Below are 72,089 nucleotides of genomic sequence, written 5' to 3' on the forward strand. Positions count from 1 at the left end.
AGGTGATTCTTTACCACTGAACCACCAGAGAAGCCATATATTTTACATCTTAACAGATAATTTCATAAAATTTATCATTTAAAATGTTCCCCATTGATCTGAATGCCGAGCTTCACTAAGTTTGTCAGAAGGTTGCCCGCCTACCCTGCCCGCCCCGCTCTTGTTACTCCTGAAAGCCAGCTAAGACCTCTTTCTCATTTGGCTTCTTTTTAGGGTAGATATTGGGAGGCTTAGACATGCACTTACCTGAATTCCTTTTCTGCTGAAGGGAGTTGTGACTGAGTTTTTACCTGGGCAATGCTGGTAGAAGTTAGTGAATGGGCATTTCTACAAAAGATTTTTCTGCAGGTCAAACTAACACTCCCCTTTTGGCCTTTGCTCTGTCGTATTCTTCCTACTTGGAACATGAAGGTGAATTTGAAGGTGCAAATATCTTCTAGCCATGTGTGACAGAAATGCTTCAAGAACAGGGTAACAGGAGGAAGAGGGCGTCACTAAAACATGGTTTTCAGTGCTGATTATTAACCATAATTTATTTAATCTTATAGTAGGTTTCTGTTAAATGCAACTGAATACAATTTTAACTATTAGAAGTACAAGCCAGATTCGAATGTATTTCCCTAATTCTGATTTTCACTTTTCTGTTTCCATTCTATTGTTTTTATTCCTACACTAACACTATAATTAATTAATATGTAATTCATACAGATTATGTACATGTATTTTTTAGTATCTGGAAAGACATAACCTTATCCTGTGTTCTTTATGCAATTTTTCATAAACTTTTATGCTTTCATTTGATTATTAAATTTATTATTTTGTCATATTTCCTAAATAATCCTTAGATGTGATACATATTAAACATTATTGAATGTTTATCTGTTTTGTTTTTGTATCTAAAGTGATCAGGTTGTTCCCAGGTTTAGCGTAGCAAATTACAATATCAGATGATCTACTTTGAATGGTCTTGAATCACAGAACTAATTGGTCATGGAGTACTTTTTAATTTTAATGCATTTTGATAAAATATATAAAATTGTACAACCCTGTCTATGACTAACATTAGATTGTGGTTTTCTTTCTTTTTCTATCATTTTCTGGCACAATACCATGGTTATTTAGGTCTCAGGAAGTGATTTGGGTATTTTTCCATTGTTTTCTCTGGAATATTTTGTATAAGTTGGGAATTATCTGTTCTTGAACGTTTGGCAGAACTTGTTCATAAACTATTTAGGTGTTATGTGTAGGCTTAGCTCTTCAACTTCAAGGGTAGAATTTTTATTTAGAATGCATCCTTCAAGCATCTTATATAATAACAATTTCAATGTTGTTAAGTTGCTGATTTTACCATTTATACTTCATAATTCCCAGATAAACAAAATAAAATGATTAAGTAGATATAAATTTTATGGATTAACATTTATTAATAAAAGATAGCATTGAGCTTTTGAGTTTAAATAATAAAAGGAATCCCTTATCACAAAGTAGAATTTCTTTTAAGAAAGTATTTTTTAATTTTATTAGTCCTTTCTAAGTAAAAGTACAAATTCTAAATTTTATTTATAACTGTCACAATATGTTTAAAATAATACTGATTTAATAGTGATAATATTGAAATCATCAAGTAAGTACCCTGACAAAGAAAGAAAAATGTAAATTTTAGTATTATATAATATCTTACAATATTATTTCTTATGATTATAGACATTTTCTATAAATGCAATTTTGAATCAATAACAGACAAATGACCTATTGCTTCTTAAAAAAGTAGACACCTCTTTATCTTCTAAAAATACTGAGCACAAAAACACATTTTATTTCCAAATAGCAAGCATATTCATAGTTCAAATATTCAACCTATTATTAGTAACACCATTGAAAGTCACTCAGTCTTGTCTCATTCTTTGTGACTCCATAGACTAAACAGTTCAGGGAATTCTCCAGGCCAGAATACTGGAGTGGGCAGTTGTGACCTCCAGGGGATCTCCCCAACCCAGTGATTGAACGCAGGTCTCCCACATTGCAGGCAGATTCTTTACCAGTTGAGCCACAAGGGAAGCCATTAACACTATTACCAGGACTCTTAAGAGCTTTGAAGGTAAAAATTCTCATTTTGAATATATTTCATAGTAATATTTCATATAGCATTGTATTCTTCTAGAATTGAAAAGCCATACATTTAGACAATCAGAAGCAATGATAATCATTTTTTTTCAAAAATAAATACATGTATTGGTATGGACTGAATTGTGTAATTTATTTGATGAAGCCCTAACTTCCAATGTGATGGTGTTTGAAGATGGAGCCTTTGGAAGAAAATTTGATCATGAGAGTAGAGCCCTCTCAGTGGGCTTGCTGCTGCTGCTGCTGCTGCTAAGTCGCTTCAGTCGTGTCCGACTCTGTGCGACCCCATAGACGGCAGCCCACCAGGCTCCCCCGTCCCTGGGATTCTCCAGGCAAGAACACTGGAGTGGGTTGCCATTTTAATGCTCTTATAAGAAGAGATGTGAAAGACACGACCTCTCTGTCATGTGAAGACATAGCCAGAATGTGGTCATCTCCCAGCCCAGAAGAGGATACTCACCAGTCGTTGAATCTGGTCTGCTGACACCTTGGTCTTAGATTCTCAGCCTTCAGGATCGTGAGAATAAATGTTTGCTGTTTAAGCATCCAGTTCATCAGCCTGAGCTGACGAGGGCAAACATTCTCAGAACACCCTCCTCACATGCACGAGCACACACACACTCACATTCATAATACGTGATCGGAAAGCACCTCAAACTTCATATTTAAATTAGATAAATTTTATGTTATCAAGGCTAACATCCCAATGTCTGCATTTGAAAATCAATTGATCTAAATTAAATTGAAGTCATAATCAATAATATTTCAAACAAGCAAATTTAAAGCCCAAACAGAATTTTATAACGTTTAAAATAAAAAAAGCCCAAATTTATTTTTAAAAGTTCATACAAGAATATCAGACTGTAATAATTTAAATCACCGTAATGTTTTTAAGTCACCTATTATATACATTGACCTGCATACCCAGGACATACATTTATAATAAATGTGATATGTAATATATAAGTAACAGGGGTGAATGGTATCATAAATTTGCCCCCAAAACTAGTTTATTTGAAAGTCCTTAAAAATCCAGTAAAGATTATGATTATGTTTTATTTTTTGTTTGTTTTACTTTAAAAGATATCAATAGCTCCTTATACAGAAACATTTTAAAAATTAAAGTTAACTATTTCTTTCCTTTTCAGCTCATCATCAAGGTTTATTGTCTCTTTGTTTTGTTTCATTTTTAAACTGTAGAACTAACTGCATAGTACATAAAAAAAAATTAAGGACCCAGGAAAGTCAAGTTTCTCTATGAATGCTTTGCAGTATCCATCATTATATTCTATTATGTGGGTGTTAGTCACTCAGCCGTGTCTGACTCTTTGTGACCCCATGGACTATTGCTTGTCAGGCTCCTCTGTCCGTGGGATTCTCCAGGCAAGAATACTGGAGTGGGTTGCCATTTCCTTCTCCAGGGGATCTTCCTGACCCAGGAATAGAACCTGGGTCTCCTGCATTGCAGGCAGATTCTTCACCATCTGAGCCACCAGGGAAGCACTGAATTACTTTAGTATAAATAATTGCAAATTTAGAAAAGCAAGAAACTTCCAAAATTATCTTGCAATATTGCTTTAAAGCACCCACTTTTAAACTGGGAGGAAAAAATCTCAGATTTATGCTCTTTTACTGACATTTTGTCATACTTGACATGGTAGCAAGTTGTCTCACTTGAGTGCAACACATATCTGTGAAAAAGGTATTTTTTATTTTCTCAGACTTACTAAGTTTATTAATTTAATTTTTTTTTTTTTTTTTTTTTACATTTTTAAACTTTTTTCTTAGACCTTACTGGTCCTAGAATACATATTACAGGGAGAGACTTCCTGGGTAGTCTTGGGGTATGGCTGATTGACAAACAAGTTCATGACAGTTTCAGCTGAACAGCAAAGGGACTCAGCCATCCACACACATGTATCCATTCTCCCCCAAGCTCCCCTCCCATCCAGGCCGCCACATAACACTGAGCAGGGTTCCCTGCGCACTGCAGCAGATCCTGTGGTTATCCATTTTAAATACAGTAGTGTGTACATGACTATCCCAACTCCCCAAGTATCCTTCCCCCCATCTTTCCCCCAGGCAACCATAAGTTCATTCTCTAAGTCTCTCAGACTTACTTTAAAATGGGGAAACATGAGGCTTGGAGACTCTTAGGATTACTTAAATAATAGATCTGAGTTTTATCAGTTAAAGCCTCCTTATTTTAAAATCAGGTTTTCTTACCACTAAATCTGCAAGGATTCTCAGAAAGACTCATTAGCTCCTTCTTGCCACCGAAGCTGGTGAAAAGGAAGTAGCTGTTCCTCACAGAGGGGAGGATCTCTGGGCTTGGTTTCCACGTGGAAAATTGGGCTACATGAGACTTGAGAAATGAGGGTTGTTGTTTAAATGAATTTCAAGGTTATTCCAAACACTGAATGAAATGTAGTTTTTTTCCTTCTCAGTCCACCATCAAAGATTTTTGTTCCCATATTTTGTTTTTAAACTGTAGGTCTAAAGGCATAGTGTTGGAAAAAAATTGAAAAAGACACCCCTCCCCCCTGCCCATCACACACACAGAGTCAGAGAGAGACAGAGAGACACAGAAAGAAACAGAGAGAAAAAGACAGGCAGAGGACAGACAGAGATGGAGCTGACACCCCTTCATCGTCTTTTGTGAGATTCTCACAAGGCCCGCTTCCCATTCTGTGATTACTGCCTCCTAAGAGTGAGATGCAGTGTGACAAGAACAATTTACTCCTGTGAATAACAGCTGAAGGCAGGCACTTAGCTCCCTTATCTACAACAGGAAAACAACAGTGCATTCTCTTTGCAATTTTTGGTAGTTTGTTTATTTCAAAGTTATGCTAATTTGATTCCTGGTAAGGTTGCACAGGTTTCTTCTTTTGTGAATTTCCTTTTTTATTTTTTGCATTTTTTTTTTTTACTGTTGTTTTAGTGGTTTCGATTTCTTCTAGCCACAAACACCATTAAATTATTACTTGCCTGATGCTGTGATAGGTTTTGCCTGCTGGCTTCTCCAGGGAGCGGAGGCTGACTGTGTGGGTTTGCTGGGGACCAGGGTCCAGCCTCTGAGAAATACAAATGGAAACTGGCTGCAGTCCTCAGAGAAGCCTTCAGACAGTGACCCTGATCTGACATCCCCGGGAAAGGAAAGTGGGTGGGAGTTAGGTTGAAGGACTCTGACCACGATCCCAGAGCTCACAGTCTAGACCATGCCAACGAGGAGCTCCAGGACCCAGACAGCTGGTCGAGGTGTCATATGGGGGCAGGTCCTGGCATTAGCTCCGTGCTGAGAGCCTGGCTCTGCCCTGAGGCTGAGGCAGCCCCCAGGGACCACCTCTGGAGGAGACTCAGGAGATGCGAGTTTGATCCTAGAGTCAGGAAGATTCCCCTGGAGAAGGAAATGGCAACCTACACCAGTATGCTTGGCTGGGAAAATCCCATGGACAGAGGAGCCTGGCGGGCTACAATCCATGGGGTGACAGAGTCAGACACACCTGAGCGGGCACGCCACGTCACACCAACCTTAGACCTGGATTCTCCCAACGCCCATCCTTCACTTTCTTGTTCTGACTACAGCTGTATTCCTAATACCCACATCTCCCTAATTGCTCATCATAATTTAATTGATTACAGTTGGAGAAGTCCTGAAATTTCCTCCATTTGATGGGGTGAGGGGGACCAACTGGAGGAACAAAATTCATTTCTAGTGGAGTCATAGATTTCCCAAAAAAGAAAGTTGAAAACATAAATGAATGTTACATTTCTAAACTGTCTTTGATATCAGGGTGTAAAGTTCTTGGTAGGGAAAGATTGAAAAATATTTTGGTTTCTAATTTTTCCATGCCAAGCTGAAGTTACATTTGTCTTTATGTCAATCAGATTTATACTCATTTATGAATTCTGTCTTTCATCTATTTATTGTTTTTCCAAGCAAAATGTTATTAGGCAGTAACTAAGTGTTAAATTAATTTTTTAGGTGTCAGGGGTTAGAAGATAAGTAACATTCAGTCTCTGTCATTAAAAATCTCCAAGTTTGGTGAAAGACATAGACAAATAGAGAGACTACTATTATTAGACATAGACACATAAAGAGACTGTTATTGGGTTTCCCTGCTGGCTCAGTGGTAAGTAACCATATGTTGGATTCCTGGGTCCAAAAGATCCCCTGGAGAAGGAAATAGTATTCATTCAGTATTTTTGCCTGGAGAATCCTGTGGACAGAGGAGCCTGGTGGGCTAGTGTTCATGGGGTCACGGAAGATTCAGACACAACTTAGCAACTAAACAGCAACAGTTATGAATATTACTCTTATATGGGAAAGCCAGTGATAGAGATATGGTTAGTTGCCATACGGGTATACTAAGGTCAGATTCCCCAAATTGAAGGATGTGGTTAGAAACTCTACCTTAAAGAAAATGTCACCGGTTACTTTTGGTGTGCTTAGCTTAAACACAGGGATGTGTGAAAGCAGCAACATTTGTGAAGAGAAAAGCCAGAGAATGATCTAATCCTGAGCGTCTTTCAAATTCTTAACATATGGTACTCACAGCACACCCTCTCAGTTTCACCAGATATGATCCCAAAGAATGAACTCAGAAAACTCGGATTCCGGAAATGGCTCTGTGCCTCTCTTCTGCTGGGGGTCACAGGATTTGGTCCAGCCTGTGAGGTGATGCTGACTAGCTTTGGCAGTTTATAAAACAGAGCCCACTTAAAGATAATAGAGGTTAATGCTCATTTTGCCTAACATAGTTGTGAAAATACAAATTATGCTGTGATATTTTAAAAGTGTATAGGTACCATGAACAAATTTGCAAATTTGTATAAAAAACAGAAAATTCTTATTTTTCTGCAGTAGCAAGGCATGCTTTCTTGCCAGAATATGAATATTTTCTCTCTGTTTGAAGATCTATGTCTAATCACAGTTATCAAATTTTTACCTTGTGGTTTATGATATGAGCAACTGGATATTTTAAGTTCAATTCTAATTAAGATATTGGATGACATTTGAAAAAAAAAGAGTAAAATCAGTTACTATTCTGTCAGAAAAACCATCCAGTGTTTTCCTGTTGATAAATCCAGACAATTAAGTTGTTTCTTTGTGTATTTCAGACGACTCTGGTACCGTCAAGGCACTTGTAAAATGTCTGATTAGTTTTATTACATTTAACCTCTTACCAAGGAGCACAGTTATGCCCTAGTACCAGAGTCAGAGGAGGCATCGAGCTCTTAGAAGAAAATTCTCTTCTCTGAAGTTTTGGAGATTAAATACGTTCTTGTCACAGTGACTGAGAAACGGCCTTTTATATGTTCCTCCTAACAGCTTCAAGAGCTGTTTGATTCTCTAAAATTGAACAAAAGGGAGCCTAAACATCATCTTTCTCTCTCCTGTCTCATTATGAGTTTCTCTGACTTTCCAACGTGTTCTTCAGGATCCTCAAATTAAAGTCAAACTAATGTCTAGCATGTCATATGATCAGAGAGCCAGGACTCTTCAATGTTCCCATGGACTAACACTCCAGCCCACAATTAGACAATCTAGGAAAGACTGATTTTTAACATGAGTCCCTTAAAGTTGGTATTGAAAAGTCTCACTTTATTATTACTTTAAAATTGTATATGTGATTGTATGGATCCTAAGAAGTTCAGAGGGAGAGAGTTTCACCCTCTGTAAACTCAGACGTCATCACATAGAAATTTTTACTAGCACTTTCCCTAACCAGCTTGGATCATTTTTTTAGAAGATCTTTTTCTCACGTCCACCCTGTTTCCTCAGTCTGGTTTGCCTGGATCTGTAGTTTCTTGGTGGAGGTTTTCTGCTGTTGTTGCATTTTTGTTTATATAGCAGGTGTCCATTCCACAGGGTAGCAGAGTGGAAATCAGAATGAGCAGAGAATCGAGAGCAGCCCTGGCTTTGTCATAAACAGCCATGCCCTTAGGCAAAACATTTAACTTAGGTTTATACGCCAAGATTGGCGCATTATGAAGGTTATTTTGTTTAACTTCTTATTCAAACATGCATCAGCTTGTTCTTGTTTTCCTCAGCTGCAAGTTAACTTGAACAATTGTATTTATGGCATAAGAAAGCTGGGGGAGCTGGAATAAGATGCTGTGTGCAGAGCTCTCAGGGTGATGCCTGACGCCTAAAGAGTCTCTCACACGTGTTAGACATTGTACTGTGGTGAGGTGGAGACGGGGCATGCCCGCATCTAGGCGGTCAGGAAGGATGAGGATGAGGGTAAGATCACCCAGGAAGAGCGTGCAGAATCAGCCAAGACGCCAGAGTGACATAGGCTGATTCCCCAGTCGGTGGCTGCTGTCACTATTTCCACTGAAATTAATAAAATAAAAACTTCAGTTCATCAGTCACACCAGCTGCATTTCAAGTGCCTGGCATTCTCGTGGGTTTAGTAACAATGTAGACCTGGAACATTTTCATCATCACAGAAAGTTCTGTAGGAAGCAGTTATTTAGATGGTGTTCATTCTTGCGTGTAAGCTCCTGCTCTATTTTTGAAATTTCTGTAACCTTAAGTGGTGACGAAGATTGGTGAGACTAATGAAATAAATATTTTTAAAATGGTTCTTTTAAAAAATGTTTGTTTATTTGTTTGCATCAGGTCTTAATTGCGGCATGCGAGATCTTTTAGTCACAGCACACAAGCTCTTAGTTGTGGCGTGTGGGATCTAGTCCCCCGACCAGGGACTGAAGCCAGACCTGCGTTGGGAGTGCAGAGTCATAGCCACTGGGCCACCAGCGAAGTCCCTAAAAAATATTTCTGGCCTTTCTGATCATCTAAACCAAAAGATGTAGAAGATAATCTACCCAATTGCATTTTTTTCCAGTTTTATTGAGATATTATTGACAAATAGAAACTATTTAAATTGTACACATGATGTTTGGTTATATATATGCTTTGCAAATGATGGTCACAATCAAGCTATGAACACATCCATTTCCTCACTTAGTTGCCATTTTTTGGTGGTAAGAAGACAAGATCTACTCTGTTAGCAAATTTCAAGTATAAATACACATTATCAACTGCAATCACTCTGCTGCACTTTAGGTCTCCAGAACTTTCATCTTATAACTGGAAGTTTGAACACTGCAACTAATATCTCCCGTTTCCCCACCATTTAGTCCCTAGTAACTACTATATACTCTGCTTCTGGCAGTTCTAGTTTTTTAGATTCCACATACATGTAAGACCATACAGTATTTGTCTTTCTGCGTCTGGCTTATTTCACTGAGTATGGCATCCTCCAGGTTCATCCATGTTGTTGCAAACAGATTGTCCCCTTTCATGTGGTTGAAAAATAGCCCAATCTGCATACATACATGTATGCAAATTTTATGTGTATGCATACATATACAGATATATGCATATGCAGATATGTGTATACAGATACATGGATACATATATAGATATAGGTATCATATTTTCTTTATCCATTCATCCATTAATGAACTTTCAGTTTGTTTCCGTGCCTTGGCTGTTGTGAGTAATCCAGTGGTTCATGTTGTTAGTGTCTGGCTTGGCAGTCAAATCAACCCTTGGGGTGACAGCATAAAAACTAGCACAGTTGTCTGACATTAAGCCTGATGCTTTTCCACCTGTTATCTCCCCCTGGTGTTTCCCTGATACACTTAGATGCACACAGTGTCCTTCTGATGCAGCCGCCTTCAGTTATGAAGCCTATTGTCCAACACTGTAAGCGTGTGCTCAGTCATGGCTGACTCTTTGCAAGCCCACCAGGTTCCTCTGCCCGGGGGATTTCCCAGGCAAGAATACTGGAGTGGGTTGTCATGTCCTTCTCCAGGGGTTCTTCCTAAATCATGGATCAAACCCCCGTCTCCCACATTGGCAGGTGGATTCTTTACCACTGCGCCACCTGGGAAGAGCTGTGTCAAATATTTCCCTAAGTATAATTGAAATGGGGTATAAATCATTACCTTTCCTTTTTCTACCTGAAAAAAGGCCTCAAGACAATGGCTTGATGGTCCTGTCCTCTTTGTATTTTCCTCCTCCTATTTTGCATTATGTCAATAGTAAAAACTGTTGAATGCTTTTGTTTGCTGAAGTTTTGACAACACTGTAGATTTATCATCCATCATGCCAGAGGATAAAATTAACACAATCAAACGGTATTGTAGGCACTCTGAAGTAGAAAATTCCTTTCCAGGGACAATCATAGTTTCTTTCCAAGACACTGCTTCCTCCCTCTTCTTCTGCCAGTCTCTTTCACTTGACAAACCTTTGCTTATTTTTTTCCTCTAACTGACATTTTGATGATATGTGTGATTCATGCGATGCTAATAATAGTTTTTATATTCAGCTCATTTTAGCCTCTTTATACTTACATAAGCAGAAAATTGCTATATTTGTATAAAAACAGTTCTACAGAATAATCTGTGAACTTAGAGAATTATGATGTCAATTTCACACGAAAAATGTCACCGTTGGATTATTCCTGCCATCCTACCAATCATCCTCTGAGATGTCATTTCATGGTAAGAGAGGAAAATGGTGTTCTTAAAAACAAAACACAAGAAGAAGCAAACCAGCATCTATACCTCAAAAAACAAAACAAAACCGTGACACCGGTCAAATGCCTCAGGACTAGCTAATTACAGAAGAGACTTGGCATTTGTTTTCACAGGAAAATGTATCACGTCAAGAAAACTATTGTTGAAAACACTAAAGTGAGGAACTTCCCTGGTGTTTCAGTGGTTAAGAATCCTCCTTGCAATGCAGGGGTCACAGATTCAATCCCTGGTATGAGAACTAAAATCCCACATGCACGAAACAACCAAACCCATGTGCTACAACTAGAAAATCCATGTGCCGCAATGAAAGGTCCCACGAGCTGCAAGTCAGACCTGATGCAGCCAAATAAATAGCTATTAAAAAACACCAAAATGATTTATAACATTCTTGCCTCTCTATGCTCAATAAATGCTTCTCGATGAACTAACAGATGCCAGTTTTTATGCAAAAGTACTTTTTAAGAAATGTAAATGTATGACAATTGTAGCAAAACATCTCTGTAGTCTTGATGCTAGGAGCCAATATTTTATGTTCATCAAGTTTCTTAGACTCTACAATGGAATATGAAATTTGAAAGAAAGAGTCATCAGTTGTGTCCTCCTCTTTGCGACCCCATGGACTGTAACTCTCCAGGGTCCTCTGTCCTTGGAAGTTCCCAGGCAAGAATACTGGAGGGTGTTGCCATCTCAGAAGGAAATTTGAAGTGGAATTTTAACTTTCTTTTGGGATTTTATGGACTTCCCTGGTGGCTCAGATGGTAAAAGTGCCTGCCTTCAATGCAGGAGACCCAGGTTTGATCCCTGGGTTGGGAAGATCCCCTGGAGAAGGAAATGGCAACCCACTCAGTACTCTTGTCTGGAAAATCCCATGGACAGAGGATTCTGGTAGGCTACAGTCCATGGGGTCACAAACAGTTGGACACGGCTGAGCAACTTCACTTGGGATTTTTATTTTTAAAAATAAAAGTCTTAAAAAGCAGTTCCATTTTATTGTGTCACCTTTAAAAAGTATATCATAAATATGATCAATATGGTAATTAATTAGAAAACTATATGTATGTTCCACTATGTGCCTTACACCTATTCAAGTCATTGTAAAAAAGAAATGAAATAGGGATTTCTCTGGTGGTTCGGCAGCTAAGACTTTGCCTTCCAATGCAGGTGTGGGTTTGATCCTTGGTCAGGAAGCGAAGATCCTACACGCGTGTGTGTGTTAGTTGCTCAGTTGTGTCTGACTCTTTGCAATCCCATGGACTCATCTGTCCATAGAATTCTCCAGGCAAGAATACTAGAGTGGGTTATTATTCCCTTCTTCAGGGGATAAGCCACCAGGGAAGACCCCACATATCTCATGGCCAAAAAACCAAAACATAAAACAGAAATAATATTGTCAAAAATTCAATAAAGACTTTAAAAATGGTCTACATCAAACATAAATAAACGAGACAAAATGAAGATCCTGATCTCTGCATTCAATAATTTTGCACAAACCCCAAAACGATAAAAGTCACTTAGTCATTGCAGCCCCATGGACTGTACCCACCAGATTCCTCTATTCCTCTGTCCATGGGATTTCCCAGGCAAGAATACTGGAGTGGGTAGCCATTCCCTCCTCAAGGGGATCTTCCTGACCCAGAGATCAAACCCGAGTCTCCTGCATTGCAGGGGGATTCTTTATCAGCTGAGCTACCAGGGAAGCCCACACTCAAACCCAAAAAAATGTTTCAAAAAAATAAAAATTGAACATAAAGTGTGTAAGAAAATAATTTGTAAACTACTTAAAGATATACCATTATTATTTTTAATATTCATTAAAATTGTCTGAGAAGGATGTATGGAGGATTTGGTGCCTAATATAGACCTCAAGGAAGTGCTAAGATTTGGATGAAAGTCTACAAAATATGTGAAAAGGTTTAGCTGATGAGAGACAAAGAATTAGTTATGTAAAACATCTAAGAACCAAAAAAAAAAAATTAAAAAATCATAAAATATCATAACATTTGTAAACAAAATTATGTTTACAAGAATTGGCATTCTAATGTATGTATGCAAAGGAAAATGAATTTAATTTTGGCTGTTTAGTTCCAAATAAAGGAAATTCATGTAATTCACAATGATATAATGGTTATTGATAAAACAAACTGGGAAGAATTATTTCTATCCCTCTGAGTATTTAACCTTATCATAAACATTTTCATACATAATGCAATGTGGACACAAATTATTTTTATGTCATCCAGTTTGCCTTTGTGAGAAGTCTTCTTTGCCACACGTGGGTCCTGTTGGTTCCTTGTCATGAAGTTTTGCCAGTTTACTTTTTTGTTGTTGTTGAGTTGTGAAGTCTTATCCAAGTCTGCCACTCCCTGGACTGCAGCACGCCAGGCCTCCCTGTCCATCACCATCTCCTGGAGTTTGCTCAAACTCACGTCCATTGAATCAGTGATGCCATCCAGCCATCTCATCCTCTGTCATCCCCTTTAAGACTAGACGTGTCTGCAGAAGAAAGTTTCAATGGTTGTATGTTTTGATGTTCTTATACATTCACATATATCAGGGGATGTGGGGAAACAGGGCCTGATGTTACTGTCAGGGACCTACTTTGACTGACAAGAGGTAGAATTAGCTGACTTGACAGTTATTAGTTCAGCTAATTCTGTCTCATATTATCAATAAAAATTAAAAGTAAACATCAGAGAGTCACAGACGATGCAACCATTTCTAATACTGGGATGAATTATTAACAACAGCAAACGGGTATAAGGGGAAGACTTCATTGATAATAAATGAAATCAATCCTTAAAAGAGCTGTGTATTCAATGCTGAGAACTAGTACATTCATGCATGTTTACTGGCTGAGAAGCTGTATGTGCTGAAAATCCAAAAGGATATTTTCTGCTGAGATGAGAAGAAAGTGCAGTCCTCCAAGGATGACTCCCCATGAACACAGCCCCGGGGGGACTGTGGCGGGGTGCACAGTTGAATGGACTCTGATGGCTAACCTCAGAACTAGGAGAATCCACCAGAGAGACAGAAGGCTGAGTCCTGGTCTGGGAGGGTGCCCTGCTTTATTAGGGCTGCCAAACACAGCAACACAAACAAAAACAACAGAAGTCTGTTGTCTTATGGTCTGGAGGCCAGAAGGCCAAGATCACGGTGTCAATAGATGTGCCTCCTTCCCCTGTTTGGAAGGGAGACTCTGTGTCATGCCTGCTCCCTAGCTCTGGCGGCTTGCTCACAACTTTGACTTTCCTTGGCTGGTAGATACACCACCCGGCCTTCACGTTTACACGGAGGTCCCTGTGGGTCCGGGTCCAAACGACCTCTTTTTATAAGGACACCAATCACATTGGAACAGGGACCTACCCCACTCCAGGATGACCTCATCTTAATAAGTTACATCTGCAATGACCCTGTTTCCAAATTAGTCAGATTTTGAGGCTCTGGAATTTAGGACCTCCCTATATGGATTTTGGGGGGCTTTCTTGGTGGCTCAGGTGGTAAAGAATCTGCCTGCAATGTGGGAGACCTGGGTTTGATCCCTGGATTGGGAAGATCCCCTGGAGGAGCACATGGCAACCCACTCCAGTATTCTTACCTGGAGAATCCGCATGGACAGAGGAGCCTGGTGGGCTACAGTCCATGGGGTCACAAAGAGTCAGACACGACTGAGCGACAAAGCACTGCACAATGAATTTTGGGGGATACACTTCAACCCATAACACAGGGGAATGGGAGATGAGATCCACAGGGCACCAGCTCCACAGATAAGAGAACAGACTCGGGGAGAGAGTCCCCCTTTACCTTTTCCCTGTCACTCCAAAGAGATCACTGGAGAAGGCAATGGCACCCCACTCCAGTACTCTTGCCTGGAAAATCCCATGGAAGGAGTAGCCTGGTGGGCTGCAGTCCATGGGGTCACACTGAGTCAGACACAACTGAAGCGACTTAGCAGCAGCAGCAGCCAGAGACCACAGACACCCTGGTAAAAAGACTCCATTTACCAGCCCAGCATCAAGTAGAGGTGGCTGTGTGTATTAGTTTGTTATTGTTGCTATAACAAATTACCAGAGATTTGTGGCTTGAAATAGAACAAATTTATTGTTGCTTTAGTCATTGGAAAAGACCCTGATGCTGGGAAAGATTGAAGGCAAAAGGAGAAGAGGGTGGTAGAGGAAGAGATGGTTGGATGTCATCACTGAATCAATGGACATGAACTTGGGCAGTTTATGGGGCTACAAAGAATTGGATACGACTTAGCAACTGATCAACAACAACGCTACTTGTGGGGATCCATAATCTTGATGTTATTACTCAATATTTTGTATTTCTGATTTTGTGCCACTAAACATGAAATTGAAAAAGATTTCTAAGGCTTCCTTTGGGAGTTTATATTTCCAAAAATAGAACAATACTTCTAAAGCAACTCCATTTGGAGAAGTAGCACCTTTACATAAACAAACAAATAAATATATCAAATAAGACTTCAGTTCAGTTCAGTCGCTCAGTCATGTCCAACTCTTTGTGACCCCATGGACTGCAGCACGCCAGGCCTCCCTGTCCATCACCAGCTCCTGGAGTTAACTCAAACTCATGTTCATTGAGTTGGTGATGCCATCCCACCATCTCATCCTCTGTCATCCCCTTCTCCTCCTGCCTTCAATCTTTCCCAGCATCAGGGTCTTTCCAAATGAGTCAGTTATTCGCATCAGGTGGCCAAAGTATTGGAGGTTCAGCTTCAGCATCAGTCCTTCCAATGAATATTCAGGAATGATTTCCTTTAGGATGGGCTGGTTGGATCTCTTTGTTGTCCAAGGGACTCTCAAGAGTCTTCTCCAACACCACAGTTGAAAAGCATCAATTCTTCGGCACTCAGTTTTCTTAATGTTAAATTAATTAGGGAATTTATATTGTGGTTCACCATGTGCCTGTAGTTAAGTTGCCAAGTCATGTCTGACTCTTTGCGACATCATGGACTATAGCCTGTCAGGGTCCTCTGTGCATGGGATTTTCCAAGCAAGAATTCTGGAGTAGGTTGTCATTTCTTTCTCCAGGGGCTCTTCCTGACTCAGGGATTGAACCCATGTCTCCTGTCTTGGCAGGCGGATTCTTTACCACTGAGCCACCTGGGGAAGACCCAGTCACTGGAGTAGTGTATCTTAAAGTATAATATAGGCCTGAGCTCTGGATATAGATTAATAATTTACATCTCACTGACATCTGTTTTTTACCACCTTTGTTTTCACTGATGTGTGAGGACCCAACATTATTAAAGTAAAAGATTTAAAAGCTCCAGTGGCAATGTAATTTACTACTTGCTCAAGAGGAATTACCTATATTTTGGATATTATGATCAAAATTTAAATTATTTATACTTTCATTTTTTCAAAATGAATATTAGCATATATTTCCCAAATTAAATATTTAAGATTATAGAAAAGATAATATTAGGCTTTCCAAAGCTATCATTTCATTGGAACCAGAGCTAAAAAAGAGGTGATTTTTTTTTCCTTGGTAATTCTGAATTATTTTGGAACTTGAATTTTATTAGTTTCATTAATATTATTATATCATATATCATTGGGTTGATTTTATTGTTCTTAGTATCTTAGCCAAGAACAACCAATGTTGTTAAGAGAGGGCAAGGGTGTGCTTTTAAAGTTTGCAGCTTCGTGGGGAAGAGAGTGTCAGAGTCAGAACATGCTGTTGGTGATAACTAGGAAATTAGATTTTCTGTAAGGCTGTGATGAGCTCATTAAATATTTAGAAGGTCCTGCATGAGTAGTCAGATCAAGGATATGCTGTGTTCAGCATTATGGGTTCTGGTCACCAAGTAGATGAAACTGAAGAGCCACTTTCCGGTTTACTTCTAGTATTTTTTTGTCCTTTTATAGTGAAAACGTTATTCATCAAATAGCAATTTCATCTTGATCATCACAGCGAGCAAAAATCCAGTGCTGGCAGCTCTCTATGTCTTGAACTTAATGTGTTTCTGAGAAAAGCAGTGTTGGTTCTTCTGACCACTACAGGGCCACGAACCCAGGCGCGCTGGGAGGTCTATTGGTGAGCAGTAGAATGACTGTTCCCTGTCCCGAGGAGAGAGCTGTCACGGCAACAAGTAACCTGCTTCTTTGTTTACTTCTTTGCTACTTCCCCCATAACAAAACCCCCTATTCCCACCTTCACCTCAGGAAAGAAATGAAAGTGGTTTAGAATATTCTACCCCAGCTATGCCATTCCGGTGTAATGATTACTCTGAGTCAAAGACGATAGAGGAAAAGTAGACAGAGGATAATTCTCTTCCCCACTCCCTATCTGCCTGGAAGCAGACCCTAAATTCCCCGTGTAGAGCGACCCCAGGCAGCCCCCACTGTACTGGAATGGAGATTACAGTTCTCCAGTGGAACAACTGGTGAGCAGTCTACACAAACAGGCCTTACTCCATGCTCCTCATCTCCCGTTAGTCTCCTCCATATATTTACCTGCCCATAGTCTGCACCTCTTTACCTGCGTCTTTTACAAATATGTTGTTCCCATTAAGGTGCTATACAGTCCCAGGTTCTAACCAGCCCTCTGAGCTCCTCATCACTGGGTTTCTTCCTTATGTAAACCCAGTGCCCATGCTAATAAACTTTGATTTCCTCCTGTTAATCTGCCCCTTGCCAGCCTTATTTGCAGTACCCAGTCACGAACTTGTAGGAGGAGAGCAGAAATTTTTTTCTTTTTTCATTTCCTATGGGCTTCGCAGGTGGCTCAGTGGTAAAGAATCAGCCTGCCAAGGCAGGAGACATGGGTTTGATTCCTGGGTCGGGAAAATCCCTTGGAGAAAGAAATGACAACTCACTCCAGTATTCTAGCTAGGGAAGTCCCATGGACATAGAAGCCTGGTGAGCTTCAGTCCATGGGGTTGTAAAAAGTCAGACTTGACTTAGCAACTAAACAACAACAACAATAGCAATAAAAGTAATGGGGAAATTATGGAATATAACTAAAATATTTTCTTGCATCTATGAGTAGGAAACTGTATGAATAAGATAAATTCTGAAGGGAGATGGTGTTTCGTCATCTCTATAAATAAGGCTGAGGAAACTAGCATGGTGGTGAGCCATAAAGTAGCAAGACATTCTGCACTGAAGGTACAAAATTTATAGGTCCACCAGGAATGCTTCAGAATGCTCTGTGATAGGAATTTGAAACTGTGAGAATCCAGGGCTCTTGTGTTCCCTGGAGAGATTGTCTAAGAGAAGTCAATGCACTGATTCTTCAGCCTGGCAACCTTCTTCCAGGGCTGGGGATGTAGCTCAGTGGCAGAGCATATGCTTCGCATGCATGAGGCCCCAGGTTCAATCCCTGGCATCTCCATGTCTTTCAACTAATGGTGCTAATTTGTTTTTTAGTTTCATTTTTAAGTCAGCATGACTTCATAGGAGGACACGTCACCAGTGTTACACATTAATATAAATTACAGGTACCACCCTACCATTTCCAATGAACTATTTGTAATGATAATGATGTGATAGTATCTTCTTTCAGTATTAATAACATAGTTTTTATTAATCCAAAATAAAAATCTAGCCTTCCCAACAAATCTTTATTACTCTAATTGATTCATATACATTTCTGCTAACATCCACCTTGTTTTAATAAGCCCATATAAATGGTCAGACAGAAACTTACCTGCTATGCTATGGGCATGACCCACTCAAAGAATAAAAAGTACAACAAAGATATTTATAGCAGTCCTTATTTCTAAAGTGTTTGCAGCTTTATAATGCGTGCATGCTCTGTCACCCAGTCACGCCTCATTCTTTGCCCCTATAATATTGTTAGTATTTGCAGCAAAGTTATATAATCTAACTGTGCCAGGACTGCCTCGTGATTCACACAGTTTTATTATTGCTTTATTATCCTAGACAATTACATGATTTAGCTGTAGTATAATTCATGGAATTACCATGGATTCACTGAGATCAAGCCTTTGATAGCTATCTCAATTTTGATCACCATATATAAAGGCGTAGAGAACAAAAGCTTTTTTAAAAGCTCCTGTATATCTTGGGTGGAGAGAAAGTTGACTCAAGTCTCAGGATAAGTTTTGGGGTCTCCCCACCTACACAAGTGAAACCTCTTGACCCTGAGCATTGTTAAGACCCGGAACTGAAGGTGGGCCACTTTCTGCACACTAGATGATCACACAGATGCACGCATTTATTGTTCACTCTCTGCTACGAAGTACTTTTCTATTTTGAAGAGTATTCCATCTTTTTGGGGGGAAACAATAGTGACCTGAATTCAGATTAGCATGAGGTAATGACAAAGTCAAGTGATGTCTCTGGCAAGTCCTCCCTTCCTGCATCATGGGTCTATTGAGTCTTTGGCTATGTTTTTTCACTCTGTCATCTGTTGAGTTGTATTTACAGTTCTCATGTGAACAGAATTAAGATAACCCTGGGGATGCCAATCAGCCTTTCCTCTTGGATAACACTTGACAGTATTTGAAATGAATGAAGCTTCAGTTTTCCCTCCATGCTGAACCTCACCCAAAAGTTGGCATTGATGGCCTTCACTTGTTTGCATGATGAATAAATCCTCAAGATGAGCTGTTCATCGCATAATTTGCTAGGATAAATCTAAGCCTGTCAGATCAAAGACATTTTTAATTATGTAACACAAGGTAGTACGTGGGTTCATATTTCAGAGGAATATTAAAGACTCTCTTAACTTATTCACAGTCTTTGAGAAGCTATTAAACCTGAGACAAGAAGCAAGCAGTCTCTCTAATTATGAACATCTATTACACATTTTATTGCTTCCTTTGAAATCGTATCTCTTCTCAGCACGCTCTCGATGTCAGAGTTCCTTTTCTTAGTGCCCTGAGATGTTTGGAAAGGGGAGAAGTGTTACAGGCACCAACTCTGCCCCTGTCACTACCTGCCCGAGCTGTGACAATCCCCGTATTTTCCTGACAGCCTTAACTACATCCTTCTCTTTCTCTCAGCACTTAGGTGTTGACTAAACTGTCAAGTTCTTGAACTGGAGTCAAATGCTATTCCTTTTTTTTTTTTTTTTGTATTCTGGAAAATGAGAGGACTGTCACAGAAGTAAAAGCTGAAACCATAAAACAAATAAATAGCTACTGAATGTTTTCTATGCCACAGAGAGAACAGACACGGAAAAAGGAAAGAGCGTGACATCTGGAACAGTGATGGTAACAACGACAGCAATAGAGTTTGCTATGTGTCTGGCTTCACTTCCAGCATCTCATTCATTCTGTAGAGCATCCTTAGGAGGTGGGTGCTATTTTAAGCCCTATTTTAAGGTTGAGGAAACTGGTGAACCAGGGCACTGAAAAATTGCCTCTGGTGGTATGTCTAGTAAGGAGTGTGGCCGCTAGACAGAAGGGAGAGGCAGTCTGGCTTTGAGGCTAAACAGCTTTATGCTGTTGTGAAATACACTCGTTTGTATGGGTCTCCATTCCTGCGCTTGCACACAGGAGGTAGTAGAAGCCAGAGCAGAGATAGTCTGGGCTTTGTTGCTAGTTGGAGTCCATACTCAGGATTTGGACTATGTGTCTGGAAAGGTTTTACAGTTGCGTGCGTGCCTGCTAAATTGCTTCAGTCATGTCCAACTTGTTGTGACCCCATGGGCTGTCGCCTATCAGCACCCCTCAATAGCTATATCTCACAGAAAATGGCTTTTGGGAGGATTTGAAAAGTTAACATATTTTACATGCCTTGTGGAGTTCCTGATACATTGGCGATCAGTAAATGTGAGTTCCTATTGTGTCCTTTTCTTAAATGATAGAAAGATGGTATCCATGAAGTCTTATAATTCTAAAACAAAGATACATTGGCAATCAATCAATATGAGTTCTTATTGTGTCCTTCTCTTAAATGATAGAAAGATGGTATCCATGGAGTCTTAGAATTCTAAAAAAAGAATTTCAAGAATTCTCCAAATTCTGGACTATAACTGATGAAAAATATATAAGTATGTGAAAATGCAAATAATCCCAAAATGAAATATTTTAAGAAAAATTATTGAAGAATGATTCAAATGAAATTCAGAGTGTGGTAAAAGTGTTTTGAGTTTGGAAAAGGTTGGAAACTTCTGAAAAGGCTTGGGAGTTTTCCAAGGTTAGGGAGACAGGCTGCAGAACCATTGAAGGAGGCAAAAATGCGTTCACCGTCCCTAAAGGGACAACACATACAGAGGAGGCCAGACAGCACGAGACTTGCTGCAGAGATGGATGTACCCACGTTGGACAGGAGCAGAGAGCTAATGGTGACAGAGTCAGAGAGGGGTTAAAGCACGGAAGGAAACTTTCAATCAAAGCTGGGATGACAGTAAAAGTCTAGGGAATTTGCTCCTAAGCCTGGTGATCAAGGAAGCTAACCATTTAAGGTTAGACTCCATGGCTTTTTGCATTTTTTCATTTCCTCTTTTCCTTGATTCTCTAACATTTATTTTGGAATCATTCTCTCCTCCAAGCTTCCTCAGGTCTGTAGGCTGTTATTCTATGCATCTCCACTGAACTCTCGTATACCCCATGCTTCCTTTTATTACAAAACTTACCACACCTGACTGCAGTTTCTTGGCCAGGTGTCTGCTCTTTTGACTGTGAGCTGCCAGAGAACAGAGATCATCTCTTCCTCATCTGCATGCTTTTTATAAACCATTTTAGATTTATAGAAAAATTGAGAAGGTAATAAAGTCCCCATGTACGTCATGCAGTACATATCTTTTCAAACTATCCTATTTTATCTATTATCTATCAGATTTCTTCATGTTTTCCATGACCTCGTAGCATATGAATAATTGAGATGTGACAAAAATAAAGTTTATATGATATGGGAGTCTGTTTTGATCTACAGTGGTTATCATGAGGTGTTATAAAACACTTGGGGTTTTGTTATTATTATTATTAGCTATTTGTTTTGTTTTTTGTTATTGCAGATATATATATATATATATACATATACATATATATATATATATGTATCAGTTCAGTTCAGTCATTCAGTCATGTCTGACTCTTTGCAACCCCATGGACTGCAACACGCCAGGCCTCCCTGTCCATCACCAACTCCTGGAGTTTACTCAAACTCATGTCCATCGCATCGGTGATGCCATCCAACCATCTCATCCTCTGTCATCCCCTTCTCCTCCCACCTTCAATCTTTCCCAGCATCAGGGTCTTTTCCAATGAGTCAGTTCTTTGCATCAGGTGGCCAAAGTATTGGAGTTTCAGCTTCAGCATCAGTCTTTCCAATGAATATTCAGGACTGATTTCCTTTAGGATGGACTGGTTGGATCTCCTTGCTGTTCAAGGGACTCTCAAGAGTCTTCTCCAACACTACAGTTCAAAAGCATCAGTTCTTCAGCACTCAGCTTTCTTTATAGTCCAACTCTCACATCCATACGTGACTACTGGAAAAGCCATAGCTTTGACTAGATGGACCTTTGTTGGCATAGTAATGTCTCTGTTTTTTAATATGCTGTCTAGGTTGGTCAAAGCTTTACTTCCAAGGAGCAAGTGTCTTTTAATTTAATGGCTGCAGTCACCATCTGCAGTAATTTGGAGCCCCCCAAAATAAATTTTGTCACAGTTTCCACTGTTTATATACACAGGTATATATTCATAAGGGCTATGTCTTTTTTTAATTCAAAGTTTTCTTTCTCTAACATTTTTTTTTATGTTGGAATGACACTCAAGCTATATTTGACAATTGTGATAACACATTACATGTCTTACACTCTCAAAAACCTATTGTTGAATTAAGAATTTCTAATATTGATCACTGGTCTTCCCAGGTAGCTCAGTGGTAAAGAATATGACTGCACTGCAGGAGATACAAGTTTGATTCCTGGGTCGGGAAGATCCCCAGGAGAAAGGAATGGCAACCCACTCCAATAAACCCTATGGAGAAAGGAGCCGGGCAGGCTATAGTCCATGGGGTCGCAAAAGAGATGGACACTACTTAGCGATTAAACAGAGACAAGTATTGATCACTAGAGGAAAAAAAGCAGATGCTTATGATGATTTTGATCTCCTGTTGTTTTAACTTGAATGGTGAAAACCTCGAATGTGTTCTGTAATTGATGAAACACACTGACAGAAATGTCTGTCTTGAATAATGACATGAAACAGTCACCCATAAGCACCCTTTAGAAAACTGCAAATTATTGTCTATTACAATGTCCAGAGAGGTAAGCTTCAGAAAAAGAGACAAATCTCCTGGAAATTGCATCCCTGGAATGGTGATTCAGCCCCAGCTCTGATCTGAGCACTCCTGTGAATGACGCCCAGACAGCTGCGATGAGTGAGGAAGTAGGTCAGGTCGTCACTGTGAGAAGAGGACTTTTCCACTCACTTCAAATACCTGGTGGGGGCGGGGGAACCTATTTCGGGCCCAACCTGCTTATCTTCACCTTAATTTAATTCCTCTCCTTTTATAGAACCGCTAAAATCTGTGCTCTTGTTAATAATCTGTCTCTTTATCAGTAAGTCAAACAGAAAGCGCGTTGGTGCTCAGACCCGAGGTGTTTGCAGAGGAGATTATCCACTAACCCAGGGGCTGTGAGAGCCCAGGGCTGTGTTATGTCCCGGGCCGCCAGGCCACTCTCCAGGTGATCCAGGGGCTCCACAGGTTTTCACTTGGCAGCTCTCCCAGTCATGACCCCACTTAAATTTCCTTCAGTCTCTGGTCCTTGTACATAAACGTTCTTACTTCTGTAACTTGTGGTGGCTTTTTCTATTTGATTTGCTCATATTGATGTTTTGCTCATATTGATTAGCATTCTTTATTTTTTTTCCAAAATAGTTGAGGATTTATTTGCACATTTGTAGACTGTTACAGATTTCTCAGGTGGTACAGTGGTAAAGATTCTCCTACCAATGCAGGAGACGCAAGAGATATGGGTTTGATCCTTAGGTCAGGAAGATCACCTGGAGAAGGAAATGACACCCCACTCCAGTATTCTGGCCTGGAAAATTCCACAGACAGAGGAGCCTGGCGGGCTGTGGGTTGCAAAGAGTCTTAGACACGACTGAGCACACACACACACACACACACACACACACACTACTATATTTTATTTATTTACTTTACCTAAGAGCAAATAAAAAGTGAGATGCAAATTACATATGAGTGATTATTTTTTTCTCAAATTTATACTCAGGTGAAAAAATTTAAAATGCACTTTATGTTACTTTATATGTAATGTAAACACTTCACATGTAAGTCAAAATTATAGAAGAGTAATTACATATTCTTACTCGATATAGAATGAACACCCCACGGTGCATTTATGGTCCTTACAAAGTGCATAAACTAAGTAGGATATAGAAATGATTATAACTAGTATTTCATGATTCATAGCCAATTGAGTGCATTCATTGCAATCTGTTTGCAATGTAGAGTTTAAACAATTGTTTAAAATGGTGACCTCCAAACTTTTGGGCACCAGGTTCGGGTTTCTTGAAAGACAATTATTTCATGGACCGAGGCTGGGGGAGTTGGTTTTAGGATGATTCAAGTGCATTAAATTTATTGTGTACTTTGTTTCTGTTATCATTACAACTCACCAAATAATTATATAGCTTACCACAATGCAGGATCAGTGGCAGCCCTGAGCTTGTTTTTCTGGATCTAGAAGGTTCCCTCTGGGGGTGATGGGAGAGTGATGGGGAGTGCCTGTAAATACAGATGAAGCTTCCCGCAGTCGCTGGTCACTCACCTCCTGCTGTGTGGCCCGGTATTTGTCCATGGCCTGGGGGCTGGGACTCCTGTTTAAACAATGTTATTCAGATATGGGTCTGGAAAAAATTCTTCCTAAATATGATAAATACTGATTTTATCTTGAAATTTCTTTCATGTGTATGAGCAATGCTCGAAATCAAGATTTAAATATACATGTCTACACGTTCAATTTGCATACTCAAGAAATGGTTAATTGAGCTTGCTACTTGGCTTTTAAAATTTTTTTAAGATGTAGACCATTTAAAAAATGTTTATTAAATTTGTTATAATTTTGCTTCTGTTTTATGCTTTTGTTTTTTTGGCCATGAACTATTGTGGGATTCTAGTTCTCCAACCAGGAATTAAATCCACTCCCGCTGCATTGGGAAGGGAAGTCTTAACCATTGGATTGCTATGGAAGTTTCAACTACTTGAGTTTTTACTTGGTAATTATCGTGATCCAACCTGTAAAAAGGAAGTACTAGTTCCATCAACATGTTGAGAAAGATTTAATTTCCAGTTGTCAAAGCTGCTATAAAATCTGTCCTACAGAGTCTTTGCTGAGCACTCCCCACATGTGTTCTTTTGCTATTTGATGGTATTTGTCACATCTGAGGCTGCCACCTATGATGATGTCAACTAGACTTGCTATTATCACTCAGAACCCATTTCACAAATAGCAATGGATGTGATGGAAGGTGGGAACAGAAACAGCTTCCGAAATTAACTGGAGGATTGCGTGCTGTCATCTCTTTCTTTTGGCCATACACAGGTGCTTTCTCCCTACATGCGAGTGAAGCTGGGGAAGAGTCACCACGTCTTGATGACCTTGTGGGTGGGGAGGTCTTCAGTTTCACATTCACGTGGTGCCCCCTTGGGGGTGCTCTCAATACCTTTGTATTTACCTTTGGAGTAAAATACATTACACTTTGAGATGTTTGTGTATTTAAAGATCATTTGATACCTCCTTCAGGGATAATATTCTGGACTTTGCAACTCTGATGTTGGTAAATGTGAAAATGTCCAATTACAAGGCATTATTAAGCTATACATTATTAAGTCTCTATTTCTCTATAATGCAAGAGTAACTGAAAAAAAAGCATTTGAGAAGTGGCGCTTCTCTACTAATAATACATTTTTAAAGCCACTTCTCTGTGCTATTAATTTCAGATTTCTTGAGACAGCAATTCTATTATCGTGGTGTTTCATATTGCTCCAAGTCTTCTCTATGAATATCCAGTTAGTATTCCAAAAATTATAGATTTTTTACATTCTTCAGAGAATCCAATTTACTATGATTGAGGCTGAGATCTGACTTTTTCAGAGTGATATCTGCATTTCTGAGCAGTTTAGCTGTTACAGTTTATGTTAGAAATAAACCGGTCCTTCAGAAGTTGTGATGCATCTGTAAGTAATCTGTCATGTAGAAAATTATATATAAGTGCATGCTTCCTCAATATAATGCTACTCAATTTCCAGAGTAAACAAGAAGTAAATAAGAAGACTGAGGCAACTTTATATTTCTCACTTAAGTAAATAGACTTACATGATTGGCATAATCAATCATTATTTCCCCTCTCTTGAAATAAAGATGTTAAGTAGCAAACTACTTAAAATACAAAGGCAGTAGAACATTTTCCCTTTTTCTGTGTTAGGAAATGGAGAGAAAAGTAGTTTTGTCAGGGATAGTATGAATAACAAGTATAGAGAATATTAAAACTCTTAGTCAGTTTCCTCCTGTACTTTGCTGACAAGCAAATGTTGTTGATTACCATGTTTTTAAGAACGAACTCAACCCATATATGGAAATGGCAATCCACTCCAGTATTCTTGCCTAGGAAATCCTATGGACAAAGGAGCCTGGCAGGCTACAGTCCATGGGGTCACAAAAGAGTCAGACATGACTGAGTGACTAAACAACAACCCATATAGGAATATGCCCTTTTGAATCTATCAATTGTGACTCTGCAATTTATTTTCTACTCTTGCAATGTTTCAACAAAATGTTACTTCATTGTGAGTAGACAACTGCTTAAATATAAGACTCATGAATGATTTTCTTTGGTTGGTTATCATCCATATACCTATACATACACTCAAATTGAAGCAGCAAAGCAATCAAATCATTATAGACTTTGTCATGGATTACCAATATGGTTGACTTCTTTGTGATTGTGATGGGTATCATCTGCAACCTAATTTCTCAAAAATATCATTTATGTGGGCAGAAATCTACAAGAAAAATGACTAGCTTTTGAAAAAAATTGGTTTAAGGTATGGTTACAATTTTGTGCACACATCAGATCTCATAGACTAAATAAGCGGTTATAAATGTTAAAGCCTTACCAAGGGTGCAAACTCTGGAGTCAGAATTTCAGCTCCTCCTTTAATAGCTGTGTCCTTAGGCTAGTTATTTATACTTTCTGTATCTCTGTTGTTTATTTAGTAAGGGATGGAATGATAGTATCTATCTGATAGGATTGTTGGGAAGATTCAATGAGCTAATAAATGTAAATATTTTGAAGAGTGATTGGAAGTGATGTTTTGTAATTGTTAATTACTGTTACCTCATTTAACTTTATCAAAACCCTATGAGTTAGTAATTTTACTTTTCCATTTTTTTGAGATGAAAATCTACTGAGATTTAGCCATTTTAATTAACTTGTTCAAGGTCACATATCTTGTTAAGTATTTTAGCTAGAATTATAGCCCAGACTTTATGATCCAAGTCCATGTATTTAACTTCTATTCTATAATTTCTCAATCCATATACATTTCTCATCTCCCTCTTTCATTGTTCTTATGTTTCTCTAAAATTTCCACCACCAATAATGTTGTGGCACAGGCTAGAACTCATCTATGTACTGCTTTCAGTAACACTTATTGCCATGTGTTTTACTTTTGTTTGCAGATCAGTTAGAATCTCATCAAAGAAGTGGACTTAAATAATAAGAGTCCTTTAAAGTCTATACTATCATCCTGAGGGGGTACTGTTTGCTTAATAAACATGATTTGATTGGAGCAATTCTGGAAAGAAAAACTCAGAAATGTGCACAAATTCAAGTACAAATTTCTGTATAAATTTTCTGAAGTGTTGCCAAATATATTTAACAAAACATTTCTGTCAATCTGCAATCATAATTCCATTCCTCAAAGCTCTTGATGTTTAGGTTAAAGGTTGAATAGGGCATTTCTGCATAGTGCTAACAAGAGGAAGAAGTACACAGGGGCCAAAGGACAAAGCATGTGGATCGTGCCACCTGGCCCAAAGGCATGTGCAATAATTTAACCGCACAGTGCACATGGCATTCGAAATCTGTGTTCTCGCTAGTTGCCAAGTCTAATCTTGCTTCACAAAACTAGAGTTACATGGAGTGATTCTGAGTTATAAAATGGTAGTCTGCAAAGAACATCTGTGGTCTAAACTCTAGTTTAATAAATGTGAAACGTGTCTATACAGGGTAATCTAGAATAAAATGTACTTGCTTGAGTTAGTGAATTAGTGACCTTGCTAAGTGGATAGACATTTACCTCATCTTAGGCAGTTGAATATTTACTATGTCATATTTTGCACTATAGAGGCAATAGATCAAAGACTCTGGTGGGACTCAAGTGTCACATGTAAAACACTTAGGAGCAGTAACCTACAACTTCACTCCTTTCCTAAACTTAAGGTAAGTGTCTGTATTCAACAACACTTATAACCACGTGGGTGAATGCCAGGGTATACATATAGTAAGAGAAAATGAATGTATACGTTGACATTTCTAATAGCACATGCTCGTGCCTGCTAAGTCACTTCAGTCATATCTTGACTGTTTGCGACCTTTTGGACCATTGACCACTGGACTCCTGTGGTCAAATCTGTCCACAGGATTTCTAGGCAAGAAAACTGGAGTGGGTTGCCATGCCTTCCTCCAGGGAATTTTTCTGGCCCAGGGATCGAACCTGCATCTCTCTCTTAAATCTCCTGCTTTGGTAGGCAGCCTCTTTACCACTAGCGCCTCCTGGGAAGCTCCGTAGTGCATAGCACACGCTATATCTTTATGGGCTTTTCAGGTGCACTAGTGGTAAAGAATCCACCTGCCAATTCAGGAGACGCAAGAGATGTGGATTTGATCCCTGGGTTGGAAGGATCCTCTGGAGTAGGAAATGGCACCCCATTCCAGTATTCTTGCCTGAAAAATCTCACGGACAGAGGAGCCTGCCAGGCTACAGTCCATGGGGCCACAGAGAGTCTGAGCACACATATATCTTCTTTATAAGAAATACTTTAATAAAGATATGCACAAGTGTATTTGTGATAAAGTATGATTATTAATGTATATGGTTCTCCTGCATTAATTTATATACATATATTAAACATGATCTGTTTCCCAAAGTACCCTTTTAAAGATAGATGTGATGTCAACATTTATGCAAAGAATGTCATTTATGTTTCAGCTTGAAAACAGAGGAAATTTTAAAAAGGTATGATCTGAATTATAGTGTGTGTTTCCTCACTACAATGTGTAAAACTCCTAACTAATAAAGAACTTTCTCTCCATCAACAAGGTTTAATGTTATAAAATAATATTTCCAGTACTGAATTACCTATAACAAAAAGCTCAGTAAATCTCACTAAACAGAATTTTACATCACTAAATTCAGCCATTAGCAGTGTTTAATGGGTCAGTAAACTATTTAAAATGGACTCCAACAGGCAAATGCCGTCCATAGGGACATTCTCTTTTTACCTAAATTTTAGCACTTCTACGTTGGAACAAAATCATAGATTACATAATCATTTCCAGTAACACACTATTATGTGACACAACCACTTCAGATATGTTGTATATATACTTCTCACAACTTTGAGGATACTATATTTATTTCAAGTAATTTAGTGACTAGATTTGACAGGATAAATTTGTTTGACTAGATCAAGGTTTAATTTAACTTGCTATATAAATATGAATTGCAATTTCATTGAAAATACTTGTGCATTTATTGCCACCTATCAAAAAAGTTAAGTAGCAATGAGAATGACCAATTATTAAAACAGATTTAAAAGGAGCAATAATAAATAAGAAGCTTCACAAAAATTCTGACTTTTGAAAAGGTCAAAAAAGTCAAAATTGAAAAGGTAAGATTAAGATGGTGTTTGGACAGGGGATATAGAAATACCCAACTCCATTTTTTCTGTTACTGAATGTCATTTTTTTAAAGGGAATTTGTTTACATCAAGTTTACCTCACAAGTGATCTCTCCCACCCTCACCTAACGTGGAGCCACTGGTTTTTATGTTCTTCATGCCTTGAGCATAAAATCTTTCCACTAAAGATGTTTACTGCCCCATATTTGCCTGTCTTAAGCCACAGGAAGAAAATGACCCTCCCTCACAGCACAGAAGTTCTGCACCAAGCAGCTGCACCCACCCAGCCGGCCAGCTGCCCACCTTCTCCTGTGTCCTATGTGTGTGTCGGCAGTCAGGCACGTCTTACTCTGGGACCCCACAGACTGCAGCCCGCCAGGCTCCTCTGTCCATGGGATTTTTCAGGCAAGAATGCTGGAGTGGGTTGCCATGCCTTCCTCCAGGGGATCTCCCTGACCCAGGGATTGAACCAAGTCTCCTGCATTGCTGTGAACCCAACTCTTCTCAAAAAATTACATTTTTTATTAAAAATGATCTAATCTCATCTGTGTAGATAGAACTTTAATTATAAGTGAAAAGTTTTGCATTGCTTGTTTTGTTTACTAGTATTCATTAAAAAATATATGGGACTTCTCTGGTGGTTCAGTGGCTAAAATCTCTGAGCTCCCAATGCAGGGGACCTGAATTTGATCCTTGGTCAGAGACCTAGATCCTGTATGCCACAATTAAGACTCAGGACATTATAGAAAAAGCTCTATAAGGTTTAAATTGTCAATAAAACTCAGTAATTAATTAAAAAAAAAACTCAGTACAGCCTAAATAAATATTTAAATATATATGTATAAAGTCTACATGAATTTACAATTAAAATATAAATTTAAGTTTCATTTAAAAAATTGTAATGTAAAAACAAAATGGTATAAAAAGAAAAAAGTCTTGACCAAGATATCAGAATATATTAAAAACAAACCAAAAAAAAAAAAAACAAAAACCAAACCAAACCAAACCAAAACAAAACCCAAGCTCTCTCTTGAGAGATAAAGACTTTAGCTAAGGATAGCCATGGATATCTAGCAAGTCTCTTGCTCATTTATCTTCAAAGTCCTGGGCGGATGGGACAAATAATTTTCCTAGCTGGGTAATAGTAGCTGGAAACAGCAGCATGTCAGAGGATGTAAAATTGCCTGCATATTGTACACAATCCTCCCTCCTCAAGTTGCATATGTTTTACTTAATAAAGAGGAATAAAAACCTGAACATCTTTCACCAGTATAAAATACAGGAATAGTGACTTATATATATATGAAACTTTTCATTCACTTCCATCATAACCCTCCTTTTGTAGAACGTTTGAGGAATGAGCATGTGTTTCAGAATTCTCACTTTAGGACTGTTCACTCACAGGGTTTTACTTAAAATTAGATCTGGATCCATATGGTATCGCAGAAGTAAAAGATCTTGCCTTCAGTTGCAAGGGAAAACACATTGATCATATGCTTCTTCCCTGCTGGAAAGTGGAATGTTTTTCCCTTTTATTAAGTAGGAACACAATGAGCTCCACGATCAGAGCACAGCTTATGGCTCTGAACCACAGGACTTGGCAACTGTAGCCCCTCATGGATTTTGAAGCACTCATGCTCCCGGGATAAATGTAAACGGAAAACTATCTAACTTGCCAGTTGGTACACCAAATACCCATGAAATGCTACCCCAAGGGTGGTCATGCCTTGAGGCCCATATGTTCCGGCATCTGTCTTAACTCCTATTCCAACCTCCAGGGTAAACATAGCAACTTGTTACTTGGGTCACATGAGTGAGTTGTCAAACTTTTCCTATGCCTTAGTATTTCACAAAACTGGAGAGACAAAACAGGCAACACAGAGAATAGAAAGGCCTAAAGGGAACATTATTATCCTTACCTTGGTATCACTAAATGGGAGGAGGAAATTATCTTGCTTTGAAAAACGGTGGTCTACGTTGCAAGTAGAATTTTTGCTTGGCTGATGGTAATCTGCCTGCAACGCAGGAGACCTCAGTTCGATCCCTGAAAAGGGATGATTCCCTGGAGAAGGGAATGGCAACCCACTCTAGTATTCTTGCCCGGAGAATTCCGGGACTAGAGGAGCCTGCTGGGCTACAGTTCACAGGGTCGCAAAGAGTCGAGCATGACAGAGTGACTAACACTCTCAATGTTTTTCACTTTTCACTAATAGGCACCAGCATGCCTTTCATTGCATTTTTCTAATTAACAAGTGGGAAGGTATTCTATTTTATTAATAAATTAGAAGAATGGTGTAGGGAAAATGTCTGAGAGAGGCATTAATAAGATCCACATTGGTGTGTTCTGCTATTCTGAGTGTTTTCATCACCGAGTAGGTCATAGCAATGTTAGTCCCTAGTTTTCCCAGAGTGAAGTTTCTGTCCCTCCTCTCAACCTTACAACCCAGCACTAATATCAGATTTCATTGACAACCTGCTTGGGAAAGCCTTGGTGACAGGGCTGTTTCTTCTCACTGATATAAAGAGAATAACATTTAGAATACAGTCCTTGTACTAATGGCACACAGCCTTCTGGTAGCACACATCTTAGTCCACAAAGGGGCACATGTGTTAATGAGCTCTCAAAGCACTGGGTCTGGACCAGGAAGACAGAACAGCAGTGGGAAGCATAGCTGTCACTGTTGTGAAAACGTGCCCATCAGATGCTCTGGCTTTGGTGGCCAGATGCTCCTGGTGTTCTGCATCCGTCTTCCAGGCATCGTGCAGCTATTCTCACTGCTGCGTTTGGCACTTTCTTCCCGTCTTCTCCAGCTTTCTTCCCTTCCTGATGTCTAGGACACCGGGCTCTCTGAGCCCTTTTGCTCCCTTCACACACGCCCTCCATCCTTTTGCTTCACCCTTGTCTTCTTCCCACCCTGTAGACATTAGTGTTCTCGGTGATGCTCGCCTCTCTTTGGTCCCTCAGATTCTTTCATTTACTCACGATTCGACTCCAGGGTGCCAGTCTGACTGGTCTACAGTGGAACTCACTCTTTGCCTCTGTCCTTCCCCATCCAACCCAAGCGTACTCTTCTTGGTGGTCTTTCTCAGGACTGATGGTGGCCCCGACCTCACGCCAATCATTTCCGTTGGAAACCTTGACATCGTCATAGACTCTTCGTCCTTGCTTTTCTCCCCTGAACTGATGATTACGAAGTTGTGCTGCGTCTTCATCCTGTGAATTGCTGAGCACCGCGCCCTCCTCTTCAACTTCTTTGCTCTTGGCTGAGACCAGTTCTTCTTTCATTAGGCTCTTCCATCTGACACCCCTGCGCGAATATCCTCTATTCATACTCATTAACATTTAAGTAATGTTTGTTCAATACAAATTGACTCATCCAGCCACTCTTTCTGAAATCTTTATTGTATCCTGCTGCTTTTGAGTTTAATTTCAGTGTCCCCAGTACGATCTCTATGGGGTCATTATCACCTGCCCCTATCTAAATCGCAATAGTTATCTATTACTGCATGGCATATTACACCAACATGTAGCAGATTAAAGCCGCAGACCTGCTCCCAGCTTCTGTGTCAAGAATGCAGTCACGGTTCAGCTGGTGCCTCTGGCAGACAAAATTGCATTCCGGTTTCCTTGGCCTGGAATCATCTTAAAGTCTGACTGGTTTGGGGGTTTCGGCAGAGCTCAGATCCTCAGCAGCTCTTGAGTAGATTCCCTTAGTTGCTTGCCGTTTTGGCCTTGTTAAGGTTACTCACAACGTGGCAGCTTTCCCCCCGAGAATTAAGGCTCTGAGAAAGAATGAGAAAGGAGAAGCAAGGTGGAAGTTAGGGAATGTTTGAAGCCCAACCTCAGGAATGACATGCTATCACTGCCATTCTACTTGTTAGAAAACAGTCACTAGGTCTGAGCATAATAAGGATGTGTGTGTGTGTGTGTGTGTGTGTGTGTGTGTGTGAGTATGCTCAGTCATGTTCGGCTGTGTGACCCCATGGACTGTAGCCTGCCAGCCTCCTCTGTCCGTGGAATCTCCCAGGCAAGAATAATGGAGTAGGTTGCTGTTTCCTCCTCCAGGGATCTTCCTGACCCAGAGATCAAACCAATGTCTCCTGCATTGGCAGGCAGTTCTTTACCATTAACGCCCCCTGGGAAGCTCCAACCACAGTAAAGAGTGGGGAGTTGAAAAGGCATTAACACCAGCAGGGTTATCTTAGAGGCAGCCCACCATATTCACAGTGTGGCATAATCTCTTAAACCCTCTCTGGTCCCTGGTTTTTGTAGGAAGATATTTAAACATACTCCGTTGTTCTCGAATCTGCCTTTGTACACATTGCTTCTTTTTTCTGAAACACATTGCTTTCCCTAGACAGACTGAACTGCTTTCATTTACACTTCACTTTCAGGACAACCTCCTCTATAAGGTCTCCCCTGGCCTCCCGTTGTATGTCTTCTGTTCCTCTGTGGTCCTCTATTATTGTATGTGCTATGTGATACTGGATTTATTATCTATTCTCCATTAGACTGTGAGGTCCTTGAAAATATGAGCTCTGTTACATTCACTGCTCCTTGAATAAATATCAGTAAATTATAAAATAAACTGAATAGTCTAATGGATAGCTACACTATCATTTTTATGATTTTTTGTATCTAGTTTTATGTTGTATCATTGTAATACCATCAATTCTATGAAAATAATGCTACGAGTGAAAAGATAAATTCAGCAAATTATCATTACTTTTATGAATTGTGTTGATTATTGGGCAAAAAATACAGTGTAAATTATGGTCTCTTCAAGGAGCTCATAATTTAAAGGTGGAAGGGTATATTAAAGATAAACCTGCAAATCTCAGCTTTATCATCTTTAATTATGCTTCTTTGATGAGTCTACAAGTTTTTCAGCCCTTATAACAGCATTATTGATATCTACTTCAGGGAGTTGCTGAAAGCATTAATTTTCATCGTCTTCTTAATATAATATTTTTGGTGTTATCTTTGATATCAGTCATTGTACTATGAGGTAGCCTATAAATCTTTTTCTACCAGTCTTATTCTCTTATATTGAATGCAAAATTAAATGTGGTATGACTTTCAGCAATTAGGAAATGTTAAATGACAATATTATTTTCCCTGATCTGACTCTTCATGACCCTGTACCCGCCAGGTTTCTCTATCCATGAGATTCTCTAGGCAAGAACAGTATAGCGGGTTGCCATGCCCTCCTTCAGGGGATCTTCTCGACCCAGGAATCAAACCTGTGTCTCTTATGTCTCCTGTATTGGCGGGAGGGTTCTTTACCCCTAGTGACACCTGGGAAGCCCCTTCTTGATTCAATAAACACATTTACTTGTATGGTACAGTGGTGGTAAAAAACGTGATTAAAGATAACATGACAATATAATAAAATACTTAAAATGTAATAAAATATATTTTAACCTACTGCTTGGCTCAAAAAATGACAAATATTTCCTTAGCAATTGTTTATAAGAATGATTTAAATATTAAAACTTTAGACATCTCAGAGACAAATAATTGAGTAGAAAGTCATTATTTAGTGGTTTATTTATGGAATAGTATATAAATGATACTAGTGACCTTGATATTGAAAAAGTGAAGTCATAAAAAGGAAGATGTTGGGATGAGCAGTGTTAGACACATACAGTAAGCCATAATGTCTTTATTTGAAACTGATAAGTCACTGAACTTTTTTGAGCTTGTTTGCATATAAAAATTGGAGCTCATACCAATCTCACAGGGTACTATAAAGATTGTGATAATTTAAATAAACTGCCTTTACATAATAAACATTCACAAGGCATTAGTTTTCTAATATTCTTGCTTCGCTGATGGATTTTGAGAAGAAAAATTGGATCAACTATAATATGAGCATGGTAAGGTTAGAAGATGTCAAGTCCCTTGAGAACTAGAGTCATCAGCTATTTTATGACTAGGGCAATACAGACTTCTAATTCTTATTTAATATAAAATTCCTTCAAAATTTGAGTAATTTTAGCTGTGTTACCCTCACAGATATGATGTTCCTCTTTTTATTGCATATATATATATGTATACATAAACGTATGTATAAATATATACACGTATCTGGAGGAGGGCATGGCAACCCACTCCAGTATTCCTGCCTGAACAATCCCCGTGGACAGAGGAGCCTGGCAGGTTACAGTTCATATCGTCACACAGAGTCGAACACTGCTGAAGTGACTTAACGTGGCCTGATACACACACACACACATACACACACATACACACACACATATATACACACATAAACATATATATACACACACACACATACACACACATATACACACATACACACACATACACACATGTACACACACATACACACACATATACACACACATATACACACACATACACACAAATACACACACACACATACACACACACACACACACACACACACATATACACACAAGAAAAGTGAACGTGTTAGTTGCTCAGTTGTGTCTGACTCTTTGAGACCTCATGGACTGTAGCCCACCAGGTTCCTCTATCTGTGGAATTCTCCAGGCAAGAAGAAGTGGGTTACCATTCCCTTCTCTAGCGGATCTTCCCAACCGAGGGATTGAACCCAGGTCTCCTGTATTAGCAGGCAGGCTCTTTACTGCCTGAGCCACCAGGGAAGCCCCGTGTGTGTGTGTGTGTGTGTGTGTGTGTGTGTGTGTGTGTGTGTACGTGTATTTCCACTGACTAACTGGAATTTTTTACAGTAGCTGATGTGGATTAGAATTTACTGAATTCTTCTCACCACAAATCAAATTGCATCTTTATCACTTTTACTGATTTGACCCTCCTTAAGGGTGTTCACACTTCAGTTAGGTGAATGAACAAATGGTTTCCTGAATTAGATAGGAAAAGTTTACTCTGAAAAAGTGGAATCCTGAATCCCAGCATACTCAACATGTCTACGAGTCCTTGCACTGCTTTATTCATGATTATCCCATCTCCAGAATGTTCATTTTTTGAAGTTTCTGGGTTTTTAGAAAAATAAAGGATGGAGGGGAATTTACATGGAAATTAGGATTTAATGTTATCTGGAGTACTTTTGCATTTTTCTACAGTCTATGATGTTCTCACAGCCAGAATACTGGAGTGGTTTGCCATTCCCTCCTTCATTGTACTTTTTCTTAATTGTGAAAGTGATCCTGAATGCAATATTGGGTAGACTAAAATGTTTGTTCAGGCTTTTCCACATGCTGTTATGGAATATTTTAACATTTTAGGAAAAATTGAGGCTGTTTGGGTGAAGAAAATGGAGAGATATTGCAGATGTCTAACCATATGAAAGATTCAGATGGAAGGGTGCCATGTTTTTGCTTCAGATTTGTCATCAAGTGGCTTCCCTCATAGCTCAGTTGGTAAAGAATCCGCCTGCAATGCAGGAGACCCTGGTTCAGTCCCTGGGTCTGGAAGATCCACTGGAGAAGGGATAGGCTACCCACTCCAGTATTCTGGCCTGGAGAATTCCATGGACTGTGTGGTCCATGGCGTCCCAAAGAGTTGGACATGACTGAGCGACTTTCACTTTGTCATTAAGTCCTGGAAAAGGAAATGTCCAAAAACTTAAAATCTTACAGGAAGCTTTCTTTCCATGACAATTCTGAAGGCGTTTGGAAAGCCAAAATGGCTGAGAATTTAGCAGAGTTTCTGTGACTAGCAGATAGTCACCTAGAATCTTTGTTTTTGGTTGAATGCATCAAATGGCACCACGTGTATACTGGCCGAACAATTAATTATATGAAAACAACTTTGAGAAAGCACTTGGAAATTCTGTTTCTTCATACTTTGAAGGTGTTAGTTGCTCAGTCATGTCTGACTCTTTGTGACCTCGTGGACTGTAGCCCGCCAGGCTCCTCTGCCCATGGGATTCTTCAGGCAAGGACACTGAAAGAAGTGGGTATCCATTCCCTTCTTCAGGAGATCTTCTCAGCCCAGGGATTGAACCTGGGTCTCCTGCATTGCAGGCGGGTTCTTGACTGCCCGAGTCATCAGGGAAACTGTCATAATAAAAATCTGTCCAATATCATAGGTTTATAATTTTCTAAAAAGATGCTTTCTCATAGTTTGCAGTGGGATATTATGAGATACATTAAATGCAAAATTTATTATTTTCATAGGATTTGGTAGAAATTCCAAGATGTTATTGCTGTTCTAAAAAATGACTTTTACTAAATTTGGTTTTGCTACATTCATAACCTGTAGTAATCAGGTTTCTTTGTGCTGGCAACTTTAATTAATGCAATTGTTTAATTATCTGCTCTGCTGAAGTGGCAAAGTCTCAGTATTGTATATTCACCTTTGGAAACTATATCTAATTTTCAGCATATTTTGCTTTGTGAAAATTTAACCAAAACCCGCTGAAATGCAAAACTTCTCCACTCTTATCCTTTTAATAGTCCTTCGCAGATCCCTGTATACTGCATCTATGTATTTTCCTTGTCGAATATTATCTGTAAATGTAGTTATCATAAGAAAATTACAGGCCATAGCGTGGCAAAGAGTTGGACACCACCGAAGCGCCTTAGCAACACACACAGGCATCATAAGAAAACAAGAGGAAATATCAATTGCTTTATTATTTTTTTTTATTATAGCCTGCCTATGAGTGTGGCTATTTGTAACACAGACACTCCATAATAGGGGTGAAAAATTGGACTTTATCGCTTAAGCAGTTTCTTCAAAGCAGTGAGTCTGGGTGCTGTTTCATGGAGCAAATAAGCCACGGTGAGCAGGAACTACTATAGAGCCTGGAGTCTTGTATGGATCTTTAGTAGATGGGTAGACAGACAGACAGACAGGCAGACTGACAGATACATAGAGATGTATGTATGTGCTCAGTCACTTCAGCCGTGTTCAACTCTCTGTGATCCCGTGGACTGTTGCTGGCCAGGCTCCTCTGTCCACGAGATTCTCCAGCAAGAACACTGGAGTGGGTTACCATGCCCTCCTCCGGGGGATCTCCCTGTCTTGGTGATTGAACCTTTGAGTCGACCCCTGTGTTTCCTGCTTTGCAGGCAGGCTCTTTCCCATTGAGTAACCTGGGAAGCTGATAGAGATGTATGGTAGCAACTTTAATTCTATCCCCTATGTCTCATGCAGCATACTTCCTATTGCCAATACTAACTGGAAACCATATAAGGGAAAAAATTCTGAAGAACTGGTGTGCCACCTGATACAAATTGATACATTACAATGTAACCACAATCATACATATTTCAACATCTTTGAACTTTTATTTTCCTCCACTTATTTCAGTTCAGTTCAGTCGCTCAGTAATGTCTGACTCTTTGCGACCCCATGAACCGCAGCACACCAGGCCTCCCTGTCCATCACCAATTGCCAGAGTCTACCCAAACTCATGTCCATTGAGTCGGTGATGCCATCCAACTATCTCATCCTGTCGTCCCCTTCTCCTTCTCCCTTCAATCTTTCCCAGCATCAGGGTCTTTTCAAATGAGTCAGCTCTTCGCATCAGGTGGCCAAAGTACTGGAGTTTCAGCTTCGGCCATCAGTCCGTCCAATGAGCACCCAAGACTGATCTCCTTTAGGATGGACTGGTTGGATCTCCTTTCTGTCCAAGGGACTCTCAAGAGTCTTCTCCAACACCACAGTTCAAAAGCATCAATTTTTCAGCACTCAGCTTTCTTCACAGTCCAACTCTCACATCCATACATGACCACTTGAAAAACCATTGCCTTGATTAGATGGACCTTTGTTGACAAAGTAATGTCTCTGCTTTTTAATATGCCGTCTAAGTTGGTCATAACTTTCCTTCCAAGAAGTAAGCGTCTTTTCATTTCATGGCTGCAATCACCATCTGCAGTGATTTTGGAGCCCCAAAATATAAAATCAGCCACTGTTTCCACTGTTTGCCCATCTATTTGTCATGAAGTGATGGGACCAGATGTTATGGTAACATGCTGTAACGTGTTGTGATCCACTTATTTACAGAATCTTTAGTTGTTCTCAGTAACATGTTGTGGCTTGCTATGTAGAGATCTTGGGCATCATTTGTTAAATTTACTTCTGGGCGCATAGTAGTTGCAGTTCTCTTGTAAATGGTACCTTTGTATGTCATGTTCCAAATTTTGTTGCTGATTTATGGAAATATGACTAATATTTTGCATACAGATCTTGTACCTAATATTTTGCAAGCTTGTTTATTCTTAAAATTTGCTATATATTTTTTGATGTTCTAGCTATAAGATGTTATTTCAAAACACTAAATTATCTTATTCCCTTCCAATTCTCATAATGTTTATTTCTAAACATTTGTATTAAAAAAATACAGATTTCTTTAAAAGTTAGAAAAACAATTATTTGCCTGAAGATTTTTTTTCTTTTTTTGTTTGAAATAGTACTTCAAATTAATCATAAACAACTAGCTTTAAATGATTTAAATGTTATACCACACTCAGTGTATTGCTTTCTTATATGTTCTATGTGCCACTAAAATATGTGAAAATAAGAGAAAAGCTTATTTTAAAATATTCACTTAATATATTTGTAATGTATAAAATTATTTAATACTAAAAAAAGAAAAGTAGTCTAAATAATTTATTTTTCTTCCAAGCTACTTATTTCTGTATCCTCAGTTCTGAGATCCATCTGCAAAGATTTCAGTTTTTAAAATTAAAAAATACACTTTTAAAGGATACATTTAGAAAAGTAAAAAGGTAGTAATAGAAAAAAGTTTCTTTAATTTAGCAATTTCCTAAACACAAAATGAGCAAGAGCTACCATGATTTGCTAAGGTATACAGATAATGTGTTTTGATCTAAAATGGCATAAATTGATTGGAATATTACAGAGCTAAAGAAGAAAAAAGAGGTTGAAAATGATGGAGGTGATAACTAAAGTGATTAAGTAAGGAAGGACCATTGTAAGCATTTAACTGGACAGCTGTGAGCTGTATCTGTAATCTATAGTTAGCATGGAGCAGAGATGGAGGAGGAGATTTAAGCTGGTTATCAGTCTGTTTTTAAAGATCGAAATCTATTAGGTGGTAGGTGTCTCTCTGTCATGGAAATCAGGTGTTTCTAATATAAGACAGGACGATCTCAGAAGCAATAGAAAACAGCTGTCAGACATCAATGTAATGACTCATTTATATCTGTCATTAGGTGGTTAAAATAGTGAAATGCAGAGCGTTCTATTGTTGTTAAATATAACTCTGAACATTTGATTGTATTTTTTAAATAAATGAAGGATAAAAAAGATGTTGTCTGGAACTGAAAAGAGAAAATTATAAATATCTCAATGGCAATATGATTGAAAGATGAAACATAAATGAAACTTTTTTAAGGTAAGATTGTGTACTATAAATAATTCTGCTAAGAATGCTGCTGTTTACAGTTCTTACTTAAACTATTGTATCCAAACTATTTTGCAAAAGGATATTGTTAAGATTTCTTTAACCTTATTCTTTATTTCCCACTTCAAAATAGTAAGGAAAAACTATGCTGGCTATGCAAGTTTTCATGAATGGGATTTATTATTTAAAGTTTCATATATTCTTGATGTGTTTCTAATCATTCTTCCAAATAAATTGTGAAACAGAGAGGGAGAGTTTTCTTCTCAGAGTTGTCTTATCTGTGACTGACATTAATCTGAGATAGTACATATATGGCACGTGAATTGCAGCAATTCTGAATAAAATCACAAGTTAATCAAATAGCAAGTATTTATGCTCCTACACACAGTTCAAAACTGTGAAGGAGCTTAGTATCCATAGCAACTATCATAGCATAACAGTCTATTTTTTCCATACCACTTTTTTTGTTTGTTTTGTTTGAGATTAAGAAGAACTCCCTAGGCTTATTGTTAATATTTTGAGCTAGCAAACTACTGAACCAAAGAAAGAATCTTGCCAGCAACAGTGTTTGAGATTAGCTTCTGAAAAAAATTAATTTGCTGAAGACAAGAGTGAAAGGAAAATGATTACAATAAATACAAGACAATCCAATATATGAAATTTGTAGAATCATTAAAAAGGTCAAATTTAGAATCACCCACTGTGAATTTAATTGAAAAAAAAGCATTCATTTCTTTATAGTTTTCTGAGAAATTTGATATATATGTAAAAGCATACATTAGACAGGAAACCAGTTGATGCTAATTCATTACAGCTACTCAGTATATTTACAAAAATAGTATATGTATAGGAATCTTTGAACCAAAATCAAAGTTAAAAATTTTTTTTAATTTAAAATTCCTCCAAATGTCCCCAAAAAGTAAAACTTTTTTGAGCTTATACAGGGTAAATGTATAACTTAGACTTTTATATTTCTGCACAGTTGGAGCTGAGCTGGAACTAATGATTTGAATGTGACAGTAATGATAACTTTGATCCCTCTTCTTCAATTTGAAAACACTTTAGGACCAGTTGACCAATGAAGTTGCAAGAACATCACAGAACTTATCAGAGTAGATAAATAAATGCCATTTATCTCCTATTATATATCACATACACATCTTAGCCCAGTAGCTGTCAAACTTTAGCTTATGTCAGATTCACAGATGAATTACTGAATTCCAGATGTCAGTCTCTCTTCTCATTCCCAGACATTCTGCTGTGGTAGTTCTGAGGTAAGCATTGAGAACTTGCATTTCTAACCAGCTGCTGTTTGGGGACCACTCTTTGACAACCACTAACACTGAATATAAAAAAGCCTGCTGCCTCCGACAACTATGAAAATTAAATGCAAGGACTTCCCTGGTGGTCTAGTGGCTAAGACTCCACATTCCCAGCATCTGTGGAGCTGTGGCAGACTCACTTGTTGCCCTGAAAGCAGAGTTGAACCCAGCCCCTTTCGGAGTTCTTGACTGTTTTGGAGAAGATGACAGGATGGTGACAAAGACATGGCTTTCTGGAAGAGAAAAGATGAGGTCACTGTGATTGATGATGGCAGAGATTTTGCCAAAATGAGGCCTTTCCTAGATGTTCCAGGAGTATCCCAGAGAAGAAACTGACTCATCCTTCCTGTATCCCAATTTTACCTATGATGGCAGGCATCCAGTTGGAAGAGATGACATGGAATTTGTACCTAACTTTAACAGAAATGACACCACCTCAGTCTTGAAGTTCATGTCAGCCACAACTCACTGGTCATGGTGGTTTTGAGCATGGAATCGTGCAAGCTTTGGTCCTTGCCAGCTAAGTCCAGGTTTGTGCAATCTTTAATACTCCTGATTGATGAGTAATATTACCTAATAATCTAACATTATCTGATTGATGTCTCAGGCCAAGTGCAATACCCAATGCAGAAACTTATGGAGAAAGTTGTCTGGCTTTCTAAGGGAAAATTAGAGTATGGGATTTTTCCAGCGAGTTAGGTCTGGGACCCTAAGAACAGAGTTGAGGTCAAGGTAGCCTCACTGGGCTGCTTGGAGTTCTATTGATAGTAGTTCTAACTTTTCAAAATGAGAGAAATTTAGGGGGTTTGGTATCAGCTTTTGTTGAGTCAATGGAATTCAATTAGAGTTGAATATTCGTGTGGGATTCTCCTGAACTCTTGTTTCTGAGCATCTTGCAAGCAGTATATGTTACCAGCTGCCTTTTCTCAGGACTGTCTCTTAAGGATGCTGATTTAAAGAACAGCTTCAGAAGGAACAAGAAGAGTCTTTTCCAGAACACAAGTAAGGAGCTTCCTGCCTTTATACAAGTTCTGCTCTCCTAAGCTGCAGGCTCCTTTTCTGTGGACAGCCTGGGACAGAAAATGGGACAGCCCATTTTGTGGACAGATGTCATCTGACCCTTCTCATGGCTGTTTGTAGGAACTGGAGCAAGAAAATTCTTAAACTTGATTGTTACAGACTGAATGGTGTCCCTCCCAAATTCATCTTTCGAAACATTAACCAGTGCCTCTACTGTATTTGGAGATAAAGCTTTTAAGGACGAATTATGTTAAAATGGGAGCACAAAGGTGGGTGCCCTAGTCATCCAATGTGACTAGTGTATTTGTGCTCAGTTGCTCAGTCACGTCTGTGTCTGACTCTTTGGGACCCCATGGACTATAGCCCACCAGGCTCTTCTGTCCTTGGAATTTTCCAGGCAATAGTACTGGAGTGGGTTGCTATTTCCTCCTCCAGGGGATCTTCCCGATCCAGGGATTGAATCCATGTCTCTTGAGTCTCCTGCATTAGCAGGTGAATTCTATACCACTGTGCCACCTGAGAAGCCCCCAGTATGACTGGTATCCTTATAAAAAGAGAGGATTAGAACACAGACAAACTCAGAGAGACCACATGAAGACACAGGGAGAATTTGTCCAACTGCAAGCTAAGGAGAGATGCTTCAAAAGAAACCCATCTCACTGACATATTGATCTTGGTCTTCTAGACACTTAACTGTAAGAAAATGCAATTCTGTTGTTTAAGATACCTAGTCTGTGGTCCTTTGTTATAGCATCTCTAAAAAAACAAAACTAAGCAAAAAAAAATCTTGATCCTGCTATCGGTGTGAGTAATAATATCTTTTTTCTCTGAGCTAGGAGACTCAAAATTTTTTCCAGCATCAATCCAGGCTAACCTTCTAGCTTTAAAGCAAAGTTATACCTCAGATATTCACAGTTCTAGGAAAAAGGAAGCTGGAAATATAGTCTCTGGGTGACCAGACACAATTCAGAATCAGAGGAGGGCTACTATTAATAAAATGAGAAAGTTGAAATGGACCCTGGTGGGGTGGGGAGGTCAGTAGACAAAATAATGATAGTGGAAGTGAAAGGGAGTAATAGTGATATCATAAGGACAAAGATGGACTATACTCTACTTATTCAATCATTTAAAATAGTGTTACGGTATTCTAGGGCTTCCTGGGTGGCTCAGATGGTATAGAATCTGCAATGTGGGAGACCTGAGTTTGATTTCTGAGTCCGGAAGATCCCCTGGAGAAGAGAATGGCAACCCACTTCAGTACTCTTGCCTGGAGAATTCCATGGACAGAGAAGCCTGGTGGGCTACAGTTCATTGAGTCATAAAGAATCCAGTAGTCATAAAGTAAAGTAAAGTAAAGTAAAGTAAAGACATGACTGAGGGCCTCTCATACACACATGGTTTTCTAAATCAGCAATTCCCAGTGTTTATTCCAAGGGTCAAGAGAGTAGTTTCTGGGTTAAGTGATGATAAATAGTGACTTCATTAAGAGCTTTCAGGGGTTTTAACACATAATGATTTTTTTGATTCTCTGAGATAACCACAATGATAATTTTTCTGAACATTTTCATTGAAATTGACACGGTCATACTTCGAAAAATTTTGTTCAGTAGCACAGAATTGTACTTAGATTGTAACACAATTCTAGTTCAATGTCTTCTTTTATGATTTAGTAAACTGAGGTCTTCATAACTGATTTAGTAAACAGAGGTCTTTATAATTAAATGACTTGATTTAGAAGTATGCACTGGTATTGAAAAAGGGGATCCATGTATTCTGATTACCATATGAATGTTTTTTTCAGAATAATATATCTTTTCAAAATTATCACAAATTTAGTGTAAATAAAGCTTCGCTTCAGTTCAGTTCAGTTGCTCAGACGTGTCCGACTCTTTGTGACCACATGAACCGCAGCACACCAGGCTTCCCTGTCTATCACCAACTCCTGGAGTTTACTCAAACCCATGTCCATCAAGTCAGTGATGCCATCCAACCATCTCATCCTCTGTCGTCCTCTTCTCCTTCTGCCCCCAATCCCTCCCAGCATCAGGGTCTTTTCCAATGAGTCAACTCTTTGCATGAAGTGGCCAAAGTTTTGGAGTTTCAGCTTCAGCATCAGTCCTTCCAATGAACACCCAGGACTGATCTCCTTTAGGATGGACTGGTTGGATCTCCTTGCAGTCCAAGGGACTCTCAAGAGTCTTCTTTAACACCACAGTTCAAAAGCATCAATTTTTCAGTGCTCAGCTTTCTTTATAGTCCAACTCTTACTTCCATACATGACTACTGGAAAAATCATAGCCTTGACTAGACAGACCTTTGTTGACAAAGTAATGTCTCTGCTTTTCAATATAATAATCTAATGTAAAATATATATATAATATTTAAAATAGTTTTAACATTTTATTTAACATATATATCAAAAATTAATTTGACAGTAGTAAACTTTACTGACAGTAAAACTTTAGGGTTGATTATTACCAAAATCTTAAGATTATTCAGACTATTAATATTTTAGAAAAACTTTATTAGTATCCAGAGAATTATAGAAAAAATTTTTTGGGGGGTGTCATTTAAATGAGACATATCAAACAAAAGCTATTCTTTGAAAATACACTAATTTCATGTAGCAAATGTATATATTCAAAGTAATTCTCTAGATTTTTTGAAACTCACCACCACATCTAATTTGACAACATCATCATTAATACATACATAAGGTTTGGGATATAATCCTCTCTTGAATCAGGGATTCATTCTTTTTTTTTTTTTTTAGGGATTCATTCTTTATTCATCATTTGTTTTTGAGATACCATTGCCACAATCAATGTTAAGGGGAAGTTTTTAATGTTATGTAGAAAACAGTACTAGAGTAAAAGTATCTGAGAGCTAAAAATAGAAATAGTTTGCTATGATCCTACGGGTGGGTGGTGGTGTAGGACAGGGGTGGGTCACAGAATAATGGGCTTCTAAAAATGTCATGTACTGATCCTGAGAACCTGTGATTAGATTACTTTACTTAGCAAGAAAGAATTAAAGTTGCAGATGGAGTTACGGTTGTTTATCAGCTAGAATGCAGGGACAGAGGAGCCTTGTGGGATAAGTCCATGGGGTGGCAAAGACTCAGTCATGAAGGAGTGACTAAACATTAACAATCAGCTGGCTTTAAGGAGGTTATCTTCGCTTATCCAAGAAGGGCTAGTAAATCACAAGAGTTTCAAATGGGGAAGAGGGAAGCCTAAGAACCCTTCCCTCACACTATTGTAATCTGACAAAGACTCAAGGTCAGGGCCATGAGACAAGGCAGCCAGCCCCTATGAGCTGGAAAAGGCAAGAGAAGATTTTCCTGGAGCCTCTAAAAGGGAATGCAGCCCTGCTGACACCTGGAGGTTAGCCCCACAAGGCCTATTTCAGAATTCTGACCTCTAGAACTGTAAGATAATCAATTTGTGTGGTTTTAAGCCAGTGCATTTGTGGTCATTTGTTACAGCAACAATCAAAAAAATATAGTCTCAAAATAGTATGTATATAACAACACAATATGACTGTTTCCATCTTTCTGCTTCCTGTGTTATTGTGCCAGTAGGGTTCTTTTATAAAAACATCAAGAATTACTTGTGCACATTAGATAGAAGTGGATAAAGGTAATGATAAAATAAGTGATCTTGAAACTGAAGCACTACTATTGCTCAGAACAGTGGTCTCCACTTTCCCCATCATCTCTTCTTACTTCTTCCTTTTCCCATGCAATAATCTTGTCTTGATCTTCCATCTACTTATTCAGTTTAGAAAGCAGTCATGGCCCATACTCAATCCTCATGCAAAAGTAGGTGCTGTGATTGGAGAAGTATAGTTGTAAGTCACACCTTACTCATTATTAGACAGTGGCTGAGAGACTTGAGTGAGTGCTTCATTATAAAGTGATCATGCCACTTTACAATGAAAAGTCTATTTTTCAGAAGAACCAAGCTAAAGTCAATGATTGCTGGGTAATTTTTCCCAACATTTTCTGTAGCAATCAGAAGAAAATCTCTTTTTTAAAGAGCCTCTAAATACAGTAGCACTTCAAAGCTGATAGCAAAGGATTCATCAAAGAAAACTTGATAAGGAGTTTTAGCCTAATCTGCAATTTACAACTCTTTTCAGATGTCTTCCTTGACCTTCTGGCTTCACAGCAAGAAGAAAATGTAATTTTTTCTTCAGCTCTTGCAACTGTCTCATTAAGGTGCCCAACTGTGATAATCTGACCATAGAGAGAACTTTTGCAGATCTCTTTCTGTTGGTTGGAGGTTTCTTAAATCAGACAAAGGAACTGGACACTTAAATGACAATTTTGTCAAGCTCTCATTTTTTTTATCAATAGTTCAGCTCTTTTCATGTTTCTGGGTTTTGCCCTATTTTTGATTTCAGATATGAAGACATGAATTGTTTCATTTATTGCCTGGTAATTCTTCCCTGAAATTGACCACTGCTATTTATGATTTGGATGTTACATAACTGGATGGAATAAAAAAAAACAGAAACAAGAAACAGCTTGCAGATTCAACTTTTTATACATTAAAAAGAAATTTACTTATTTTAAAACTTATATGTTTAGAAGATACCATACAGTTTATTTCTTGCTTAATACCTATTGAACAAGAACTCTGTTAAGCACTGTTCTAAGTTCTTTGAATACCTTTTTTTAATCAAAATGCAACTGTGAAAGCTCTATTGTAAGCATACAATGTTAAATGCTACACTCTATACTGAATACAAAGTACGTGGGTGCTCGAACTCAGTCAAGTCCGACTCTTTGCAACTCTACCCCATGAATTGTAGCCCACCAGGCTTCTCTGTTCATGGAATTTTTAGGCAAGAGTATTGGTGTGGTTTTCCATTTCCTTACTCCAGGAGATCTTCCTGACCCAGGGATTGAAGCTGCATCTCTTGCACCTCCTGAATTAGCAAGCATAGTCTTTACCAACTGTACCTTCTGGGAATACAGTTAAGTCCAGTTCAGTCACTCAGTTGTGTCCAACTCTTTGTGACCCCATGGACTACAGCATGCCAGGCCTCCCTGTCCATCACCAACTTTCAGAGTTTACTCAAACTCATGTCTATTGATTCGGTGATGCCATCCAACCATGTCATCCTCTGTCATCCTCTTCTCCTCCTGCTTTCAATCTTTCCCAGCATCAGGGTCTTTTCAAATGAGTCAGTTCTTCACATCAGGTGGCCAGAGGATTGGAGTTTCAGCTTCAGCATCAGCATCAGTCCTCCAAAGAATATTCAGGACTGATTTCCTTTAGGATGGACTGGTTGGATCTCCTTGCTGTCCAAGGGACTCTCAAGAGTCTTCTCCAACACCACAGTTCAAAAGCATCAATTCTTCGGCACTCAGCTTTTTTTATAGTCCCAACTCACACATCCATACATGACCACTGGAAAAACCATAGCCTTGACAAGATGGACCTTTGTTGGCAAAGTAATGTCTCTGTTTTTTAATATGCTCTCTAGGTTGGTCATAGCTTTTCTTCCAAGGAGCAAGCATCTTTTAATTTAATGGCTGCAGTCACCATCTGCAGTAATTGATTTTGGAGCCCCAAAAAATAGTCTGTCACTGTTCCCACTGTTTCCCCATCTATTTGCCATGAAGTGATGGGATCAGATGCCATGATCTTAGTTTACTGAATGTTGAGTTTTAAGCCAACTTTTTCACTCTCCTTTTTCACTTTCATCAAGAGGCTCTTTAGTTCTTTTTCTTTTTCTACCATAAGTGTGGTGTCATCTGCATATCTGAGGTTATTGGTATTTCTCCTGGCAATCTTAAGTCCAGCTTGTCCTTCATCCAGCCCAACGTTTCTCATGATGCACTCTGCATAGAAGTTAAATAAGCAGGGTGACAATATACAGCCTTGAAGTACTCCTTTTCCTATTTGGAACCAGTCTGTTGTTCCATGTACAGTTCTCACTGTTGCTTCTTGACCTGCATACAGATTTCTCAAGAGGCAAGTCAGGTGGTCAGGTATTCCCATCTCTTTCAGAATTTTCCACAGTTTATTCTGATCCACACAGTCAAAGGCTTTGGCTTAGTCAATAAAGCAGAAGTAGATGTTTTTCTGGAACTCTCTTGCTTTTTTTATGACCCAGCAAATGTTGGCAATTTTATCTCTGGTTCCTCTGCCTTTTCTAAATCCAGCTTGAACATCAGAAAGTTCACAGTTCACATATTGTTGAAGCCTGGCTTGGAGAATTTTGAGCATTACTTTACTAGCGTGTGAAATGAATGCAATTGTGCAGTAGTTTGAGCATTCTTTGGCATTGCCTTTCTTTAGGATTGGAATGAAAACTGATCTTTTCTAGTCCTGTTTCCACTGCTGCGTTTTCCAAATTTGCTGGCATATTGACTGCAGCACCTTCACAGCATTATCTTTTAGGATTTGAATTAGCTCAACTGGAATTCCATCATCTCTACTAGCTTTGTTTGTAGTGATGCTTCCTAAGGCCCACTTGGCTTCACATTTCAGGATGTCTGGCTCTAGCAAGTGATAATACCATTATGATCATCTGGGTTGTGAAGATGTTTTTTATATAGTTCTTCTGTGTATTCTTGCCACTTCTTCTGAATATCTGCTGCTTCTGTTAAGTCCATACCATTTCTTTCCTTTTTTGTGCTCATCTTTGTATGAAATGTTCCCTTGGTAGCTCTAATTTTCTTGAGATCTCTGGTCTTTCCCATTCTGTTGGTTTACTCTATTTCTTTGCATTGATCACTGAGGAAGGCTTTCTTATCTCTACCTGCTATTCTTTGGAACTCTGCATTCAAATTGTTTTATCTTTCTTTTTCTCCTTTGCCTTTCACTTCTCTTCTTTTCACAGCTATTTGTAAGGCCTCCCCAAGGCAACCATTTTTGCCTTTTTGCGTTTCTTCTTCTTGGGGATGGTCATGATTCCTGCCTCCTGTACAATGTGACAAACCTCCATCCATAGTTCTTCAGGCACCGTGTCTATCAGATCTAATCCTTGAATCTGTTTGTCATTTCCACTGTATAATCATAAGGGATTTGATTTAGGTCATATCTGAGTGGTTTTCCCTACTTTCTTCAATTTCAGTCTGAATTTGGCAAAATCACAATCTGAGCCACAGTCAGCTCCTGGTCTTGTTTGTGCTGACTGTATACCCATCTTTGGCTGTATACCCATCTTTGGCTGCAAAGAATATAATCAATCTGATTTCAGTATTGACCATCTGCTTATGTCCACATGTAGAGAATTGTCTTGTGTTGTTGGAAGAGAGTGTTCGCTATGACCAGTGGATTCTCTTGGCAAAACTCTGTTAGCCTTTGCCCTGCTTCATTGTGTACTCCAAGGCCAAATTTGCCTGTTACTCCAGGTATTTCTTGACTAGGACATCTTTTTTGAGTGTTAGTTCTAAAAGGTCTTGTAGGTCTTCATAGAACTGTTCAGCTTCAGCTTCTTCAGCATTACTGGTCGGGGCATAGGCTTGGATTACTGTGATATTGAATGGTTTGCCTTGGAAACGAACAGAGATAATTTTGTTGTTTTTGAGATTGCATCCAAATACTGCATTTTGGAGTCTTTTGTTGATTATGATGGCTACTCCATTTCTTTTAAAGGATTCTTGCCCACAGTAGTAGATATAATGGTCATCTGAGTTAAATTAACCCATTCCAGTCCATTTTAGTTCACTGGTTCCTAAAATATCAATGTTCACTCTTGCCATCTCCTGTTTGACCATGTCCAATTTGCCTTGATTCATGGACCTAACCTTCCAGGTTCCTATGCAATGTTACTATTTGCACCATCAAGCTTTACTTCTATCACCAGTCACATCCAAAACTGGGTGTTGTTGTTGCTTTAGCTCCATCTCTTCATTCTTTCTGGTATTATTTCTCCACTGAACTCCAGAAGCATATTTGCCACCTACCAACCAGTTCATCTTTCAGTGTCCTATCTTTTTGCCTTTTCATACTGTTAATGGGGTTCTCAAGACAAGAATAGTGAAGTGGCTTGCCATTCCCTTCTCCAGTGGACCATGTTTTGTCAGAACTCTCCACCATGACCCGCCCATCTTGGGTGGCCCTACAGGGCATCGCTCACAGTTTCATTGAGTTAGACAAGGCTGTGGTCTATGTGATCAGATTGGTTCATTTTCTATGACTGTGTAACTGTGGTTTTCACTCTGTCTGCCCTCTGATGGAGAAGGATAAGAGGCTTATGGAAGCTTCCTGATGGGAGAGACTGTTTGAGGGGGAACTGGGTCTTGTTCTGACGGGCAGGGCCATGCTCAGTAAATCTTTAATCAGATTTTCTGTTGGTGGGTGGAGCTGTCTTCCCTCCCTGTTATTTACCTCAGGCCAAACTATGGTGGAGGTAATGAAGATAATGGCGACCTCCTTCAAAAGGTCCTAGATATGCACTGCTACACTCAGTGGCCCCCAACCCTGTAACAGGCCACCACCAACCCACACCTCCCCAGAGACTCCCAGACACCCACAGGCAAGTCCGAGGCAGTCTCTTGTGGGGCCACTGCTTCTTTCTCCTGGGTCCTGGTGCAGAAGGTTTTGTTTGTGCCCTCCAAGAGTCTATTTCCCCAGTCCTGTGTAAGTTCCGGCTGCTCTATGATGGGGTTAATGGCAACCTCCTCCAAGAAGGCTTATGCCACACCCAGGTCTGCTGCACCCAGAGCCCCGGCCCCTGCGGCAGGCCACTGCTGACCCGAACCTCCACAGGAGACACTCACACACAGATCTATCTCAGTCTTTACAGGAATACGAGGTATACATATTAGTAAAATACAATTTCATTGCTCATCTGCTACAGAGTGCTTCAATTAAGACTTTGCTCATTTTATATGATATATAATGTTGAGTAATTGCATTTTAAAATAGGATAGAGATGATTGTGTACACATGTGTTAAAATATTTCTCTAATTTCATTTTTTGAGCACCAATCAGTCTACTCTCCTTGATGAATCTTAATGCCTTAATTGTAGCACACCTCCCCAAATCTTTATAGGTGTTTGTTTATCTAAGAGTCAGCACAGTTAGGAAGTATAACTGTCTAACAGTTAGAACTATAGATTCTCCAGACCAGAAATACTTAGAAAAAAAAGTACAATTAGCATGCTTTAAGGCTAGTTTAGAAGGTTTTAGTATAACAGCCAGGAAGACCCAGGAATAGCTGCCAGGAAGACACAAACACACAGGAGTCACATTTTCTTATGTGGCAGAAAAAGTGAAAGTGTTAGTTGTTTAGTCATGTACAACCCCATGACCCCATGGGCTCTAGCCTGCCAGGCTCTTCTGTCCATGAAATTCTCCAGGCAAGAATGCTGGAGTGGGTAGTTATTTCCTTCTCCAGGGGATTTTCCTGACCCAGGGATCGAACACAGGCCTCCTGCATTGTAGGCAGATTCTTTACCGTTTGAGCTACAGGAGAAGCACTATGTGATATTACGTAATCTAAACTCAAAGTGAGAGGGATTTGGTCATCTCCCCAGTCTTTACTTTGCATACACAAATGAGTGTTAGGAAATTTAGTCCTCAAACTTTTATTGAAAGCCTAGAATGTGCCAACACTAGGCTAATGGTTTGAAAGCTTAAAGATACTTCTGCATATTGGAACATGCTCCTTTGGTGAATATTTACATAGTTTTGGCCATAATTGTTTATTTCAGCATCCACGTAGCTCAGCTCTCTAATCATCTGGCTTCTGGGCAGTGACTTGCTCTCCCTGAAGGATTTTTTTCTTTCTCTCTGTCACTTAGCTCCACAATCACATCAGTACTGATACCCTTGGCCCTCCTTAATCTCAGCTCCCACCATCTCATCTTCTGACCACTGCCTCATATCTTTCCTGCTCATTCCCTAAGATTTGCTGTTGCTGTTTAGTCACCTACTCTTTTGCAACCCCACGGAGCTCACCAGATTCCTCTGTCCATGGGATTTCCTAGGCAAGAAAACTGGAATGGGTTGCCATTTCCGTCTCCTGGGGATCTTCCTGACCCAGGGATCAAATCTGCCTCTCTTGCACTGGCAGGCAGATTCTTTACTGCTGAGCCACCTGGGAAGCCCAAAATGGAAAATAGGACCAGCTTATTCAACTAATTTCAATCAGCATTTACCCAGCATGGCACTACCTTTCTGCACATGAAAGCACTCAGTGCTTCCTGACTTAGGAGCAAACAGACATATATAAAACTTTGCAAAAAAAGGTGAAGCAAGAAAGAAGGAAATGACGAATCTGATTTTGACAAAAGATATTGCTCTGGCTTCTATATACAGAATAAAAACTAGGAGTCAGCCTTTTCAGAGGAAGAATTTGGACGACCTGTATCATATTGCTTTTTCCTTTTGTGCTTTCTCTGCCAGGTGGTGTCCAAGAAACTGTGTCCCTTTTAATTCAACCTTTTTTGGATACATTTTCAAGCTATATAAAGATAACTGGATATACCATGAATTCTGTTTCCATTTTTACCTGACAGACTCCTTATCTATACATTTATCTACCCATTACAAAAATATTAAGGAGCATCCACAGTGAACCTAAGAATTATGCCAGAGTAGAACATAATTATAGAAAATTAAAGTGGAAAAAAATACACTGAATTTTAGGGTGTATTATCCATCCCCAAAGAAAGCTTCCTGCTTAATAGCACAGTTTAACAGCCTAAATAAGGTCTTGCCCCTAATTCCGTAGTCTTAGTAAAGCATATACTCATATATCCCACTTTTGACGTGACACCAAAATGGAGCAGAATTCTCATTTTGAGTAAAAAGAGTCTTGGGAAGGTTTAGAACACATTTACAGAGTGCCTGAGTAAGGTGCTGTATTAAGCCACCTACTGAACCCTGTTGCATTGATCCTCACTTGCCATGAGTGGTGTGCTGTTGATTTGGAGACTATGGATGGCTTTCGGCTCTTAATAGGGCAGCTATCCTATTTTTATTCTGGCACCAACATAAATAACACATATTTCTTACTTAGAGGTAATATAGAGCTGAGCTGAATTCAAACTACTGACCTGGAAGTGAATAGTCTCATTTTTCTTTATAGCAGATTCTGAAGTTATCAGTTCCTTGATCCACTTAGAAAATGAGCTTAGGAAAATCTGCACCTTCTTCATTGTCTCTGTCTCTCTCTCACACACGCATATACTCACTCTTTCTCTCCTATGTCTTTATCACACCAGAGTTACACACTTATAAATGTCAGGAAAACTAAAATTTGGAATATTAAAGTATAAGGTCTTTAAGAAACATAATTTTTTAAGAATGCCAGACTGCTAGCCTCCAAGAAATTCCTAGTGACTTGATGTCCTGGACGAACTGGGCCAGGTGAAATACAGTTGATGAGTTTCATCAACCAGGGAAGATTTTATCCCTGGAGAGGAGATTGGAAGTGGGCATCACATCTAAACAAATTCACAACTTATCATATCTCCTATTTATTCTAAGGGCTTATTCATCTTGTCTCAAATTCATTGGTTCTCCTCTAAGAGGGCTTCAGTAGGATGTGAACCAAGAATTTCCAGATGTACAGGGAGGATTTAGAAAAGACAGAGGAACCAGAGATCAAATTGCCAACATACATCAGACCATAGAAAAGCAAGGGAATTTTAAAAATGTCTACTTCTGCTTCATTGACTATGTAAAACCTATGGCCATGTGGATCAAAACAAACTGTGGAATATTCTTAAATAGATGGAAATATCAGTACCTGCCTCCTGAGAAACCCGTATGCAGGACAAGAAGCAGCAGTTAGAACCAGACATGGAACAAAGGACTGGTTCCAAATTGGGAAAGGAGTACGTCAAGGCTGTATGTTGTCACCTTGTTTATTTAACTTATATGCAGAGTACATCATGTGAAATACTGGGTTGGATGAATCACAAGCCAGAATCATGCAAAATGCTGGGCTGGATGAATCACAAGCTGGAATCAAGATTGCTGGGTGAAATATCAACAACCTTAGATGTGCAGATGGTACCACTTTAACGGCAGAAAGCAAAGAAGAACTAAAGAGCCTCTTGATGAAGATGAAAGAGGAGAGCAAAAAAGCTGGCATAAAACTCAGCATTCAAAAAACCAAAATCATGGCATCTGGTCCTATCACTTCATGTCAGATAGATGGGGGAAATATGGAAATAGTGTCAGATTTCATTTTCTTGGGCTCCAAAATCAATGGAGATGGTGACTGCAGGCTGTAAGTCAAAAGATGCTTGCTCCTTGAAAGAATGGCTATGACAAACCTAGACAGTGTGTTAAAAAGCAGACACATCACTTTGCCGACAAAGGTCCATATAGTCAAAACTATGGTTTTTTCAGTAGTCACGTATGGATGTGAGAGTTGGACTCTAAAGAAAGCTGAGCACCAAAGAATTGGTGCTTTTGAACTGTGGTTCTGGAGACTTGAGATTCTCTTGGACTGCAAAGAGATCAAATTAGTCAATCCTAAAGGAAATCAATCCTGAATATTCACTGGAATATCTGTTGCTGAAGCTGATGCTGCAATACTTTGGTCACCTGATGCAAAGAGTCCACTTATTGGAAAAGACTCTGATGCTGAGAAAAATTGAAGGCAAGAGGAGAATGGGGCGATAAAGGATGAGATGGTTGGATGGCATCACTGACTCAATAGCCATAAGTTTGAGCAAACTCAGGGAGATAGTGCTGGACAGAGAAGCTGGGCCTGCTTGTAGTTCATGGGGTTGCAAAGAGTTGGACTTGATTTAGCAACTGAACAACAACCACAGAGGGCTTCCTAGGTGGTTCATCGGTGAAGAATCTGCCTGCCAATGCAGGGCACCTGGGTTTGATCCATGGCTTGGGAAGATCCCCTGCAGAAGGAAACAGCAACCCACTCCAGTATTCTTGCCTGGAAAGTTCCATGGAAAGAGGAACCTGGTGAGCTACAGTCCATTGGGTTGCAAAGAGTCGGACACAACTTAGCAAATAGACAACAACAAGAGGTCTATATCCTTACTAAGATGGTGTTTGATCCTGAATGCTCTGCTGCCTGGGGAGTCAGTCATCTGCTCTGTGTACCTCCCATATGAATGCAAGGCAGACATGCTAACAAACGTGCTTGTTTTTCTCTTGTTAGCCTGGTTTTTATTACAGGGATCTCAGCTAATAATTCAGAAAGGTAGAGAAAGATTTTCTTCCCCTAAAATAAGACAAATGAAAAATCATAAAATGTGAAAACACTTTAGTTGTTCCAATGGAATCATGTATTTGCATTTACAGTCATATAATGTGCACTAGAATAAGTTTTAAACACCTAGACATGTCAAATACATGGATATAAAGGGGGAAAAGCTTAAACATTTAAACTACTTACCAATGTAGGGGCTGAATTTTTATTTTAATCTTGGTTTCTCAGCTGCAACAATACAATTAATCATGCTGAAAGTTGATAAGTGTGGAAATGCAACAGTAAAAATCTGGTAATAATAAAAGTTTATGTCTGGGAAAGGTAAAAAAATATCTCATCATGCAAAAATTGGAAAAAAAGAATTCATTTATTAATAGCACTCTATTAAGCTACAACTTTACAAAACAAGGATTTACTCTAATCCATAAAATTCCAATTCAAACCACCAGGTTTATTCTAATCTTCCCTTTCGGTTTTTGTTGTTGTTTGTGTTGAGACTGACTCTTTTTGCAACCCCATGGACTGTAGCCTGCCAGGTTCCTCTGCCTGTGGACTTTCTTTGTTAACTTATTTCTAAAATAGTAAAAAAACAAAAAACAAGCCCCCCAATAAAACTCTGATTTCCAATTATCCTTCACATATACTTGCTTGTTTAATCCTAGAAAGCACAGCAAGTAGTTTTAGAATTCTTGCCTCATACTACTGTGGAAAAATGATGCACCAAGGCTCAGCATTTTGAAGGTTATTTTAGTATTTACCTTTAGGGCATAGAGTTAATGCACTACATTCAAAAGTTATTTGACTTAAGGTTTTGTTTTTGTTTTAGTGCTTTCCCCTTAATTTAGTTTTGTTATTTTTTAGAAAATCAATCAGGCTTATATATTTCTGCTTGAATTCCATTTCAGATTTTATCCCTATCCTCTTTTATTTTATTATTTTTGTGTATGTACACTGTGAGCAATGTTCCAAATGTCAGAACTTTGGGAAAATGAATTCTCAGGAAAATATCACCCACCTGCCCCACTCCCTTCCCCCAAGTTCCATCCACTTTTTCCAGGTCATCAGTGTCATTAGGTTCTGGATCACATTCCGGTCTCTCTCCCTCTCTCAAAGCACATTCATATTTTCTTCCTCTTTTTTTAGTTTGCAATGCAGATATGATTTTGCACTCTGTTTCTTCCCACTGAACAATATACCCGAGAAATTACTCTTTTAGTTCATAGAAAATTTTTTCTACGGCTGAATGCTAGTGTGTTGTATGTATACCTATCTTCAGTATAAACTTGTCCAAAGAAAAATTGCTGGGTAATTCACATGCAGTTTCAGTAGATACTGTCAGCTGCTTACTCTGCATTTGGCTAACATTTTCCTTTCTCTCTCTTTTTAAAATATTTATTTGGCTACATCTTCGTCGCCTCACCTCCCTACCTGTGTCTGTCGGATCTTTCATCGGGGCACACGGACTGTCTAGTTGAGGTGTGCGGCTTCGTTCCTCCACAGGCATGAGCTGTCTAGTTCCCCAATCAGGGATCAAACCCTCATCACCGGCATTGCCACTGGATCACTAGGGAAGTTCCTCTCTTTCTATTCTTCGTCCTGTATATTCAAGCATTCAAAGGAGGCCTCTCCTGTCCTTTTATTAATAACTTCTTTCTCTCCCATAATTTTCACTTTACAGGATTTTTGATCAGGCTTCCAGTTCCTTCTCTTTAGTTGGTGATCTTATCTACACAAAACTTCACATTTTCTGGCGGGTCATTTTAACCCACACTTAGGCTCTTTAATTCTCTCCATGCAAATTTGCCAGATGACTGACCTCATCCTTTGCAAAGACTATTTTGAAAGATTGAGAGAGGATGCTAGTGAAAATTAAGGTGTATTTTTCTACTCACAGTTTTTAATAGTGTTCTCTGTGTTCCTGTTGATCTGATGACATGATACTTGTTATTGTATTCTCTATCATGCCTTTTTGGAAGATATATAAAGGGATTCAGATTTAGGTGGTTGCATTAGGTACCCAGTTGTGCTACAAATAATTGTAACATTCATGTGTGCTAGGATAATCTGATAAATTCTGAGTTCAGAGTTTTACATTCTACTTTTCATAAGATGTGTATTCAGTAATCCTCTGGGGGACTATTACATGTTCCTGTTTAAGGAGCAACAACATTTTTCTAATAGTTCTGCTACTGTTATTGGTAGAAATACCTCTACTTTTACTGTAATCCAACTGAAGAGACCAAAGGGTAGCCTCATACAGAATTAAAACATACTTTATTGAAAGGGAAGAAAATTTAGTGTCAAAATCAGTAATGAAGCCAGTAACTCTTCTGATGTGCAGAGAAACAAGATATTCATGAGAACCTAGTATTGGGGAAAGCGTCATAGAAGAAATGGGGTCAGAACAGTAATGGAGGACACTGAGGGTTTTAATTGCCTGAGGAAATGAGAAAGGGCATTATTGTCATGAATTAATTAGGAGTATTTAATTGAAAATAAATTTGTATTAACTAAACAAATACATTTCACCTAAATGAATAAGAAATAAGAAAATAAATTACTTTTTTAATAATTATTTTTATTACGCTTATGCAAAGTAGCAGTGTCTCATCAAATTAAAACACCCCAGGGATTTTCTGAATTAGAGAACTTGAACGTATTTCAAGACTCAGGGTGTATCTTGCACCACCTCTTACATTTCTCCTGTAGTCTCTGCACAGAAGTCTCGTTTTCTTTCTCTGCTGACCTGCATTCTCTATTTCTTGGTTACACAGTCTCTGGGCTATAGCTTGTGGCATCTCAGATTACTGTTCTGTAAACATCTCAGAGTCATATCAATCAGGTCTTCATACAAATGTTTGTGGACCTGAGATTAAGTCTTTGGGCATTTTGGGAAATCTTATCACACAATGATAATGATTTAAGCATTTAATTATAGAGTAAACTCAATCATAATATCATAACCTCATGTGGGATATTATTACCTATTAAATATGCTTCTGCCCTTAGTGAAATAACCTTAAAGCTAATTCTCCAAGAAGGTACATTTAATATCTTTCTCTCCATCTCCCTTTCTCTCTTCTAAAGTGTTTGCTGAATTAATCATCTCTGAATATGAGACATCAGAATTTCAAAGTTTTGTAAAAGGAATCTGAGTGAGTGATATATAAGTAGCATTGTTAAAAACTTGTGGATTCAGAGTTCAGACTAGTAATTACCAGGGGGAAAGGTGTTGGGGGTGGGCAAAATGGGTGAAGGGGGTCAATGACAGTGTGACAGATGGTAACCAGACTTGTGGTGATGTCACTTTGTGGAGTAGACAGGTACTGAATTACAGTGCTTGTACCCTTGCTATGGGCTTCCCAGGTGGCAGAGTGGTAAAGAATCTGCCTGCCAATGCAGGAGACACAAGAGACTTGAGTTCAATCCTTGGGTCAGGAAGATCCTCTGAAGTAGGAAATGGCAACCCACTCCAGTATTCTTGCTTGGGAAATCCCATGGACTGAAGAAACTGCTGGGCTACAGTCTATGGCATCACAAAGAATTGGATATGACTGAGTGCACATACATACACACACACCCAACAACCAAACACACACACACCCATGTTTGTGTCTAGAACAGTTTGACATGCTTGTTTACCCTTGCTTTGTGCCTGTGTTTACTTCCCATTACTTATGTGCCTGCTCAATCATGTCTGACTCTTTGCAGCCCCATGAACTATACCCTACCAGGCTCCTTCATCCATGGAATTTCCCAGGCAGCTGGAGTGGGTTGCCATTTCCCCCTCCAGGGGATCTTCTCAATCCAGGGATTGAACCCATGTCTCCTGTCTGCATCTCTTGCATTGGCAGGCAGATTCTTTACCAGTTGATCCAACTAGGAAGCCAATAATAGATGACATGTCTGCTATTGTTTCTGCCAACTTTGTTGTATTTTTGAGAAAGATATCTCTGCCTTTCAATGTCGTTGTATCTAGAATGAAAATATTGCACTTCAGTCGTCTATTCAATAAGGCATACTTTAGCCACACATAGCGATTTAAATTAAAATTAAACTGAAACTTCAGCTTTTCATTTGCACCAGCAACTGTTTCTGCTGCTCAGGAACCAGATGTGGGTCACTCTCTTACTGGATGGTGAATAGTTTAGAATATTCCCACTATCACAGAAATTTCTGGAGATGCTACTGATTTACTGTCCTCCTCTCTGGCTGTGTTGTACAATAATTCATATCTGGCTTATCATTTGGCATACATAAATGTCATGTAAATTAAAATTTTACATGCAAAATGAAAAAAATAATTTTTTCAAGTCTTTACCATTCTAAGCAAAAACTCACGGATATCAGCTTAAAATCGCATTGTCATTTTCAGAATTAAACAGCCCAAAGGATGATGTATAACAGAAAGATATTTAATTATCAACCATTTCCTCACTTTCTGCTGTTTAACACTCCTAAGGGAAAAAAAGAACATACTTTTTCTTATTTTCAACTAAAAGTCTTTTTTGGAGAAAACTTTTTCTATTCCGTCCATTTCCTCGTTCTGCCTTTTCTGATAATAAATGTCATATTTTCAAAGACTAAAGTGACCTTAGATAGTTTTTACAGTGAACTATATAACTGAACATATAATAAAAACTCAGCGGTGATAGATACAGATGGTTTTGAATCTTAACATGGTTCACAAAGTTATAGACAATTTTATATCCCTTTGCCCTCAAATTGCATTTAATATCAAACCAATGCCTTTATTATAGTCTTACCATATTCTTTTGTAGAAAATGTACAGAGGTGTATCACTGATTTATGGAAGATTTCTGAATTCTTCTTTCTTTCTCAATTACTGTTAAGTACCCAAAGAACCTTATATAATATTTTGATTCAACATGTAATCATTATGTAAAAAACCACAAATGTCTGTTTGCAGGTTCTGATCAACTTTCTTTTGATGAAAACAGTTGAATTTAAATATTTAATCTACATAAGAGCACAGATTCAAAGACAGAGTTAGTTTACAATTTTATCAGAGAACATAAAGAAATATATTGTTACTTATGAGTACAATTAAATATTTCAGCATGGACTTTAAAAAAATTTTTATAAAGCCATGATGCCCCTTAACTTCCTTGTCAATGCTTTCTGCCATACTAGTGTATATGTTTATACCTCACTACAGATTTAGTTTTCATTTGCCTGATGAATTATGCTCTTTCCATGTGCTAATGACCATTCACATATTTTGTGAATGTTCTGGTGAAACATCTTGTCCAAGTTTTTGTTTTATTTGTTCTGAATTATTTGTTTTATTTAAAAATTTTAGCACACACATATTTACATTTTAGTATATAATTTTAGTTCTGTATGAGGATAGAGGCAGCACATACACCTTTTCTGGGATTCCTGAATTTCAAATAAACACGTATCTACCAAAGTGAAAGTGAAAGTCTCTCAGTCATGTCCGACTCTTTGCAACCCCATGAACTGTACAGTCCATGGAATTCTCCAGGCCAGAATACTGGAGGGAGTAGCCTTTCCTTTCTCCAGGGCATCTTTCCAACCTAGGGATCAAACGCAGGTCTCCCACAGAGGCAGCACGTACACTGTTTCTGGGATTCCGAATTTCAAATAAACATGTATCTACAAAAAGTTCATTAGTTTATCCTAGCAGAATGTAGCTAAAAACCTGATTGGCCTAGTCAACCTCAACTTGGTGGTCTTGACCTTTTAAGACCTGCAGGAAGCAGAGGAGACTTAGAGTCTAAGAATCCTCTTATTTCAGAAGATACAGTCAGTATTTCTCTCAGATTCTCTCTCTCTCTCTCACTTGTCACTCTCATCCTTACTTTGTCACTCTCTCTCTAAAGGGGTGATAGCATTTCATGTTATTTTAAGAAAGTTGAAAAACGATGTTTAAAGTCATTTTTGAAAAGTTTGTAGCTCCTCCAACTATATGTTAATTCGTTTGAAATACCTACTGACTACTGATTATATATGATGAAGAAATGAATTTAGATCATGTAGCTATTTCCTCATGAAGAAAGTCAAATATAGTATTCCGTGTGTAAGGGGAACTATTTCAATCATTCAAGTGGTAACTATTTCAAAATGTCATCGTATAATTCAAATGTGTTTGACATACAAACCTTGATGTGTAATACGCTCTTAATAAACTTTGAATGGCTTGTTAAAAAAATGTGAACACTGTAGAGTTCTTGGATCTATACTTCCCTTTCTTTTTCACTTCGTTATTTAAATTTTTGAAGTCATCAAAAAGTTTCTGAAATATTTCTGAGAGGTCATTTCTTACTAATCCCAATGATGAGATTTAACTGAAAAATGATACCATTCCTGGAATTCAGAAGAATATGTTCTTCAATGAATCATTGGAAATTTCCAGTGACAATAGAAATTCTGAACCAAAGACACTTGACAGACCGTTTGTCAGAGAGTGATGACTGCTCTAGCAACTAAGCAACATCATCCGTGATCGATTATACATGAGCTGAGTCAAGGTCAAACTCTGCCAGGACCTTCACCTCACAAGGGCAGGGAGGGTGGGGCTGGTCCTGGGCTGGGACACAGCCAAAGGGCATGAATCACAATGAGACTGCAGTCACCAAAGAAAACTGATTCAGCAGGGGAGTGGTGCAGCCTCCTGCAAGGATGCAGTTGGCTTGAAAGCACCGACTGCAAGGAAATACCTGAAGTCTTCATAAATTTTGTTTCTTAAGGGAAAAGATAATTTATAGATATGAAGGATCATCAAAATGTAATAGAAATAGGCTTTAGAGTCATCTGACCTGGGATTACATCAATGATCTGTGTTTTACTGAGGAGTCACCAGCCTCTCTGAACCTCAGTTTACTCTGCGGCCACCTAATTAAGTTGCTTATGTAAAAATCATCAATAATAGTGTGCATTGGAGAAAAGCAGAGTAGAGATGGAATAATATCAGATTTTTTTTGTCATCAATCTCACTGCTCACCTGAAAATATCTCACTGAGAGCTGATCTGGTCTCTCCCTTGGTCTTTGCATGCCTTGAACACAGCTTTTATTTGTTAGAATAAGTTCACTAATTCTTTTTTCCAGGTTCCATTAGTGACTGTGGATGAAAACTTCTCTGCAGGAGACATGCTGTGTCTTCACAAAGGCACTGTGGGGAAGAGTTCTCTACTTAGTCTTTTAAATCCTCATTTAGTATAATCAAAGGGTCTTTGAAATAGTGTGACATCTATTTTACTGAAATATCAGAACTCATGTCCATTGAGCAATATTTTTTATCTTCAAATAATGCAGTGTACTGGGTCATCTTACTATATAGGTTGTGTTGACTCAGTATCCTGACTGTAGACTTAAAAGTCAGAGAAGCCAGCTAGACCAAGTAAAAAGAGCAGAGAAAACTTCCCAGGGTCTAACCTGGTACAGAGCACCAAAATATTGGGGGAAAATTTGACAGAATCAATGTTTTCAGAAACAACCAAGGGATTATAGGAACAAAGCGAGTGCTGAATAATAATAATAATAAAAAAAAAGTCCTGTGGTAGGAAAGTCCCGTGGCAGTATTGTTTTTGATTAACTCAACACTTTCCTGGTGTGAGCTCATTCTTAAAGACAGCATCTCTCCTTCCCAGTGTGGGATCCTGATTCTGGGTCCAGAGAGAGCAGAACAAATTTCACCCACAGAGTTTGTTTGTCTGTTCTAGTCTGTCCAGGGTGACCTGAAGAAAGGCTGCAAGCCAGTAGCCTTTGTTTCACCTAACTAGGAACTTAGGATGGAAAACTAGTGAGCATCCTTTGAGAACCTTATACAACAAATGAAAAACACACAGATTCCTGGAGTGAAAGATTACAGTTGAAATGAACAATAGACTAACTGAAAATCTGTGAGAAAAATCTGGGGAAAGCATTCTTTGCTGAATTAAGGCACTGAGAAGTGTCTGTGTACACTGAGGAGTTTGGAGAGAATGCTCATGTCTGTGCAGAGGATGCAGGCTCAGATAAGACCTTAAAAGACTCCAAGCTTCCACCTGCAGTTTATCACTAGGCATGATGCAAGCAGAATGTGAAGTCAGAAGTAGAACTGTAAAAAGCCTGGCCAAGTGCCGGCTGATGGAGTGTCCCAAACAAAGCCAACTCACAAAGACTGGAGGATTTTTTTCCTTTTTCTTTTTTACTCTTTCTTTGCTTCTTCCTTCCTTCTTTATCTTCTCCTCCTCCCTCCCTCCCTCCCTTCTTTCTATCCTTCCTTGCTTCCTTTCTTTTCCTAGTACTCAATGAAATTTCTGTCAAAACACTAGCTAGACATGTAAAGGAATAGAGACTTCCCAGATCACATATGACAAAGACAGACTTTACAAAATTAGTTTGGAAGATTCACTAAACAAGCATACTGCCCACAGAAAGCAAAGCAAACTGAAGCAAAACAACAATAACAAAGCTCCCAAGCCCTTAGGAAGGGGAAGAATGTGATTTTCAGAGTTACCATATTATAATATTCAAAATGTCCAGTTTTCCATCAAAATCAGGTAGCAGGTGAAAGAACAAGAAGATATGATCCAGTTACAAAGCAATAATAGAAACTGTTCCTGAGGAAACACAGACATTGGACTTACTAAGCAAAAACTTTAAATCAATTACTTTAAATATCCTCAGAGAGGAGAGAAAAAATAAGGACAAAAATAAATGATAAAGTAGAAAATATCAGTAGAGATATAAATTATAAAAAAAAAGAACAAAATAGAATTTCTGGAGCTGAAATTTATTAATACAATGTGATCAGTCACTCAGTCATATCTGACTCTTTGCAGCCCCATTGACTACAGTCTACCAGGCTCCTCTGTCCGTGGGATTTCCCAGGAAGGAATTCTGCAGTGGGTTGTCATTTCTTCCTCCAGGGTATCTTCCCTACCTGGGGATTGCACCTATGTTTCTTGTGTCTCCTGACTTGGCAGGCAGGTTCTTTACCACTAGCACCGCCCAAGAAGTCCCCAAATTACAATAACTAAAAAAAAAAAAAAAGAAAGAAAGAAAGCACCAATAGACATTTTTGACAGAATATTTGAGCAGGCAGAAGAAAGAATCCAGAACCTGAGATAGATCTATTAGATGATCCAGTCCAAGGAACTGAAAGAAAAAGAATGAGAAAAATTAACAGAGTCTATGAGACCTATGAAACACTGACAAGAATATGAACGTATTCATAACTGCAGTCCTAGAAGGAGAGGAAAGAGAGAATTGGGCAATAAGAATATTTGAAGAACTAAAGGCTGAAACCTCACTCATTTTACAAATGCATGAAATTACACATCAAAAAATCTCAATGAATTCTAATAAGGATGAAGACAAAGAGACACTTACTGAGATATATGATCTATTTGTCAAAAGACAAAGAGAATTTTGAAAGCAGTAAGAGAGAAATAACTCATATACAAGAGATTTCCAATAGGATCAACAGGCAATTTCTCATCAGAAACCACTGAGGCTTGAAGAAAGTGGCATGACATTTTTGAAGTGCTGAAAGAAAAAAAAAAAAACCTGTCAACCAAAGATTTTATATCCATCAAAATTCTTTAAAAATGAAGGAAAAAAAGAGACAGTCTCAGATAAATAAAAGCTGAGGGAGTTCGTCATTTGTAGACTTACCCTGTGAGTAATGCTAAAAGGAGTCAGTCCATCACCTTGAAGTGAAATATGACAATAAACAGTAACTCAAAGCTATATGAAGAAATAAAGAGCTCTGCTATACAGATAACTGCAAAATATAAAACCAACATTGTTGTTTTTTGGCTTCTAATTCCTCATTCTGTTATCTATATGGTTTAAAGAAGCAAGTGCATCAAATAATAATTGTATGTCTATGTTAATGGGTATGCAATGGATAAAGATATAGTTTGTGGCAATAACAACACAATGGGAAACCAGATTTGTATAGGAAAAGATTTTTATATATTGTTGAAGCTAACTTGGTATCAATTCAGACTGCTGCTGCTGCTGCTAAGTCGCTTCAGTTGTGTCTGACTCTGTGCAACCCCATAGACGGCAGCCCACCAGGGTCCCCCATCCCTGGGACTCTCCAGGCAAGAACACTGGAGTGGGTTGCCATTTCCTTCTCCAATGCATGAAAGTGAAAAGGGAAAGTGAAGTCACTCAGTAGTGTCCAACTCTTCACAACACCATGGACTGCAGCCTACCAGGCTCCTCCATCCATGGGATTTTCCAGGCAAGAGTACTGGAGTGGGGTGCCATCACATTGTTATAAATTTAGGATATTAAAGGAAACCCCATTAAAAACTCTAGGAAAACATCTGAAGATAATTCAGAAAAGAATATGAAAAGGGAATCAAAATAGTGCAATACACACACACACACACAACAAAACAATTAGACACAAAAGAAGGAAGTACTGTAGGAAATGGAAAACATGAGGGGCATAAGATATATAGAAAACAAATAGTGAAATGGCAGAAACATTGATAAGTTCTTCCTTGTCAGTAATTCATGTATATGTAAGTGAAATAGACAACTCTTCAAAAAAACAAACAAGCAAACAAATACAGTTGCTCAGTGTATGAAAAGGTGCTCATCTTCATTAAAATTAGAAAAGTGAAGATCAAAGCCACACTGTGATATCACTTTGTTGCCAAAAGTGGGGGTCCAGCTGCTCACCACTCAAAAACCAAAAAAGAGACAAGCTGGTGGAAAGGACAGTTTGCCTTTTAGGTTGGATGCTGACAACGGGGATAGTGGGGTGGACTGCTGTCCAAGGAGAGATTCCCTCTGCCCCTGACCTGCCGACCTGCCAATGAAAATCCGTGGGCAAGAGCTTTTATAGATGGAGAGAGGGGGCTCCATGCAGAAACAGCACAGTCACCTCTGAAGGTCACCTTGAACTGTTCATCAGTGGTCTGAAAGGCATCATCTTGATTGCTTCAGGTACAGTTTTCCGTTCCAGGGTTGGATCAGTTTGTTCCCGTTTATTTGGGTCAATTCTCAGAACTGTAGCAGCTTATGTCATGGCTACAGTGTGGTCATCATATAGTTAGCTTCTTCCACTTGTTGGGGAGAGGTTTTAGTCTCCATAAGACAGCTCACAGGATATGGCTCAGAATATTATCTATGTCCCATGAAGACGCACCAAATGTTTACTTAATGACTGAACTATTATTATTTAGTCTTTTTAGACTGTTTTCTTTTGTTTCTGCATTTTCTCACTTCTCTGATTAAACTTATTCTTTGGCTAATGTTTTTCTACAGACAAAAGGCAGGCAGAGGATGGGGGGACAAGGACAAGAGTATTCTCTTCTCTTTCAACTTCACACTTACTAGTGTTCGCCACTCAGTCATGTCTAAATCTTTCCAATCCTGTGGACTATAGTCCACCTGGAATTCTCCAGGCAAGAATACTAGAGTGGGTTGCCATTCCCTTCTCCAGGGGATCTTCCTGACCCCAGGATCAAACTCAGGTCTCTGCATTGCAGGCAGATTCTTTACTGTCTGAGCCACCAGGAAAGCCCCCTTACACCCACTGGATAGCTATTATTATTGTTATTATTTTTTTTTAAACAAGTTTTGTAAAGATGTGGACAAAATGAAACCCTCATAAATTCTTGGATTGTAAAATGATATAGCTCTGGAAAACACATTGGTGTTACCTTACAATGTTAAACAGAATTTGCATAACTCTACTTTTAAGTATGTACCCTGAGGATTGAAAACAGATACTCAAACAAATATTTATACACGTTTGTTTATAGCAGCACATTTCCAGTAACCCAAATGTGGAAATATTCTATTATCCATCAGTGGATTAATGGATAGACAAAATGCACATAGACAGATGGAGGAGGAAATGGCAATCTACTCCACGATTCTTGCCTGGAAAATCCCATGGACAGAGGAGCCTGATGGACTATAGTCCATGGGGTCACAAGGAGTTGGACACCACTGAGCATACATTAAGAATTAAGAAACATGTGATAGAATACCAGTCAGCTATAAAGATGGTGGGAGGGCCCATACATTCTGCAGTGTGGAAGGACATTTAAAATACTATGCTAAATGATAGAAGTCAGAATCAGAAGGTCAGGTGCTATATGATCTCATTTTATGAAACACCTCAAACAGGCAAATTCAGAGGAGGAAGTAGAGTGGTGGCTGCCAGGGGCTGAAAGAGGGGGAATGGAATGATTGCTTAGTTGGCCAGTGGTTTTCTTTGAGGCTGACAAGAACACTGTGAAACTAAATAGAGTGGTGTTTACACCATATGGTGAATGTAACAAATGCCACTGAACAGTTTTTCAAAAGTTATATGAGCAATAAATATTGGACTTGTCATCTGGTCCATGGAAATTTTATAAGGGTGAATATTCATTCTAATTTGCACTGGCCTTTTCTTATACAGCATCTTTTCCCCTTTGTGAAATCTTTGAGCTGTGTTCCAGAAAACCTTGAGCTGCCTGAGTGGGAATTGGTTAATCTTGACTGATCCAAGGATACAATGGATCATGCACTTTCTGATTTTTCTGACCCTCCAATAACAAGGCCTCTGTTTATTATTTAAAGAGAAGATTTATATTACATACTGTGCCTGCAGTTTTCTGTAATGTGTGTCAGGGCCTTGTTGGTGGGCAGTTAAACTTGTCAAAAATTGGTTGTTAAAAAACACCACCAAGGAGGACTTTATTGCTAATGATGGCCTTTTACTTTTTCATGCCATATAATAATCTACATCTAAACAGACTGGAGGTGACTTTCAATACAAACACAAATCAATCATGGTCACCAGAATTAATTAAACAAAATGACTACTCTGTTTTGCTCTAAGGGAATTAATCTATCATATATTTCACATGGCTCTGGTCCACTTGCCCATACTTCTGCTTTTCTTCCATTCCCCTCATATCAGTTCTATTTTTGTTATTAACCTATCTGTTTTGACATTGTATTTATTTATTATTTTTTTATATTTTATCTACTTATTTATTTTAATTGGAGGCAAATTACTTTACAATATTGTGATGGTTTTTTAATTCTTCCTTTCAAACTGCTTTCATGTACCCATATGTGCTTTGATTTGGACACTTCCATGTAACCACGGCTGGTGTGCTCAAGTCATGGTGTTGCAAAGAGTCAGGCATGACTAGGTGACTGCACTGAACTGACTGAGGTAACCACGGTTACCCTCATCCTCTGCAAGCCTTGATTCTCTGCTCCCCACGCGTCTGACACCAAGAAAAGGGCTCGGTATGGATGTAACTCCATTTCTTCACTTCTATTCAAGAGCCATCACTCAGATTACAAACCAGGTCTCAGGTTGGTTGATCTGCCAGATTTCAGGTAACTTGTGGCTCTGTCTAATGAAAAAGAACACATCTGTACATTCCAGATGAATATATAAGTTCACATTGTGCCACCTGCCACACCCCTTGTTCATAAATAGTGTGGTGGAGGGGACGTGCCCTGATCTTACTCTTCAGTGAGACTCTATCCATGCTGACCGAGGGAGAGGAGCAGGGGGAGATGCAGCTGGTTTCAGAGGCCTGGGGTCCCCAGCAGGGCCATTTGCAAGGCATTCAGAAGTCACCAAGAAATGAAGATGAGAGGCAGAATTTAAAATTTATTTTATCATGTCATATTGGGGCTTCCCTGGTAATTCAGCTGGTAAAGAATCTGCCTGCAATGCAGGAAACCCCAGTTCGATTCCTGGGTCGGGAAGATCCTATGGAAAAAGGATAGGCTACCCACTCCAATATTCTGGCCTGGAGAATTCCATGGACTGTACAGTCCATGGGGTCGCAAAGAGTCAGACTGAGTGACTTTCACTTTCACTTTTTTTCATATGAAAAAATGGAAAAATCGAAAATAATTTGCTAACTCATGGTGAATAGAAAATTCATCAAATAACTAGGATTTTCAACCACAGCAATGGTCAAATAGGAAATCAGGATGAATCATACTCATATCTCTGGGAGCTACTCAAACTATAAGGTTCTTATGTATGAATAACGGGCTTCCTAGGTGCTAGTGGTAAAGAAAAAAAAGTGAAAGTGAAGTCCCTCAGTCGTGTCCAAGTCTTTGCCACCCCATGGACTGTAGCCTACCAGAATCCTCCGTCCATGGGATTTTCCAGGCAAGAGTACTGGGGTGGTTTGCCATGAACCCACCTGCTAATGAAGGAGACAAAGAGATGCAGGTTCCATACCTGGGTAGGGAAAGTCCCCTGGAGGAGGACATGGCAACCTACTCCAGTATTCTTGCCTGGAGAATCGTATGGACCGAGGAGGCTGGCGGGCTACAATCCATAAGATTGCAGAAAGTTGGACACACCTGAGGTATGAATAAACCAAAAAATATATGTGCAAATTATTTATGGAAAAATGGCTCAAAAATATAAAATAAAATGTGAATGAAAGGAGAGATAGAACTATGTTTGTGATGGTAGAAGTCTATATTATAAAGATGAGACTTCTCCACAAGGTAAGTGAACTGCAAGTTATCTTGCCTGACATATTGATGGACATAAACTACTCAAAAATAGTAATTTTATAGATGAAGTAAAACATAGTTTAAAGCACACAAGTTAACTTTAAACAGTTTTATGAAAATAAGTATTACGAAGTCGTGTCTGACTCATTGTGACCCCATGGAGTATAGCCCACCAGGCTCCTCTGTCCATGGGATTTTCCAGGCAAGAATACTGGAGTAGGTTGCCATTTCCTTCTCCAGGAAATATATATATATTTATGAAAATAATTTAATTGTAAGGAAAATGTAATATTACATACATTTAGACACAAATACTTATAGTAACAACATATGTGTGTTTCCACACCACATCAGTGAAAATAATTCTCGGATTTTGGGCAAAATTGTGGAAAAATTTAAGAAGACTTGCTCCTCTACCTCAGGTTTCTATAAGCAAAAAAAATGAAATCAGGAATGTGAAAAATGGAACTTCAAGTATTACTCAATCAAGTTCACTGCTGGCATTTTCACTACTTAAAATATGGTGATTACATAATATATTGTCAACTTAAATAGAAATAAAATCTATAGCTCTTTAAAATGCTTGTTGTATAAGATTTCTCCAAAGGTATGGGGGCTTCCCAGGTGGCACTAGTGGTAAAGAACTTGCCGGCCAACCCAGGACACATAAGAGACTCAGGTTCAGCCCCTGGCTCAGGACGATCCCCTGGAGGAGGACACGGCAACCCACTCCAGTATTCTTGCCTGGAGAAACCTACGGACAGAGGAGTCTGGCAGGCTACAGCCCACAGGATCTTACAGAGTCGGACACGATTGAAGAGGCTTAGCACGGGCACACACATGCACAAATAGTGGGATAGGTCTTTATTTTTTTTTTTTTTCTTTTTTACAGTTTCTTTTCTTTTTTTTTTTTTTTTTTTTGCTTGTTTTTTTTTTTTTTCATTTATTTTTATTAGTTGGAGGCTAATTACTTTACAATATTGTAGTGGTTTTTGTCATACATTGACATGAATCAGCCATGGATTTACATGTATTCCCCATCCTGATCCCCCCTCCCATAGGTCTTTAAAGATAGTGTCCTTCAAAGAAACCACAGGAAAATCTGGAAAGGAAAGCCTTGTTGGGAAGTTAAAATGTGCTGAAAGGACGCTTTTTACTAAGGAAGGAATTTATAAGTCTCTGAAACAAAGTTGAGTGACTAA

General features: G+C 38.8%; 1 non-coding gene across 1 annotated transcript; it reads left to right on the top strand.

Annotated features, from left to right (window-relative positions):
* Nucleotides 1-17,967: 17,967 nt before the first annotated feature.
* Nucleotides 17,968-18,039, top strand: TRNAA-CGC. Its single transcript has one exon. It is a non-coding gene; the product is annotated as a tRNA-Ala (tRNA).
* Nucleotides 18,040-72,089: the final 54,050 nt, after the last annotated feature.

The sequence above is a fragment of the Cervus elaphus genome, chromosome 27, assembly GCF_910594005.1.
Source record: "Cervus elaphus chromosome 27, mCerEla1.1, whole genome shotgun sequence".
Classification (NCBI taxonomy): Eukaryota; Metazoa; Chordata; class Mammalia; order Artiodactyla; family Cervidae; genus Cervus; species Cervus elaphus.